Source organism: Notolepis coatsorum, assembly GCF_963971535.1.
Source record: "Notolepis coatsorum genome assembly, chromosome: 7".
NCBI lineage: Eukaryota > Metazoa > Chordata > Actinopteri > Aulopiformes > Paralepididae > Notolepis > Notolepis coatsorum.
The window spans coordinates 30,675,240-30,747,328 of record NC_140171.1 but is presented as its reverse complement, the minus strand read 5'-3'; the positions used below and the strand labels follow the sequence as shown (position 1 = coordinate 30,747,328).

The following is a 72,089-nucleotide window of genomic DNA, read 5'->3' as shown; positions in this document are numbered from 1 at the left end:
TGCTAGGTCTCTTTTGCTAGGTATTTTGTGAACAAAAATAGAAAGAATACATTTGAATGAATCAAACAATTCCAACAAAAAAGAGAAAAGAAGAGTCAGATATTGTAGAGCTGAGAACAGAAGAGTTGAGAACAGAAGAGTTGAGAACAGAAGAGCTGAGAACAGAAGAGTTGAGAACAGAATAGCTGAGAGAAGAGTTGAGAACAGAAGTGTTGAGAGAAGAGTTGAGAACAGAGGAGCTGAGAACAGAAGAGCTGAGAACAGAAAAGCTGAGAACAGAAGTGTTGAGAACAGAAGAGTTGAGAACAGAAGAGCTGAGAACAGAAGAGCTGAGAACAGAAGAGTTGAGAACAGAAGAGCTAAGAACAGAAGAGTTGAGAACAGAAGAGTTGAGAGAAGAGTTGAGAACAGAAGAGTTGAGAACAGAAGAGTTGAGAACAGAAGAGTTGAGAACAGAAGAGCTGAGAACAGAAGAGTTGAGAGAAGAGTTGAGAAACAGAAGAGCTGAGAACAGAAGAGTTGAGAACAGAAGAGTTGAGAACAGAAGAGTTGAGAACAGAAGAGCTGAGAACAGAAGAGTTGAGAGAAGAGTTGAGAACAGAAGAGTTGAGAAGAGTTGAGAACAGAAGAGTTGAGAACAGAAGAGTTGAGAGAAGAGTTGAGAACAGAAGAGTTGAGAAGAGTTGAGAACAGAAGAGTTGAGAACAGAAGAGTTGAGAGAAGAGTTGAGAAACAGAAGAGCTGAGAGAAGGGTTGAGAACAGAGGAGCTGAGAACAGAAGAGTTGAGAACAGAAGAGTTGAGAACAGAAGAGTTGAGAACAGAAGAGTTGAGAACAGAAGAGCTGAGAACAGAAGAGTTGAGAACAGAAGAGTTGAGAACAGAAGAGCTGAGAACAGAAGAGTTGAGAACAGAAGGGTTGAGAACAGAAGAGCTGAGAGAAGAGTTGAGAACAGAAGTGTTGAGAGAAGAGTTGAGAACAGAGGAGCTGAGAACAGAAGAGCTGAGAACAGAAAAGCTGAGAACAGAAGTGTTGAGAACAGAAGAGTTGAGAACAGAAGAGCTGAGAACAGAAGAGCTGAGAACAGAAGAGTTGAGAACAGAAGAGTTGAGAACAGAAGAGTTGAGAACAGAAGAGTTGAGAGAAGAGTTGAGAACAGAAGAGTTGAGAACAGAAGAGTTGAGAACAGAAGAGCTGAGAACAGAAGAGTTGAGAACAGAAGAGTTGAGAACAGAAGAGTTGAGAGAAGAGTTGAGAACAGAAGAGTTGAGAACAGAAGAGTTGAGAGAAGAGTTGAGAACAGAAGAGTTGAGAACAGAAGAGTTGAGAACAGAAGAGTTGAGAACAGAAGAGTTGAGAGAAGAGTTGAGAACAGAAGAGTTGAGAACAGAAGAGTTGAGAACAGAAGAGTTGAGAACAGAAGAGTTGAGAGAAGAGTTGAGAACAGAAGAGTTGAGAAGAGTTGAGAACAGAAGAGTTGAGAACAGAAGAGCTGAGAGAAGAGTTGAGAACAGAAGAGTTGAGAAGAGTTGAGAACAGAAGAGTTGAGAACAGAAGAGTTGAGAGAAGAGTTGAGAACAGAGGAGCTGAGAACAGAAGAGTTGAGAACAGAAGGGTTGAGAACAGAAGAGTTGAGAACAGAAGAGTTGAGAACAGAAGAGCTGAGAACAGAAGAGTTGAGAACAGAAGAGTTGAGAACAGAAGAGTTGAGAACAGAAGAGTTGAGAACAGAAGAGTTGAGAACAGAAGGGTTGAGAACAGAAGAGCTGAGAACAGAAGAGTTGAGAGAAGAGTTGAGAAACAGAAGAGCTGAGAACAGAAGAGTTGAGAACAGAAGAGTTGAGAACAGAAGAGCTGAGAACAGAAGAGAGACAACATCAAGATAAAGAAACAGAAACAAACATGCTGGAGCAGAGGAAGGGGAAGACAACATCAAGATAAAGAGAATCAAATCAAATGTATTTGTAAGGCCCGACAACACACGTTAATGTCCCCGGACACGTCTTCTTTAAACAAGTCAAGAAGAAACATCACAATAAATCAAGAACAAAACTAAAACACCATAAAAATGCACCACAGGCAATGTGGTGGAGAGAAACCTTAGAAGGGCCGTTCAAGGGGGGGGATCTCCCTTCAGATGTGAGAGAAAGAAACAGAGACAAACATGCTGAGGAGAGGAAGGAGGAGACAACATCAAGATAAAGAGAAAGTAACGTACAGTAATCCTGGTCTATGGGCTCCTCCTTCATCTCAACGCACGTATCCATGGGTGGATCTAGTGTGTCCTGAGCCTCTTCTTTTTTAATGACCAGCTCGAGGTTTCCGGGTTGATCTGAATAGAATAGAAAATAAATAGAATAGAAACACTTTATTTATCCAGAGGGAAATTCGGCACTACAGATCGCTCACAGTAAACAGTAAACATTTAGGTAGTGAAAAACCAAAAGTCAACGAATAAGAATAGAAAACAATAGAAAATATGGTCCGGGGTATACATAGCGATATGTATATATATACATTCTAAAATATACAGAAATATACAGTCAAGTCATAAGTGTCTAATTGTAAAATGGCGATTTAAAAAGTAAAAATCCAGGAAGATGATGCCAGATTGTACCGTCACTGTGCTCAGTGATGCAGTGAGGCACAGTGATGCGTCATAAAGTCTGATGGCTGTCGGAATGAAGGACTTCCTGTGCCGTTCAGTGTTGCATCTTGGGAGTCTTAGTCTAACACTGAACGTGCTCCTTCTATCTGGGACACAGGGAAACGCAACGTACAGGATGTCTACAGGTATCAGCAAGATCTTTTATTGCCACAGTTTAATTAGAATTAAGGCCAATTTTGCAATAGAAATAAGCACCAAATGTTCAAAAGAACAGATGTGGTCAAGTTATATACACTAACTGTTAATTAGAATAAAAATAACAATACAGTGGGATGAGATATATATAGCAGGGCATTTTGTGTGTGTAATAATAATAATAATAATAATAATAATAATAACTTCATTTTATATAGCGCCTTTCAAGGGACCCAAGGTCGCTTTACATAGGGGGGGGGGGGAAACAAAGTAACAGACAGTGGACAGACATAACATATACATTTAAAGTGAGAGATTAGGGGTTAAAGGCCAAGTTGAAGAGGTGGGTTTTGAGCATTGGGGCGGTGCAGAGTTCTGCGGGGTGGGAGTTCCAGAGAGTGGGAGCTGCCACACTGAAGGCTCTGTCCCCGAAGGTCCGCAGTCTGGTTCGGGGGATGGAGAGCTGACCAGTGTCCGTGGATCGTAGGGACCGTGACTGAGTGTAGGGGTGGAGGAGGTCAGTGAGGTACTGAGGTGCCAGAGCGTGAAGGGATTTGTAGGTGAGCAGGAAGGTTTTGTACAGATCCAGCCAGAATTAGTCATGGAACAGCTGTTTGCCGGCCGTTTTGATGCCGTTTTGCGTGGTTAATGTTAACAATGACCAGCGGGGGCGCTCTCATACAGCTGGTGACAACGTGCTGGACGAGCTCCGCCCTCGGCAAACTGAGAGAGAGGCAGAGAGAGAGAGTGGACTAGGAAGTAAATATTGCGTCTCGTCTGTCGGCAGTGGATTTAGCTCTCAATCGGTAAGCTCTTAATTTATATACATTACTATTGAAATGCATTTTTACTTAACTTTACAGCATTATTCAAACGTGATAGGAAGTTATGAGTCATCAGCCGTTTATATGCAGTCCGTTTTGCCTACAGATTATACATGGCAAATGCCGCAAATGGTGTAGCCAGCCAGCTCACATACAGTAGACTAACGTTACGTAACTTTCTCAGATAGCAATCTAACATTACGTTAGTGGAAATCAAACAACTCTAACCCAATACTAATAAGTTGTTTCACATTCTTGTTGGGTGTTACACTATGAATGACACTCCGATCAGCGTATGTGGCTACTGAGGCTAACGCGGTTATTGGTAATCAATAGGGATGTCCCGAGAGAGAATGAGAGCGAATGGACTAAATGCACTGTGTTCTGACCACATGTTTTGGCTAAAATATATAGTATTGTATTGTATGTATAGTATTGTATCATGCCTCGTTTTATAAAATGTCCTTTGGGCGCAAGCGTGTTTTTTTTCTTTTTTTTTAAGTCGCCGTTTTTATTATGAAATTCGTGGCTCTGTGCCTCACTTGTGTTCAACTTGACCGACCACTGCCCGTGTCTGAGACCATACCATTTGCATCGATTCCCTGGCCGTGCAGACGAGCAAGATATTCGCCATTCTTCGATATTCGATATTCGATATTCTTCTTCTTCTTCTTCTTCTTCTTCTTCTTCTTCTCGGAATGTTTTGAGGATTTGCTGCCAGTCGCTGGTCAAATTGTGTATTACACCTCTGACGATTCTCCAGCATTCTGATCGGTACATAAGTGTCCATCCATGTTCAGTAAATGCTGGTATTAGGCTCCAGCCAACAATTTATAGGCTGGTTTAGCTCCCTCCAGTTGAAGATAATCTAGTCTTTTAGTATATGCAGCACCCCAATGTCCAGAGCCGGCTAGATTAGATTAGATCAAATGTATTGTCATCATACAGCACAAGTACAGTACAACAAAAAGAACTTGGCATACAGTATGTAAAGTATTATTATGTACAGTGACAAGTGTACAAGTATAAATAAATACACAATGGAAGTAAGCTATACTGGCCAGTGGTACGTATAACTAATATGAGGTGTGTGATATACATACAGTATAGATAATGCTATATTAGCCTCCCGCAACCCTAATCATCAACAAATTCATTTTTATAATCCACTTTTTCTCCCCATTTTCCTGGTGGGGCTGGGGGGAGGAATGTCTGTCTAATGTATTTTGTGTTTGTGGTGTGTTTTTGCTTTTATTTGATATATTTGTATTTTGTATTTATTAGTTAAGTTTAGATCTGTATTTATGTCTTATTGTTTTGTCATTATTATTATTGTTGTTACTGTTGATGTTGATATTGTGTTGTTGAAAAATTGTAAATAATACCGTTGCTACCTCAGGTAACATTACATAAGTTACATACATTACTGTTGCTACCTCAGCTAACGTTAAATATGTTACATACATTAGTACTGATTACCGTTGCTACCTCAGGTAACATTACATAAGTTACATACATTACTGTTGCTACCTCAGCTAACGTTAAATATGTTACATACATTAGTACTGATTACCGTTGCTACCTCAGGTAACATTACATAAGTTACATACATTACTGTTGCTACCTCAGCTAACGTTAAATATGTTACATACATTAGTACTGATTACCGTTGCTACTTCAGGTAACATTACATAAGTTACATACATTACTGTTGCAGGATTCCGGTTTGGCGAGGAGCAGGTGAGCAGCTGCAGAACAGAGCTCCCGGTCCAAAATTCAAGAAAGGTAATAAAAAGTTATAAAACACGATAAAAAGTAACAAAAAGATAAAAGAACAATGACAAGACCCAGTGCACAAAACTCGAGGAGAAGTGAATGGAGAAGTGAGAAGAATGACCCCCGACAAAGAAAATACAACGAAGGGAAAGGTACAGTACAACACGAGGGGATGACGCAACAGGTAAAACAAGCTAACATAACGTTAGACAACAGCGAGGCCTGGCTGGATGACGAAGCTACAAGCTAACATGGAAGCTAACACGATGAATATGCAAGCTAGCATTCGGATCGGGCTAGAAGCAATACAGAACGCTAACGATGATAACATGCAAACCAACACGCAGACTTGTCCCAAAAGAAGGACAAAGAGACGCTGGATATACGCCCGGACCGGCCGGGACTCGGGCACCGAGGTCAGCCGGACCATCCGAGATGTAAGCACGGAGATCTTAATTCAAGCATTGAGGCCACACACACCAACCGGGATCCGAGCGGCGAGATCAACCAGACCAGCCAGGATTCAAATACCGAGATCTCACACACCAAACAGGACTCGAGCACTGAGGTCACACACACACCAACCAAGATTCAATACCACATATGCATATTATTTGATAATGAATAGATGTTATGACTCGAGACACACTACAAATACCACACAAACCACTGAGAATACATACAAGGTAAACACATTATTTGGGAAGAATTGGGTCTTGATTTGGGACATATAATATAAATATCACGTACTAACTAGACTAAACTGAAGACACTAACACACATGACGCACAACTAAGACAGTGGGGAACAAGATGAAACACATTCGGAGACCTGACCGGGAGCTCTGGAACTGTACTATCATATGAAAGATAAAAATTCAAATAAACTGTTGGACAATAATAAAGGCATTGGAGAATCCCCATTGGGGATATCTCCGTCGTTATAGGAGGGGCCCTCTCCAGGAGAGCCTTACCCCTCCAACCCGCCAACGGGGGTAAAAAACCTGAGAAGTGCCAATTGTCTTTAGTCTTTTTTTTCTGAGTTATGTTAGAATAGCAGTTGCTTTAGATGTGCACATGGACATTTGTGAAGGAGGGGGTCGGGGGCCATTGAGGCGTGGTGCTCTGGCCTACTGCGGGCCTGGGCTTGGGGTTCTCGTGGGCCGGGGGCCTGGCGGTCGGGGCGGGGGCGGGTGGGGGCTCTGGGTGCTCGGCTCCGCGGCTCCGTGCACGGTGGACCTGGGATATGGGGGTGTTCTGTTTCTCTGGGAGGATGGCGGGAGGGAGGGGTTTCTCTTAAGCTGGTCAGAGCGGCTGAGCTTTGCCCAGTGGGGTCTTGTGTGTCATGGGGTCGGTGTGGGTGGGGTTCTTGGTGACATGGGAGGCAGCGGGCTTGGCTCGGTGGGGGGGAGTGCTCTCTCCTTTCCTCTATTGGGCCTGGCCCAATTTAATTCAAGGGACCCGTGTTGCTGGGTGCTCAGCTCCATGCGTAGCGGACCTGGGATATGGGGGAGTCCTACGGGCTTAGCTCAGTGGGGGGGACTGTCGGGGGAGGGGGGCCATCGTTTCGGCGGTTTGGCCCGGGAGAGTGGGGTCTTGTATGTTATGGGGTCGATGTGCGTGGGGTGGGGTTCTTGGTGACATGGGGGGTAGCGGGCTTGGCTCGTGGGGGGGGGGGGGGGGGGGGGGGAGTCCCTCCTTCCCCTCTACTGAGCCTAGCCCAATTTAATTCAAGGGCCCTGTGTCGCTGGGTGCTTGGCCCCGAGTATAGCGGACCTGGGATATGGGGGAGCCCTATTTCTTGGGGTGGATGGCGGGAGGGGGGGGTCCCTCTTAAGGGGGTCTTGGCTGAAATTCATAGGAATTCAAGGGTCCCATGTCAATGTATTGTTATGTGTTTGATGTCATTTTAAGTATTGTCTAAGTGTTGTATGTCTATAAATGTAAATAAAATTTTAAGTAAAAAAAAAAAAAAGCCACACAAATCAAGCCCACTCAGATTCTATTCACACGCCAAAGAGCACAATCTATGACACAAACACAAGTATTCCCCTTTCCTCACACTTACATCGCAACACTCGAGGAGAGAGGGGTGTATTTGAGTTTGACTCTGGGTATTACTATTATTATTTGTATTTGTATTTGTATTATTATTATTATTATTATTATTATTATTATTATTATTATTATTATTATTATTATTATTATTATTATTATTATTATTATTATTATTATTATTATTATTATTATTATTATTATTATTATTATTATTATTATTATTATTATTATTATTATTATTATTATTATTATTATTATTATTATTATTATTATTATTATTATTATGTTACAGGTACCAGGATATGGCACCTGATAGCAGAGATATGTTTAACCTATGAAACAGGTTGTAGTTAGTCATTGGACAAAGGAAGGCGCAGACATGGTGTTACTGGTTCTGAGTCCTCTCTGTTGTTTATTACAACAGCATTTGTTTATTCATGAGAATCTTCAATCAATAATCATCATAACATTATACCATAATTTAGTTCAATTATTTACATTACTTTTAATACATTCAATTATAGTTCCATTCTTGTCATCAATTCAAAAGCATATTCATCATTGCAACACACATTCTACCCTTTTAGGATACCCTGGTTCACTTCAATAGCATTTTCCTTTCAAATGTAGTTATCCAGCATTATATACTGTACATTGTAATTAATTATGTCTTTATACATATTGGCCGTCTTAAGTATAAGCACGTGAAAAGGAGGCATTCTCCTGTTAACCTCTGTCTAGGCATATTGGAAGAGAACATCGTATGTCTTCTTTTAACAACACTGTCATTCTAATTGTCTGTCAAACAATTCCTTACATCATCATTCATTTATCATCAGTCATATCCACTATTCTCTAGTGTACAGGAATACCTCAACACCTCGGTGTCACTCATATTTGTGTTCCAGCTCAAGTTCGGTTGAACCTCAAATGTGCATCGAAAGTGCATTTATATATATATGTATCTGGCCGATCTCAGCCTTACCAGGAATTTGCTAAACCGTGACCATGGTGTAACCCAAGGGAATAGATTTATATTTACATTTAACGGAGAGCGGGATAGAGATAGATAGAGAGAGAGAGAGAGAGAGAGAGAGAGAGAGAGAGAGAGAGAGAGAGAGAGAGAGAGAGAGAGAGAGAGAGAGAGAGAGAGAGAGCATGTGGGACAGCTCCGGTGTTTAGCTAATGTCTAGCTAGTGTGAGCTAAAGTAATTTCCCTCTAACAGTCTTTAACACTTGTACACAATATATACATTTACTAAACAGCAATTCAACCTAAACAGTATGTATTTCAAAACATAAACCTTTATAATCCCCTTGGAGATACTTAACTCCGACACGTTAATGATTAAATGGGCAATTGTATTTCAACACTCTATTTTACTGTACCACGAGACACGGCGCCATCAATAGACGGTCAACTTCTAAATCACGTTACTTGTCGTCTTAAACTTCTTAAACTTGACTCAAACATCACCTCATTGGGCCCTCGACATTGCCTGTATCCTTGTTAACCTTTATGTGTGTTTTGTAATGTATTACCCACCTATGAAACAGGTTGTAGTTAGTCATTGGACAAAGGAAGGCGCAGACATGGTGTTACTGGTTCTGAGTCCTCTCGGTTGTGAGGCTAAGCTCGCCTCATGTGCCCGTAGACAGCAAAGTACGGTTCCCTAGAAGGCGAAGCCACTGAACACAAGTCCTATACTGCCACCTATTGACCAAATTATGTTAATGTCTCCCATTAAATATGACATGACTGTTCTACCTCATTTCTGATGGAGGTAATCCTGTACCAGTATGTTCACACAGTTTTGACACATAATCTAAAGATATTAACGTGATACCACTTCTAGTGGGCATCACACACTCCCTGACCTTAAAAAAATGGCTCCTGACATTTCCGAAAATCACCAAACACAACCATTCAATTTCACCCTCAGGCTTGAACCCCTAACAAACTCCCAATGTGGGTGGACCGTGGGTGTCGGTTGGACGGTAAGCATACTGGGCATGTTGTGGAAGGCTGTAAAAAATTGGATGCAACCATGGCATTACGAAGGGTATCAATGGATGTGGTAGTGGACTGTGGTGCGGTGCGGGCACTATCTGTGGCCATTGTACTGTGTATCCTACTGCTGAATTCACGGTCACCTTGTTCTGCACTGACGGTTCACCTAGCATATCATATGTCCTTTCAACAGGTATCCTTAGCCAGCATCCTCTGTTACTGTCATCATCCGAATCACTGTCAGTGCTGTCCCTTGTCTCTACTTGTCTTTGTGTGTCTGACATTCTTCCTTGTCCTGGTCTGTCATTCGTTTTCTTCACATGGACAGTTTTGGCTGGCGGTGGAGCCATTTCCACGGGTAAATCATTTACCAGCAATAAGAGATTGCGGTGTAATGTTCTGGTCTTCTTCTGGTCTCCGTGTTCAGGGCAGACAATGTATACTGGACTCTCACCGAGCTCGCTTTTGACCACGTAGATCGCCTTCTCCCAGTACGACCTCAACTTGCCTGGTCCTCCACACTGACTGACGTTTCTTACCAGAACTCTGTCTCCTGACTGCAGTACTACTCCTTTTGTTTTCTTGTCATAAGCCACTTTTCCCCTTGCACTGGATTTTTTGCTATGCTCACAAGCAATCCGGTAGGCTTCAGACATCTTCTCAGCCCATTGCTCCGCGTATCCTCTGGGTGAGTACGGTTCCTCTTTCTTCGTTAACCCAAACAACAGGTCAACGGGGATGTGTGGATGACGACCGTAGAGGAGGAAAAAGGGTGAGTAACCAGTCGATTCATGTTTGGTACAGTTGTACGCGTGTAACACATGCGGGAGGTGATCCTTCCACCGCAATTTCTCATTTTCAGTCAATGTCCTCAACATCTGTAGTATGGTCCGATTGAGCCGCTCCGCTGGGTTGCTCTGTGGATGGTAGGGTGATGTTCTAGAGTGGCCGACCCCAGACAGCCGTTGCAGTGCTTGGAACAGTTTATTCTCAAATTCTCAACCCTGGTCATGATGTAGTTTCGAGGGATAACCGAATTTGGGTATAAAGTCATTAAAGATATGCTCTGCAGCTGTTTTCCCACTCTTGTTCTTGGTGGGGTACGCCTGGGCGAACCTAGTGAAATGGTCGATCACCACTAGGATGTATTCATACCCTCCACGACTGGTTTCCAGATGTAGATAGTCGATACACACAAGTTCTAATGGGAAGTTGGAGGTAATGCTGGCCATGGGAGCTCGGACATGTGTGACCGGCTTCTTAGACTTGATACAAGGACATCTTCGGGTCACATATTCTTCAATCTCTCTGGACATAAAAGGCCAGTAGAATCTTTCTCTTGCGAGGTGGATCACTCTTTCCGTTCTAACATGACCCATCTCATTATGTAGATGTTTCAGGGCAAGTGATTGTTTGTAGGTGTGGGTGAGACTGCTGGTTTGAGTCTGGGGGCGCGATGTTAAGCGCCGCAACCCATGCCACGTCTATCCTTTCAGCTGCTTGGCTTCCTTCCCACGTCGCTCGCACTGCTTCATTGGAGAGCTCTTCTGTGCAGGTTCTTTCATATCTCTCCATATCCAGGGGAAGGCGGGAAAGAGTGTGTGCATTTATGTTGGACTTTCCGGGTCTGTATTTGACGTCAAACCGGAAGTCTGCAAGTTCCCCAACCCACCGATGACCGACTGCATTGAGCTTGGCAGTACTCATTACATAGGTCAACGGGTTGTTGTTGGTGTAGATAGTGAAGTGTGGGGCATAATACAGGTAGTCGCGGAATTTTACACAGACAGCCCATTTCAATGCAAGGACCTCCAGTTTTCCACTGTGCATATGGTAATTACGTTCGGCTGGTGACAATGTTCTTGACCCGTACCCGATGACTCTCAGTTTTCCATCTTGATGTTGATACAGAACAGCTCCCAGGCCTTGGTCGGAGGCATCAGTGTGCAGCCTCAAGGGTAGGTTGAAATCGGGATATGCCAAGACAGGGGGGTTTGTGAGAAGGTCAATCAGTTGTTCAAGTGCTCTCTGCTGTTCCATGGTCCACTCTATGGGCTCTCTGGAGGGCAACTGGGGGCGTCTGATGTTCTTACTCCGCGCTGGGGCTGGGGTCTTTCCTGGCTTGATTTGGAGTAGCTCGTAGATGGGTCTGGCAATCCGGGAAAAATCTTGAATGTATGAACGGAAATATCCCAGGAATCCTGTTATTTTCCTCACTTCGCCGACAGTTCTGGGCGTCTTACTTGACAGGGCTTTCACGGCTTCAATGTCTTGTGGGTCTATCTTGACCCCTTCTGCTGACACAAGGCGACCCACGTATCTGACTTCTTGCTTGAAGAGGTCACACTTCTCAGGTCTCAATTTCACTCTGTGACGTTGAAGGGCTTGGAGAACCTTGCGGAGGGTCTCTACATGTTCTTCAAATGTCTTTGCGTAACGGAGTACGTCGTCAAGATACGGGATACAGCATTCGTCCCTGAGGGGACCTAGCATCTCCTCCATGCTCCGTTGGAACGTTGCAGGGGCATTTGAGAGTCCAAATGGGATGCGAACCCACTCGTAGAGACCCCACTGAGTGATGAAGGCGGTGAAGGGTCGTGAACCCTCAGCGACGAAGCCCTGGTGGTAAGCTTTCCCTTGGTCCAGGATACTAAACCAGGTATAGCCTCCAAGAGTGTCAGTCAGGTCTTGTATTCTAGGTAATGGGTGACGATCGGGCACAGTCTTTTTGTTTAGGAGGCGGTAGTCGATGCATAGCTGTAGGCTGCCGTCCTTCTTTCTGACGCAAACTACTGGGGCAGAATATGGAGACTTGGACTTGACTATCCAACCTTTCATTAACAGTTCCTGTATGTACTCTTTTACTTCTTTAAACAGTGGCTTTGGTACTGATGAGTATGTCTTCTGGACCGGGACAGTATCATGGAGAGCGATTGTCATCTGCAGGCTCGGGATGCACCCAATGTCGCTACTGTCTTGTGCAAAGGATCCAGCCTCTTCACAAAGCATCCTGTGGACTATTGTCTGTTGTTCGTCATCGAGGTGACTGAGATCGACGGGGGGTTGGAACGGGATGGAGCTGGGAACAGCTGACGTTGTAGCAGCACGGTTGGGAGGCACTGTGGGCTGGGAGATTTCAGGTGAGTAAGTTGGGATGGGGGTTTGCCATGGGGACGGCCCAGTGACGACGGGGGTGGTGACGGCGCTGCTGACGGTCGCTAGCGGTCGGGGGTTCTCCGGGGAGTCTGTTGTGATGACTTTCCCAACACAATGGATGCTGCCCAGAGCTGTCTTCCTGGGGAGAGTGATGGTATGCTTTGTGTTGTTTCCCACGGGCACGGTGACATACGGCTTCCTGGGGTTTTGCGCCTGCAGCAGGCCTTCTCCAACACGCAGTTCGCGTCTTCCTTAATGCCAAGCAAGCAGTGCAAAAATTTACCGTAGTGGCGTGCAGTAATGCGCCTGCCATTTTCCGCCGCCCAGCGCTCATGTGCGTGCACCGCCGGCGGTGGCGTGCTCGCTCGGCTCAGGTGCGTGCGTGCGCCGGCGTGCTCGCGAGGAGGTGCCCGCGCATGCGCATGAGATCCCACCTTGGTTCGTCGACGCATGCGCATGAGATCCCACCTTGGTTCGTCGACGTATTGGTTCAATTTGTGGTTATTATTATTATTAACACGCTTTGGCTTTGCACGCCAGCCAATTTGAATTTGGTTAATCACCATACACGTGATGGACGCAGCAGGCGATCACTCATATTGTTATTCCGCTGCGCCGAGGTACAATGATTGATTGATTGATTGATTGATTGAGCAACATGAGCTAACTGGCTGAGCTAACGCGGAGCTAACACGCAGCTAACATGAGCTAACTGATGCATTTTATTACCTGCTGTGCTGTAATCAAGCCAAAGCAGAGGTACATCATTTTAGTACATAGTTATAACAGCTAAGGGGTGTTGTTAATGCATTTTATTACATGCTGTGCTGTAGGTTACATGATTTAATGTACAGTTTCTACGCCAAATGTATATACACTCCTTTTCTGGACACTTTTGTATCACAAACAGTACTGTATTTGCAAATCTGATATGTCATAAATGTATAGATGTAGCAGTACTGTCTATCTGTATGTCATGTATGTCATATATGTTATGATGAATTGAAAATGGGGGACCCTGGTGTAAACAAGACGAAAGTCTTTCTCTGGTCTGCATCCCCTTAACAATTGTATGTATTGAGATGTACTGTACTGTACCCATTCTGCAATCTGTTAATAAACTTTTCAATCAATCAATCAATTGATTGATTGATTGATTGATTCAGCCAAGCCAAAGCAGAGGTACATCATTTTAGTACATAGTTATAACAGCTAAGGGGTGTTGTTAATGCATTTTATTACATGCTGTGCTGTAGGTTACATGATTGATTGATTGATTGATTGATTAGTACAGGTCAATACTACAATTGTTAATACCTAAATAGCTAGCCTGCTGTTTTTGCATTCATTTGGACTTTAGACGCAGTGGTGGGGTTTGTGAGAGAGCATGGGACAACAATATAGATGACTACCCACATTTAAAGGTAATCGCTGTTGTTGATTATGATCATTCCTAATCTTTATGTGGGGGTCTTAAATTACCAGTAGGCTAATTGCATGTCTCCTGTAGGGTTGGCTGCCTGAAAAGTTTGCACTTCACGTGTGTGAGTATGAGGAAGAGGTGGCCCCAGGAGGCGTCCCAAGAGACCACACTGGTTTCACGTCTACAGTACGCGCGGATGTTCGCACTGTGGAACAGGCCAAGGAGTGGGTGGAGTTGGTGAAGGAGTCATCTGAGGTAACATGGAGAGTGGAGGCTACCAAACCAGCGCTGGGGCGCTCTGTCCTATTCAAGGTAAGAATTGTGTTACGTCATTTGTTAGACTACCATTTGTGCCTTTCACCCATACGCATACTGCTAGTGCTAACCCATACTGCATTCAATCAAAATGTTACACAGACGCAGTACAGGTGCCAGCATAAGGTGCATAAGGTGCATAAGGCGAAACAGAAATAAAAAAAAAACACCGGCTGCCAAGCTACCATGGTTGTTATACTAAAAGTTAGAGGAATGACCCGGTGAGTTTGCACTATACAATACTTATAATTCAATTGTTTTTATGGACATAACAGTTGGCCTAGTTTTTATTGTTGATTTTGATTTATTTTACAGGAGCACAGACCCACACATCCCTAATTTTCCAATGCACATTCGCATTGTGAATAGGCACAATCATAACCTCCATGTCTCAGCGGCCCTGCGCTATCGCGATGTTGGGCAAAAGGCCAAAGACACACTGACCGCGTTATTTGCGATTGGCCACAAGCCTCCTTCTGCTTTGTCTGTGCTAAAGCACGACCTCAAAATACAACACGGAGACGCCTACTTTTGTGCTGCAGCCAACAGAGCGATCTGCCCAGACCTGTCCTATGTGCAAAGGTAGACGTTCGTTCAGTTATAAACTACAGTATAAACTATACATTTTATGCAGTTACAATTACACCAACTAAAATTAGTGTTCTTTGCCAGATTATTCGCAGCGGAGTACAGGGTCCAATTTGGCGCCCGGAGTGGCCCGAGTATGGTGGAAGCCCTCGGTCAGCAGGTGGACGCCTACAACGCCATGTGCCAGGACGCGTGTGCTGTCATGGGAACCTCTTCTCGGGGAGCCCCATTAATTGCGCTGTGCTCTCCTCTCATGAAGAAAGTGCACCACCAGGTATTCTGGCTATCTTTTTCATGGTGTTCCATTTAAGTAACTAAGTAACACACTAACTAACACTAACTATGCCTGCCTGCCTGCCTCTGTGTCTGTCTGTCCGTCTGTGTTTGTCGGTCTGTCAGCTGAAGCACAGTGGCGAACTCTGCTTCATTGATTCCTCCGGCAACATGGATAGGGAAAATATCAGAGTTTTTTTGTTGCTGACGCACAGCCCTGCCGGAGGTCTACCATTGGGGATCTTCTTCTGCCAGTCTGAGGACGAGGAGACGATTTTTGAAGGGCTACAGCTGCTGATGACTCTGATTGGAGAGAGGGCCTTTGCTGGCAGGGGAGCATCAGGCCCACGGATCTTCATCACCGATGACTGCGCGGCAGAGAGGGGAGCCTTAGGGAGGGCATTCCCACAAGCCACTCTTCTCCTGTGCTCTTTCCATCTGCTACAAGCAGTATGGAGATGGTTGTGGAGCAAGGCGAGTCTGGTGGCGTGCAGAGACAGGCCAACTCTGTTCACTGTGGTTAAACAGATGCTCTACTCCGAGGAGACAGCAGAGGTGGACAGGCTGTACTTGGCGGCGAGAGAGCACCCTGTTGCAGTCAGGTTAGTGCTTAGACAAGTGTGCTTATGTTTAGCTGTACACAGACATTCCCACAATCACACAGCACAGCAGTCTTGCAAATTCGGTACAAGAAAGTCAGGAGGCTTGTGTTTGCATACTTCATATATGTGTCTACCTCTCCTTGCTGTCATTACATCATGTATGTGCATCTTCTGTGTTTGTTTCCTTATTTGATCAATTGCAGGTATGAAAAGTACCTGCGGTACATTGAGCGCCTCTACAGTCGCAGAGAGTGCTGGGCACTCAGCTACCGGGCCGCGCGCGGTCTCCTCACCCGGGGAAATAACACTAACAATTATTCGGAAGCAGCGATGCGGGTCCTCAAAGACGGGATCCTCCAGAGGACGAAAGCCTTCAACCCATGCCAACTCTTGGACATCCTGACCTCGAGGCTGGATGTCTACTATGAGGCCCGCATTGTGGATGTTGCCCTCGAACGCTGGATGGCGTACCAGAAGAGGAGATTCCTTCCCCAGGATAGCGACATCATTCCATCTCAGATCCAGCAGGTACTATATCAAATCGGTCACTCGGTCAAATGTCACTCGGTCATCATCGCAAAAGAATTGACCTTCACTGACGTTTAAAACACCTCGCAGAGGCGGCTCGGTATTTTAAACTCTGTGTCGGTCAATTATTTTGCGACAATGACCTCGTAGCTATGCATTATCCCTTACTTGTATGACTTATGATTTGTATAGCTTGGGGACAACAGGTACGAGGTGCAGGGCTCGGTGACGGAGCCATACATCGTGGACATGGAGGCGGAGCTGTGCTCATGCCCGGCAGGACAAACTGGGGCCCTCTGTAAACATCTGGCAGCAGTGGCCAAGTTTTACAGTGTGGATATGTCCAGCACTTTCCTCCCCACAACTCCGGAGATGAAAGCAACACTGCTCAAATTAACATCAGGAGGTAAAGCTAATACCTTTCTTTTCACAATAATAAACCATAATAGACCTTTCCTACACTGAACGCAAGTCCCGCCCCCCATTGTTACTGTTGCTTTTGTTGTGGTGGGAGTGATTACAATGCTTAGATATCGGAATCCAGCTTTGGACCATTTGAACTTGACCTCATCCTCTAGTTGTGATGGCCACACTGTCATGTCTTCTTCTTATATTCTGTATAATACTATAGGAGGAACCGTCTCCTTGGACTTCCTTCAACCCCTGAGACTTGCTCAGCCAGCATGCCAGTCATTCCAGGGTAAGTAATACCACCCTTACACACACACACACACACACACACACACACACACACACACACCTACACACACACACACACACACACACACACACACACACACACACACACACACACACACACACACACACACACACACACACACACACACACACACACACACACACACACACACCATAAGATGTGACATACTGTAGTTGTTGATTATGCTGTGTCTTTGTGTCAACAGAAGCCATCGCCATCCCTGGGCCAAGCAGTACGCCGATGGACCAGCTGCAAGACACCAGCGGTCAGTTATGAACTTGTCTTTTTTTGTCTGTCACTTTCCCTCACTCACTCACACACACACACACACACACACACCTTTCCCACACTTTGGACCATTTGAACTTGACCTCATCCTCTAGTTGTGATGGCCACACTGTCATGTCTTCTTCTTATATTCTGTATAATACTATAGGAGGAACCGTCTCCTTGGACTTCCTTCAACCCCTGAGACTTGCTCAGCCAGCATGCCAGTCATTCCAGGGTAAGTAATACCACCCTTGCACACACACACACACACACCATAAGATGTGACATACTGTAGTTGTTGATTATGCGGTGTCTTTGTGTCAACAGAAGCCATCCCTGGGCCAAGCAGTACGCCGATGGACCAGCTGCAAGACACCAGCGGTCAGTTATGAACTTGTCTTTTTTTGTCTGTCACTTTCTCTCACTCACTCACTCACACACACACACACCTTTCCTACACTTTGGACCATTTGAACTCTCATCCTCTAGTTGTGATGGCCACACTGTCATGTCTTCTTCTTATATTCTGTATAATACTATAGGAACCGTCTCCTTGGACTTCCTTCAACCCCTGAGACTTGCTCAGCCAGCATGCCAGTCATTCCAGGGTAAGTAATACCACCCTTACACACACACACACACACACCATAAGATGTGACATACTGTAGTTGTTGATTATGCGGTGTCTTTGTGTCAACAGAAGCCATCCCTGGGCCAAGCAGTATGCCGATGGACCAGCTGCAAGACACCAGCGGTCAGTTATGAACTTGTCTTTTTTTGTCTGTCACTTTCTCTCACTCACACACACACACACACACACACCATAAGATGTGACATACTGTAGTTGTTGATTATGCGGTGTCTTTGTGTCAACAGAAGCCATCCCTGGGCCAAGCAGTATGCCGATGGACCAGCTGCAAGACACCAGCGGTCAGTTATGAACTTGTCTTTTTTTGTCTGTCACTTTCTCTCACTCACACACACACACACACACACACCATAAGATGTGACATACTGTAGTTGTTGATTATGCGGTGTCTTTGTGTCAACAGAAGCCATCCCTGGGCCAAGCAGTATGCCGATGGACCAGCTGCAAGACACCAGCGGTCAGTTATGAACTTGTCTTTTTTTGTCTGTCACTTTCTCTCACTCACACACACACACACACACACACCATAAGATGTGACATACTGTAGTTGTTGATTATGCGGTGTCTTTGTGTCAACAGAAGCCATCCCTGGGCCAAGCAGTAGCAGTACGCCGATGGAACAGGATTTGGTCAAGGAGATGATGTCAGTTATGTGGCAACACAGTCGCGACCCCCTCTTCACTGCTGGACTCGCGGCCATGTCAAAACAGTTTTTTCTGCTGACGAGAAACCCTTCCGCATTGTCGTCAGCCTACCACACATTCGGCAAGTCCAGGAGCCTGTCGACGAGGGCTGGCGCATTACGCCGAGCTGCAATGCGGCAAGGCCCGATCATTGGCTGCCAGCCAACTGCAGTGGCACGCAGGAAGTTGCCAGCCGGCTCAAGGAGGCGAGTTCAAGCTGGGCGACCTGCAAAGCGACACAACCTGAGCGCGTCGGTGGCTTTGAACATTAGTGGGGCAAAAAAACATTGAAGCTCATAGTCTCCCAGTCCCTCCACTCTGCAGTAAACAGACATCACTGATATAGTGTCTGGTCAGTAACATGGGTCTAGAACCCACCTCACCCCTGCCCACTTTGACAACCTAAATCAATAGGAGGACCAGGAATGGAACTGGGAACCTCTTCCGATTACCAGACGACTGCTCTACGTCCTGAGCCACTGTCGCGCCTCAAAAGAGAGTGACTTGATCGTGGCAATAGTATGTGGCGTCATCAGAAGCAGGTACCCCTCCCCCACCGGCACTTACATTGGGTTCAATGAGGCAGAGGCCATGTTTGGAATGACCTGATAGAACTCTTTATACACCTGTCCCACGAGTGACTGTAACTGTACCCGTTCCATTCTTTGTAATAATAGCAGGACATCTTCAATTTCAAATATTTGAATACAATTACTGTAAAAGCAACTCCCCCTCCCCCCACTGACTTACATTAGGTTCAAGGAGACAAACCCTTTACATTTAGTAATTTAGCTAACGCTTTTATACAAAGCGACTTGCAAGTTCTGCAAGACTGTGTTACAGTCTTGAGGGCATAGTAGTAAAAACATAATTATTAGCATAGTGCAAGGACGATTAGTAGTAGCAAAGTGTATGATAGTAGAAGACAGTACAAAGGTTATTTTATTTTTATTTATTTTGTTTCCAGAAGACATCCTCAGACATCTTATTTATTTATAACACTGTATACTGTATCTTCCTATGCCATGTTTTATTTTTTACAACTATATGTAACAGGGTGTAATATCCCTTTCATTATAATTACACAACATTCTGTGATTTGACTCTGCCTCCTTCAGTATTCTCCCCCTTTTCTCCCCTTTGATCTGATTCCCGTGGAAAGGTGTGTACATTTATTTCCCTCTTTTTGGTGATTTTGATTTTTTTTATTTGATTTGAAGTCTTTATTTCGAACATGCAATGAATACAACAAACAATAACAAAAAAAGAAAAAAACAACTCAATCTGCATGTTCGAAAAGGAGTAGGAAGAAGTATTCACTTATTTAATCCTACTCCTTTTCCACTACTCAAATGAGTGTACTATTTTTGATCAGTATAGTCACAGAGCGTTGCGTCAGCGAGGCACACAGGATCCTGAAAGACCCCAGCCACCCGAACCACAAACTGTTTGACCTCATATGCCGTCTGGCAGATGGTACCGCGGTCTCGGGTCCACATCCAAAAGAACGCTGAACAGCTACTTCCACCGGGCAAACAGACTACTGACGAATAGACTCTGAATTATCACATGAGCATACACACAAAAGCACCTTAGAGACTTACACACCACACAAGCACACTTATTAGACACAAACACTGCTGCTATTTACACTATAGATTTAACTTTTTTATTTTGTATTTATCCACAGTTTTTTTTACCTTGTATTGTAAAGTTTGTATAGATCGTTGTATATTGTTGTCTACAAATCTACGGTTGAGGAGCTGGGAAAAACAAGCATCCCACTTTCTGAGGAATAAATATGTTTCCTTTTCATGTATGTCTTTTATTTAATTGATGTTGTGATAAAGTTTGTATGTACGTTGTGTAATATGGTGTTCGGTCCACTTTGAAATCCTGCAGTACACAACAACTATGTCAGGCTAGTCCATGAGCTGTCAACATTGTGGAACATATGTACTGGGGCTAAAAGTAGCATGCAGTTGCCCTTTTGTTCCGAGTCCCTCTGAAGATGTGTGTAGTTCTAGTTCAGCCATCACGTTGAAGCACATTCATTCATTATGTAGTTTTAGTTGTTTGCGATTGTTATTACAGGAGATAAGAATTGAACACAATACATACAGTATAAACATATTTTTCTACATTTCTATAAGCACTACAGTACACACAATGACTGTTTCTCTATTCCTTTTTTTTATACACATCATAGTAGCACTAATGCCCAGTGATGAACACCATAAACAATCAAGAACATACATTCTTTCCACAATAAATTATAAACCATGCTAACGGGTCCAACTTTGGCACGGTTCATTTTCTTTTGGTATTTGTCTATGTTGTCTATGCAAGGTTTATACTTTACAGTACAGGTAGTACTGTACACAGTGGTTATTAGATGTTTCATGGTTTTCAACATTTCTCAACCTCCATAATGCCACTGAGCTCTGCACAGAATATTTTACCAGCTAGTAAACAATAACAACATTTGCCAGCTGGGTACAGACCCTCACGGAGTCATATCTGAAGTTATCGAGAACACACAAATATATTATTTATTAAATCTAGAATAATTAAACTTGAAGACATGGTTAAGTTTCAAACAATGTTAATTATGTTTAGGGCAAGAAATAATACACTGCCAGAAAAACGACAAAATCTTTTTCATTTAGAAAGTGAGTTTAGTAGGAGAAAATACAATTTTAAACATCAGTTTGCACGTACCACACTTAAACAGATGTGTCCTTCAGTTATTGGTGTAAAGTTATGGAATTCTCTCCATAGCGAGCTTAAGGGATGTAACAGTGTTAAATCAAAATATTAACCATTAAATAAAGGTTGTAATTCCTTCATAGTTAAAGACTGTAGAGGTTGAGTACTTCATTATCTAAACATGGTAAGTTAGTTAGAGTGTTGTGTTCAGTCAGACAGTAGACAAGTAGAGGTTGAGTACTTTATTATCTAAACATGGTTTGATTGATTGATTGAAAAGTTTATTAACAGATTGCAGAATGGGTACAGTACAGTACAGCTCAATACATACAATTGTTAAGGGGATGCAGACCAGAGAAAGACTTTCGTCTTGTTTACATCAGGGTCCCCCATTTTCAATTCATATAGACATTTATGACATACATGACATACAGATAGACAGTACTGCTACGCCTATACATTTGCAAATACAGTACTGTTTGTGATACAAGTGTCCAGAAAAAGGAGTGTATATACATTTGGCGTAGAAACTGTACATTGGTGAGTTAGAGTGTTGCGTTCATTCATAGTTAAAGACAGCCGAGGTTGAGTAGTTTCTTCTGATATTCCATAGTAAAGTACACGTTAACGTTACAATGTGTTGTGTTCACAACACTGTTTAGTTAAAGACAGCCGAGGTTGAGTAGTTTCTTCTGATATTCCATAGTAAAGTACACGTTAACGTTACAATGTGTTGTGTTCACAACAGCGTTTAGTCCGACGACGCGTCGCGATAATATACTATATTCGCGAAGTACACGTTAGCGTTACAATCGTCGCGATAATATACTATATTCCATAGTAAATTACACGTTAACGTGTTGCGTTGTGTTCACTCATAGTTAAAGACAGTTGTGTTCACTCATAGTTAAAGACAGCCGAGGTTTCAAGTGATGCAATGTACGCGGAAATGCCATATCATTTGTCTAAGCGGGGCCTGAAAAGAAAGGCGCTTTACCGCACTGGCCTGCGGTGACGAATGCGGAAGCATTTTTGCACTGCTTGCTTGGCATAAAGCTACACGCATCCAGTTCTGCCAGCGATCTGTCATCTGGTTCGAACAGGAAGGTGGGGTCAGACAGTTCCACGTGGGGTGGGATTTGGCACCTGACCCAGGCCACTTGACCTGCGGGGATGGCAGTGGCTTGTTTACCTGTTCGTAGGCGACCAACTTGCACAGGGGGTCTGTCAGTCTGGATATAATTCACCAGGAGTTCTGCCTTCTCGGCTGGTATCACCATGGCGTTACAGAGCAGGCTGGTGAGAGTTGGGATCAGTCTTCCAGGTTGTTCCTGTATCATCACTTCCAGCACATTAAAACCCAGTAGGGGTCTCTCAAGAACAAGGCTGCTTACAAGGAAAGGCACAGTGATTGACAGGTTAGGATCTTCATTCCCCTTTAAGTTCACTGTAAGGGCCACCCAGCCATCAAATCGGAGGACCTCGCCGTTTACTGCATAGACTTTCAACTCCTCTTCTTCTTCGATGATTTCGCTAAGGGGTCTGACTGGCATGTCAGGTAAGTATCTATTCTTCCAAGCACGGTCAATCATGCTTACTTGGGCCCCTGTATCAAGCAGGGCTTGGACTGCTAAACCGTTTAGGTTACAATGGGTGAGAGCTCTTCTCCCTACGAGCTTGGCAAGGCATTCACTCTTGGTGTTCGGTAAATCAGGGGGGTCTGTGTGTTTCTGTATCTGGTTTACCATCTTGGTTCCTGTTCTAGGTGCAGTCTTCTCCTCTCTTACTCTTTCCTTCTCAGGCTCACCAGTACGACGGTTGTCAGTTTGGGACAGTAAAGGGGAACCGGTCAATGTTTGTCCACCTGCAGGGACCGGTCCCAGTTTCCCTGACGTGGTGGTCTCTTTTGGCAGCCTAACGCTCTATGGCCTTCGTCACCACAATGGAAATAGTGGGGGCAGTTAGGTAAATTCTGTTCTACACATCTGCTATAGCCATATGGCCTGTCCCTCTGCCTATTTATCCTCCCTGTTCTGACCTGGGGCTGCTGTTGCAGGAGCTCAACTAGATTGGTAAGTTTCTCTACTTTCTCTGCTAACTGTTGGATCGGGTCTACTTTAAGTTTCTTTCCTGTATTTTCTTCCCTAATGGGGGGGGGGACACTGCTCCCTTCACCTCAGCACCTGCGCTATGTACATGGGGGGGGTCTATTGCGGTTGGTAGGCCCTAACCGTCGCTGTCTTTCACTCTCATCGCTCATTACCTTTTTCATCTGTCTGAGAATGGCCTCATCAGGTACTCTGTTTTCAAGTAAGGGTTTGAGTTCCCTACGAATGTCATCATGTTTGTGTCCTAAACCTTGGTACACAGTGTGGAGAAAGACATCCTGAACGGTGCGTTCGTTGTACTTAACGTCAGTATCAGCATATTTTGATGCTAGTAAAATCTTCTGCTTGAGTCCTATGACTCTATATAAAAACTGTTGCAGTGTTTCGCTATCCTTTTGCTTCGTACACATAAGTTCTTGAAACAACTCTGTGTTACTTTGTTCACCGAGGTGAGAATGGAGAAAACCCTTCAGCTCATCGCTAGTTAAATCATCTTTTACCATTAACATATCCTTAAAGCTGCCAGCTTTGATCACTCTCAAGACTGCTCTAACAACCTCTGCCTCGCTGAATTGTTCCTTCAGACCTTCGTCGATCTGTTTGCAGACACTGTTGTAACTAATGCCTGATCCCTGGTCTCCTATCTGACCTCCCTGGAGCTTAAACTCCCTGCGGTGAAGGTACGACAGTTCTCTTAAAGAGACTAGTTTATCTGGTGACACACCAGGGGGTTCCTGTTTACTTTTGGTGTCTGGTACACTCTCATTCAATGGCACAGCCTGAGCTATGGGTGGTGGCACACTTGGCAGGCACTGTAAAACCTGGTTGCTTAATTTTGAAGTGGGCACACTCTCAATTGTTTCACTTACATCATAAAAGACGCTAATTGGGTCGACTGGTACTGCATCACTTTGACTGGTGGACTGTAGGCCCTCGGTTATATCCTCTTCTGGACCCACCACCTTATTCTGCATAAGCCCATCAGTCACATCTTTTATCTGCAATAAATAAGACAACCCTGTATCCTCTAACTCCAGTAAAACCTTACTGTACAGGTAGTCGTTGAGAAAGTTGAAGCACCCCTCCACGTCATCTACGGTAAGGTGGGTTCGGTCAGACGCCTCCAGTCCTGTTACTAGCTCCAATGCCTCGGCGATGTGAAACAGTTCATCCGCAGGTAGAGTGAGCAGGCTCTTCTTGATGTCCCACACCAAGCTTTTCCTCTCACTGTCTCCCATGGCTGCTTCCAGATTCCTCGCACTTGGTTCTCAGTTCAGGATCACTGTAGCGACTTTCCGTGGTGGGTGGTTCTTCTATACACGACTCCGGTCTTCCTTCTCGTCAGGTGGAGTAGTGGACACAGCTCTCGTTGTCGTCTGGCACCAGATGAGGCACTTCACTGCTGTCGATACCGCGTAGATCAGTCCCTCATTCGGCGGACCTTTACACCGGGCGTTGCTTCCTGGTTCATCGGGTCGCGGTTGGTCCAAGTGTCAAGATCTCTGGATCAGCTCCCATCCAGCAGGTGGCGCTGATCCCGGAAGAGCCCCCAATAAACTGTTACAGGTACCAGGATATGGCACCTGATAGCAGAGATATGTTTAACCTATGAAACAGGTTGTAGTTAGTCATTGGACAAAGGAAGGCGCAGACATGGTGTTACTGGTTCTGAGTCCTCTCGGTTGTTTATTACAACAGCATTTGTTTATTCATGAGAATCTTCAATCAATCATCATCATAACATTATACCATCATTTAGTTCAATTATTTACATTACTTTTAATACATTCAATTATAGTTCCATTCTTGTCATCAATTCAAAAGCATATTCATCATTGCAACACACATTCTACCCTTTTAGGATACCCTGGTTCACTTCAATAGCATTTTCCTTTCAAATGTAGTTATCCAGCATTCTATACTGTACATTTTAATTAATTATGTCTTTATACATATTGGCCGTCTTAAGTATAAGCACATGAAAAGGAAGCATTCTGCTGTTAACCTCTGTCTAGGCCAGTGTTTCTCAAAGTGTGGGGCGCGCCCCCCAGGGGGGGGGCGCAGAGGCATGACAGGGGGGGCCTTGAGATAAAAAAAATAATAATAAATTATCAGTAAAGTTCTATCTGTTGCCATATTTGGATAAGTTTGACCATTTCTCAATCTGAAAATCATTATTTAATCAAACACAGAAAAGGATCACAAGTTACTCTGGATAAAAAAATAATTTACAGACAACATTGAGACAAAGCTTCCTGACACATCTCCATCCAAACTCTTGGAAGAACTCATTGAAATCTCATCTGATACCACCTGGAGAGCTAGTTTCAGAGTGTGGTGCTGAGTACCAAGTATCTCATGATGCAGCAGTTTAGGTGTTGATACCATTCAGCACCACATATCTGTGTGAAGCTGGCTTTTCATCGATGACAGCTCTGAAAACAAAATATCGGGCCAAGTTGAGCCTTGAGGATGACATGCGTGTTGCCTTGTCAAAGACTGACAGCAATAAAGACTGTTTGCTTATTTCCTATGTTTGCTTTGTAAATTCCCAGTCACTGAGTGAAGATCTGCTGTTTTGCAAATATGTCAAAAACAGAGCGACAGCTGATGAGCTTTTCAAAATTATTGACAGTTACCTGACAGAACATGGACTGAAATGGGAGAACTGTGTGGGCTTTTGCTCTGACGGTGCGCAGGCCATGGCAGGGAAAAGGAGGGGGCTACAGGCGCTCATCAAGGGGGTCTCGCCAAACGCGCAATGGACGCACTGTAAAAATATTTTGGTCCGCCAAAGGGGGGCCTGACAGAAAAAGTTTGAGAAGCACTGGTCTAGGCATATTGGAAGAGAACATCGTATGTCTTCTTTTAACAACACTGTCATTCTAATTGTCTGTCAAACAATTCCTTACATCATCATTCGTTTATCATCAGTCATATCCACTATTCTCTAGTGTACAGGAATACCTCAACACCTCGGTGTCACTCATATTTGTGTTCCAGCTCAAGTTCGGTTGAACCTCAAATGTGCATCGAAAGTGCATTTATACATTAGGGTCCATTTTGTCTGTGTGCGACTCGTTATCGAACCCCATGTCACTTTATGATCCTCTCATTCCACTCCCTCCAGCCCCTCCCTCAACAAGCTGTCATCTGAAGTGGTAACATATGGGAAAGATAAGAACCATTGGAGAGAAGGAAACAAACAAAAAAGAAATACGCTATACGTCACATTATGACACCGTTATCGTTGATTGTGTGGGCCCTGAAGGCACTGTGCAATTGTCTTACACGTGTACCTGGGTTTACTTTATGGCTGCAGCGTCATGCATTTATTTAAAAAAAAAATAAAAAAGCTACAGAACAGAAAGACAAAAAAAGAAATAAAATTTTTAAAAGAAATAGTAAAGTCTGTGTTTTATGATTTGTTTTTATTTCTTCTATGAATCCGAGGCAGGAACTATTCTTCAGTATATAATGAAATGGGTGATTTACTTTTTTTGTGTGCACAAAATGTGAATACAGTAGGCCTACTTATATGTGGAACAAGATAATGTTTAGTGTTGTTGAATACAAAAGCTATGGATGCTCAAATAAAAAAAAAAAAAAGAGAAAAGGCCAATTCCAATTGACATAGTAAGGTCACTATGCTTTATTGAGGAAAAATACAGTATTTGGGTAGGCCAAAAGAGGATTGACCTGACTCAAACCTGGCCCTCTTTTGATCCTCAGCAACGGTTGTGATTGGAGGATCAAGAAAAGTGGGCAGGCTTGAGATAGGTCAATTGTTAGGCCAGGAGACTAAACCACTGACCCCTCTAAGGAATGCCTGTGTAAATTCAGTTTATTTTATTCTTTTGTTTTAAAATGTTTCGGTTTATAACGGGGTGAACAACAGGTGTTTCTCTGTAAACCGTATTACAATAAAACAAAGTTTGTTTAAAAGTAAGGTGTTCCGAGTTTTGTTTCATGGGGAGGATATGTGAATTGACTTCAGCAGCACAGGTCAAAATGAAGAAATCCGACATTATGTTTAAGCATTTTCCTCTGAGAAGGATGCTACTGTACATATTTCAAAGGAATTGGAAGGAATACATTTTTGTAGTTATTCCACATCTGATTAGATTGTTAATACTGGCACTCAGCAAAGATGAGTCAAAAGCATTGTAAAAGATTAACAGATTACGTGCTCAGGAATGTAATATTATTCAGAAAACTGTATGCATTATCAGTGTATGATCACTTATATTCTAAAGGGGATGATGGCTTTTATTGGCATCATTCATTGTAAACCGTATTAACCCTTTCACTACCACACTACAGGTTTACCCTTTCACTACCACACTAGACGGTTAACCGACATGACATGTGGTCATGCGGCCAAACATTTTGTTTAGGCCTTTGGCCTAGTTTGTTTTGTTATGTTGTTTTGTAATACAGACACCTTTGTTTAAAGCATAACATGTTATGTAGAATTAAAGTACATACATTTGTTTATAAATACCGTTTGTCTGTGCTCCCACTTGGCTCCTTGTAAGATCTCTGGCTGCCCAACCAGAACTGGGAGAGGCCAGGGCCTTTTCTGGAGGGGAGATTTGGAAGGAACCAAGTGTGGTAGACTAGAGTACAGGGGGGGGGGGGTTCATAATGAGAAGGGAATAGGCTTATGATAGATCATGATGGAGTGATGTATCCATGTTGTCCAGAGTTATTGGATGTGTAAATTGATGTCTGTATTGATTAATTGATTGTTTTGTTTTTGGTTTGTCCCTGTAGGAGGAGCTTCCAGCATAAAGCCAGGGATGGAGGCTCCTCTCGGGGAGAAGTAGAGACAGGCTTGGAAGCGAGACATAGCTGTGCTAGAACTAGTTCCCTTAGCCAAGGGCCTAGTTGTTTATATTTGTTAATAGAGAGTTTAATCATTTTGTATTCTTTTTGTATTTATGTTAAAGGGGAACTATTTTACAATTTTCTTTCACTATTTGGGCAATTTTACACAATTCCTTAGTGATGGTGAGATGAAGCTTCATGAAGCATTGAGGCTTTCCATCCAATAGTGTCACACATGTGTTGAAGCTTCATGGTGGTTTATTTGCTCGACTGTGCCATCAAGTGGACAATAAATCTAGAACATGCATGTGATGATGATGCCAATAAACAAATAATATTGTGTCTGTTTTTCAGAATGATGACAGAAGAGAAAGTGCTTGTGTTACTACAACATTCTATTCTTTAATATAGTGTGTTTTTCTGACAATGATAGCAGGGACAGAGCAGAAAGTGCTTGCTTCATACATTTTTATTCAGAAAAAGCAACTCAATCGACATGCCGTTCTGCATTTGGATCATACAGATTTGGCCAGATTAGGCACAGCAAGTTTATATGTAACAGAGCTGATATCGTCACCTTATTGCGTTGTGTTTAACTTCGATGGCCCGAGGGAGTTGCGAACTCTGGTCTGCCACGACACGGGCGACAGGCGACAGCACAGACCGCTATACGAAGCAGTGATTCACACTTAGTATCGTGTCTGTGTGTCTTTTTAAAGGACGACTCCACTTTTTTTGGAAATTAGCTTATTTAACATCTTCCCTGGAGTTAGACAAGAAGATGCATACCTTTTTTGTCTCTGTGCGTGCATTTTAGCTTTGGGAATAGACGCTCCGTTAGCATAGCTTAGCTTCATCACTGGAAGTGGGGGAGGACAGTAGCCTTACAGTGCCTTACAGTGTATTGCAAGGTCTGACATTGACCAAACTTGATATGCATGACCTTGGTGGGCTCTAGGTCAACTCCTGAAAAGGGGGTCAATGTCAGACTTTGCAATCAAAGTTAGGGGGCTAATAACCCTTGCCATAATTTCAGTGCGCCCCCTAACTTTTGATTGCAAGGTCTGACATTGACCCCCTTTTCAGGAGTTGACCTAGAGCCCACCAAGGTCATGCATATCAAGTTTGGTCAATGTCAGACCTTGCAATACACTGTAAGGCACTGTAAGGCTACTGTCCTCCCCCACTTCCAGTGATGAAGCTAAGCTATGCTAACGGAGCGTCTATTCCCAAAGCTAAAATGCACGCACAGAGACAAAAAAGGTATGCATCTTCTTGTCTAACTCCAGGGAAGATGTTAAATAAGCTAATTTCCAAAAAAAGTGGAGTCGTCCTTTAAGTGGAGTGAGTTTAACTTGCAGTACCGCTACTCACCAGGCACTTCACAATGTTTGAAGTCCATCGTGACTGTGACTGTAACTCGCGGTACCATCTGTTACATATACGTTAGGATACACATTTATTTGTCTTTCCCAGTACTCAAGGGGATTCTCCAATGCAATGATGAATAATGAATTCCTATGTCGACACAATGTGAAGGGATAGGAAATGTCCATTGTTTCGTTGCCTCTTATACTTAAAATTGCGCACCAATCCCGAAGTGCACAATTTCCTGAATCAGTGACGCGGTACGGCCCGAGCGAGGCTTCGGACATCATCAGTACGTCTGATACACGCCTCGATACATGCTCCACATGAAAAATCCTGGATTACTCGACACATGCGTCAATGCCTCGCTTCAAACGACACATCACTACAATTCCTGTGAGTTTATGGAACACATCTGTACGTATTTTTTTCAAAAAAAATCATTGTTTTGTATTTTTAATCAAGTACTCAAACAGCATTTTCTACCTCAAAATTTTAAGCCGTTTTGAGGCTGGGCTCCGCCCATACTCGGAATGCGATTTGAGAGAGAGCGAGAGAGAGACATTGACGCGCAGGGGCCAAGCGGTCTCTCTTAACACTTTGAGTGCCAACGATGAGATTTCGCGTTAGTTCATGCCAACCGTTCAGTGCCAACGACGAGATTTTTTATTTTTTATTTTTTTTATTATATTATCTCCGGATGGTACTGCACCCCTTTGGATTGGATTGAATGAAACGCATGGAGAAAAAGGTCCTGCTTCCACATTTTACTTGTCAAACATGTAACCGGAGACGATCGAAGTCATCGCCCACCACCAGAACAGCGGAAAATGTGTGTTTCCAGTACCCAGCGTTGGATCAATAAACGCGATCAATATATGGAATGGCGATCAGGAATTGGAAGAATCTTTTTGGAAAACATCTGATCTGAGGTAAGGAATCTATTTTACCAGTCTTGGGATAATCAGAGCTATTTTCACCTATATATCAGCGTGTGCCATATGTGTGTGTCTGTGTGTGTGTGCGATCAGGAAATAAGAGAATCGATTTTTCAGCCCGCTTCTATAGCGTGCATAAGTACACATATACTATCGATAATCTAGCGTTTATTTGAAAACTATTCATATATAGGCCGAAAAATTACAACGTGTTTTGTGTATTCCAGTGTATTCCAGTAAAGGGGGCGGAATTTGTTCGGAGGAACGAGAAACTGCCACTGTGATGTGCACACAAATGACTAAATGTTGTGGAGGTTGAACTAACAGTTATGAGAATTTTAATTGTGATCAGAGAAATGCACCAAAGCAATTGCGAAAAACTGTAATGGAGCACCGATTTTTCCTAGCTGTGACAGGATGTGCTGCCCTAGTTTTAAGTACAGTTTTTCTCAATTGCTTTGGTGCATTTCTCTGATCAGAATTAAAGTTCTCATAACTGTTAGTTCAACCTCCACAACATTTTGTAATTTGTGCACATCATAGTAGCAGTTTCTCATTCCTCCGAACAAATTGCAAGTGCTTTTGGACATGCATCAATTGCTTTCATACAATTCTCTGCTGTTTTATAACATTATCATTTGCTTAGGTCATGTCAGTCAAAATGAACTATACTTATGACTGCTGAATAGTCATTCCCTATAAAACTAATAGTCCTCATTTCATTGCTTGAGTCATTACATACAAATATGTTGAACTAGTTGTCAAAATCTGTCAAGCTAATTTTATACATTTCTTTATAATTTTTCCCCTGAATGGAGCTGGATGCCAGGGAATCGCTGCACACATTCAAATATGTTGATGAGGCGGGTTTCAATCTGGCAAAAGGTAGAAGGTGTGGAAGGAATCGCATTGGACAGAGAGCAACCACTGATGTCCCAGGCCAACGAGGAGGGAATATTACAATGTGTGCAGCCATCTCAGAAAACGGCGTCCTCACCCATATGCCCGCATTGGTCCATACAACACACAACATCTGCTGACTTTTTTAGACACTCTTTACAGGGACATAGTCCCTGAGAATGAGAGGGGTCTAAATGGCGACCATCTGACCAAGTACGTTGTTGTATGGGATAATGTGCGTTTTCACCACGCAATTCTGGTCACAAAGTGGTTTGCAGCACATGAAAGGATGCTGGTGGAATATCTCCCTCCCTACTCCCCATTCCTGAATCCAATAGCCAGACAGACAGGAACGTCTGGATGTGAATGAATGATTTACAGTACTGTGTATGTTGTATGTTCCAATTCAGTTCCAATATGTACTGCAATATTGTTTACAGTTGTGCACAGCTCTACCCAAAGGCCAAAGGGTGTTTCTTATGTTTGTTGTAAATTAGTTTGTATTTTTCTTTTGCACAATGCTGTGAACAAATTAAAATTACAAAGAGCATATGCAGTAAAAATGTGAAACATACGTGTCTTGTACTCATTTACCTCACTAAATACAGCAATGTGTAACTGTAGATTTCAAATGGCTGTGCAAATAGTGTATAGTGCTGTCTTGAGCATTTTCAGAAAGTGTCACCAAGATCTGACTTTTTTTGCATTGGAAAACACTTACAGAGTGAACTGTCATAACGAAAACATGGCAAAGCCATTTGACTATCTTGTTCATAAACAATGGTGTCAGAACTTTTCATTTTGATGACAGTGACACTTTCATTGACATGAATACTTGCTTTTGAGGAATGAATTATCCATTTTGAGCAAGTGACACGCTTCTGCAGGTTATCACCTAGGTTTTGCAGTTTGTACTAATTGTTTTGAGAAATGCACTAACAGTTATGAGAACTTTAATTCTGATCAGAGAAATGCACCAAAGCAATTGAGAAAAACTGTAAATGTATTTAGATAGTAGGCCTAGCCCATTCTTTGAGACCATTTGACCTACCTGACATATTATCGTCATGACGGACAGGAAGAGGGAAAGACACATGCATGATTTACGTTATGGCACCATGATCACTTATTACTGTATAGGATAGATAGAAGGTGGATGGGTGGATGGATGGATGGATGGATGGATGGATGGATGGATGGATAGATAGATAGATAGATAGATAGATAGATAGATAGATAGATAGATAGATAGATAGATAGATAGATAGATAGATAGATAGATAGATAGATAGATAGATAGATAGATAGATAGATAGATAGATAGATAGATAGATAGATAGATAGATAGATAGATAGATAGATAGATAGATAGATAGATAGATAGATAGATAGATAGATAGATAGATAGATAGATAGATAGATAGATAGATAGATAGATAGATAGATAGATAGATAGATAGATAGATAGATAGATAGATAGATAGATAGATAGATAGATAGATAGATAGATAGATAGATAGATAGATAGATAGATAGATAGATAGATAGATAGATAGATAGATAGATAGATAGATAGATAGATAGATAGATAGATAGATAGATAGATAGATAGATAGATAGATAGATAGATAGATAGATAGATAGATAGATAGATAGATAGATAGATAGATAGATAGATAGATAGATAGATAGATAGATAGATAGATAGATAGATAGATAGATAGATAGATAGATAGATATAGATAGATAGACAGACAGACAGACAGACAGACAGACAGACAGACAGACAGGTAGATACACGAGATAGAGACAGACAGACAGACAGGTAGGTTGATATAGATAGATATATATGTATATAGACATAAACAGAGAGCACATTGAAACTTGAATTGTTCCATTTTATTTCAATTGTACAATGTTGAAACTACAACTATGCACATTCAAGGCTATTAAAGAATAGAAAACTGATAGAAAAACAAGTAAATCAAGACTCAATATGAAGCGTTTTCTTCTACCTACTAACGTGTAACAGAAGAATTCTAAGGCACCTTGTTCGATGAATAACAATAATAGTAATAAAACAAAAGATTCAATAATAATACACTTTTGATTCATGGATACACTGACACATTGAGGTAGGCCTAAACCACGCAACCTTTACCTAGCATCAACAGATCTACAAAGGTCTTGCAAATACTGTAATAAACCTGCCAAACGGTTGCCATAAATGATCCGATAACCTCTGAAATTCCATTTGTTATGATTGAATTATAATTTATAAAAAGGAATAAAAGAGACAATTGCAACAACTTGAGCTCATAAATAAATTATCATGGTGAAGCACAGAGACAATGCATAATGATCCTTCTTCTCGAGTTAGTCGCACATTTGCACTAAAATCAAACCTTCGTAAACATCTTAATAATATCCTTCATGTAAAGTCACTGAACATGGACTACAATAAATCCTCTCTTCCAGTAGACCGTGAATACTGCACGAATGCCAATCCTTTTATGATGCTCAAGCAACATTTGGGGGAGCGTGCCTCGGCATGGGAGCATGTGGCGAGCGGCGTCACTCCTCCCGTATGCTTTGTACCATGGAGTACTTCTTGCAGGGGTTCTTCAGGCAGGCCGGGGGCCAGGTGATGGGCCAGCTGTAGGAGCAAGGCACCGATGTCTGAACGTTCCTCTCCAGGAAGGTGAACACGGGGTTCCACCAGGTGTTGGTGAGGTAGTTGTTGGGCGAGCATCTCAGCGTCTGTCGGGGAGAAGAGGGACAGTCAGACCGGATGCCCAAACATGGCAGCCCATACAGATTTATTTTATTCTATTTATTTATTGCAAGATAATTTTTTTTTTTAAAGGAACTAAGCAACAAATGAAGCAGATTGTGCAGGTGAGAGTAAAAACCCCTAGAGGCTTATAAAGGTATCTCACCTAATAAACAATACAAACAATAATAAAACAAACAAACAACAACAAAATAACGCATACAATACGCACCAGTAAATAAAACAAGGACATAATAGATAAAAATACAAATATTTAGAAAGAAAAAACATGATTTACTTGTTCTGTTGACTTGTTGCTTGTTATATGACTGCAGAATTAAGAACCATAATATGTTAGTTAGTTGAGGTTTTCAGCTGAACAATATTTTCAAACCTATATGATCTGAGGATGAAGTGTTACGTACTTTGTGTTTGTGATGTATCACGTTCACACTCCAAGTGACTTGGATTGACTTTACAAATAGAACGTTGTTACCGGTATTACCTATTATCTCCTTGTTTGTTTCATTATTGTTTGTATTGTTTATTAGGTGAGTAACCTTTATAAACCTCTAGGAGTTTTTTAATTTCACCTGTACATTTAGTTTCATTTGTTGCTTTTGTTATGGCTGGGCCAGCATTGTGCGCTTCCCAACGGGGGCGCTTTTTGTGCTTTTGGGGTCGCTTACAAACCGTAACAGTTTTGATGTTTTTCTTTTGTTTCATTGTGCAAATAATAAAAAATAAAAAATAAACCTAAATAAATAAATTCAGCGGGCGGCTAAGTGGCGCAGTGGGCAAGGCGCTCGCCACTAACGCAGGAGATGCTGGGTTCGAGCCCAGCTCTCGGCGGTGCTACCAGCTTGGCTGGTCGTTCATACTAACACAATTGGCAGTGTTAGGGGTGGGGATTGGACGTTGTTGTGAAGGGCCAGATTAAACTGAATATATATATGTATCGTTTGATATACTTTGTATATTATTTATATATATACACGGAATATCCCTTTACCTGCGTTCAGACCAGAGTAATATTCGCTCTCCTATTGGACAGCGCCCCCAGGCGCCAGCGCGCAAGCCCCCAACGGCAAGTTCAAAGACAACTGCAGGCATGTCAGAACATGCCCAGAGTCAGCGTAGTAATACGAGACAAGGACTGAGGTTGGGACTAGATATTCACTTAAGTATATATATTGGCGCAGGTGTAAACAGCAGTACCCTTACCCACCTTTACCTAGCATCAACAGATCTACAAAGGTCTTGCAACCATAAATGATCCGATAACCTCTGAAATTCCATTTGTTATGATTGAATTATAATTTATAAAAAGGAATAAAAGAGACAATTGCAACAACTTGAGCTCATAAATAAATTATCATGGTGAAGCACAGAGACAATGCATAATGATCCTTCTTCTCGAGTTAGTCGCACATTTGCAATAAAATCAAACCTTCGTAAACATCTTAATAATATCCTTCATGTAAAGTCACTGAACATGGACTACAATAAATCCTCTCTTCCAGTAGACCGTGAATACTGCACGAATGCCAATCCTTTTATGATGCTCAAGCAACATTTGGGGGAGCGTGCCTCGGCATGGGAGCATGTGGCGAGCGGCGTCACTCCTCCCGTATGCTTTGTACCATGGAGTACTTCTTGCAGGGGTTCTTCAGGCAGGCCGGGGGCCAGGTGATGGGCCAGCTGTAGGAGCAAGGCACCGATGTCTGAACGTTCCTCTCCAGGAAGGTGAACACTGGGTTCCACCAGGTGTTGGTGAGGTAGTTGTTGGGCGAGCATCTCAGCGTCTGTCGGGGAGAAGAGGGACAGTCAGACCGGATGCCCAAACATGGCAGCCCATACAGATTTATTTTATTCTATTTATTTATTGCAAGATAATTTTTTTTTTTAAAGGAACTAAGCAACAAATGAAGCAGATTGTGCAGGTGAGAGTAAAAACCCCTAGAGGCTTATAAAGGTATCTCACCTAATAAACAATACAAACAATAATAAAACAAACAAACAACAACAAAATAACGCATACAATACGCACCAGTAAATAAAACAAGGACATAATAGATAAAAATACAAATATTTAGAAAGAAAAAACATGATTTACTTGTTCTGTTGACTTGTTGCTTGTTATATGACTGCAGAATTAAGAACCATAATATGTTAGTTAGTTGAGGTTTTCAGCTGAACAATATTTTCAAACCTATATGATCTGAGGATGAAGTGTTACGTACTTTGTGTTTGTGATGTATCACGTTCACACTCCAAGTGACTTGGATTGACTTTACAAATAGAACGTTGTTACCGGTATTACCTATTATCTCCTTGTTTGTTTCATTATTGTTTGTATTGTTTATTAGGTGAGTAACCTTTATAAACCTCTAGGAGTTTTTTAATCTCACCTGTACATTTAGTTTCATTTGTTGCTTTTGTTATGGCTGGGCCAGCATTGTGCGCTTCCCAATGGGGGCGCTTTTTGTGCTTTTGGGGTCGCTTACAAACCGTAACAGTTTTGATGTTTTTCTTTTGTTTCATTGTGCAAATAATCAAAAATAAAAAATAAACCTAAATAAATAAATTCAGCGGGCGGCTAAGTGGCGCAGTGGGCAAGGCGCTCGCCACTAACGCAGGACATGCTGGGTTCGAGCCCAGCTCTCGGCGGTGCTACCAGCTTGGCTGGTCGTTCATACTAACACAATTGGCAGTGTTAGGGGTGGGAAAGCTGGTGGGTGGGGATTGGACGTTGTTGTGAAGGGCCAGATTAAACTGAATATATATATGTATCGTTTGATATACTTTGTATATTATTTATATATATACACGGAATATCCCTTTACCTGCGTTCAGACCAGAGTAATATTCGCTCTCCTATTGGACAGCGCCCCCAGGCGCCAGCGCGCAAGCCCCCAACGGCAAGTTCAAAGACAACTGCAGGCATGTCAGAACATGCCCAGAGTCAGCGTAGTAATACGAGACAAGGACTGAGGTTGGGACTAGATATTCACTTAAGTATATATATTGGCGCAGGTGTAAACAGCAGTACCCTTACCCACCTTCACCACGAGTCAACGTGCAGTGAAGTGAGCAACCTTGCATCTAAATAGAGCATTGAGAACCGCGTGCGAATAGAATGTTAAAGTGTCAGAGTTTAATGAAGTAACGTTGAGTTCGACTTAATCTAATGTGAAGTAAATAGTCGATCATTTATTGTATATCGTGCGGCCACAGTTCTTCCGTGTGTAGCATTACCCATCGGTTCGTCGTGTCTTTAGCTAGTGCACTTAACCAGGCTGTGTGGCCTAAATACGTCGCCCACACCCGAGGAGTCCTAGGCGGAGAACCGTTGGACATGTACACAGGAGAATCGGCGCCGGCGATTGCAGAACCATTCCTGGTTGGATTATATTGATTTGGGACGTGACTACCGGAGAAGAGCATCGTTGATTTCCACTATCGTTTGGGATTCAACCTCGTGAGGATTACAACTCGGGCCTGCCTCGTGGACGGGGCTGGCTAGCTGTCATCAATGCTGTCGAGCATCTTGGATTACAATTATTGCTTTTGCTGCTGATCAAGGGAGTTTACAAGCACCGACTCCTGTACCTGGAGTCTCTTTATTCCTCATTGAATCAGACGGAGTACCCGAACATTCCTCTACCCTCCAGGCCTTACACCCCGGAGGGAACCCATTGTCTCCAGTCGGTACCAGTGTTGCCCTATATAATTGCTACTATACAACAGGTGGCGTCAGCTTAGACCCATCGTAGGATTCCTGCTATTCTTAGTGACTTATGCTCTTGACTGACTTTACGTATATTCTTCGCCATACAAGCGCGACCCTAATTCTCATTCTGTAACCTAACGTTGCCTAATAATAATAAATTACCCTCCAATAGTATTTCTGTGTCAATGCCGTGTTCTTGTGGGTGTTCACCATCTATATTTGATGTACTGTCTGGCCAGTAATTAAAGTACATAACTAGCAGTGGTTTAATCTATCACAATCTTTAATACAGTCAGGGTTTTGTAACCCCTCAGTTACAGACGTTGTGGACAGCGACTCCTACAGGTCGGTTGGTGTGCCTGTACAGCAGAATCAGGAAGTAACGGGGGCAGCATGAGCCTCCCACGCGTTACTCCTCGCCACTGAGAGATCGTGCTGTACAGGTGAAAAGATGCGACAGCTGCCTCCTCGGGGACACGTGATGCAAGGCTTGGTCCTCACTGCAGCCGACCAGTGGGAGGCATAGTCTAGCAACGTTCGAGACAGGGGAGGGGAGAATTGAAGGGAGAATTGGCGAGGCGAAATTGGGATGGGAGATACATTTAAAAATAAGGAGAAAAAGTGGATAAAAAAAAAAAAAAATTCAGCCTCTTCAGAGTAGGACTGATGAGTGTTGATTTCAATGCTATTTGACAGCCTTGCTGAAAATAGGAGCAGAGGTAGTCAAAAGCCTGTCAAAACACAGATGTTTCACAGCAAATTAGTATTGTTCACAACCAAATAAATAAATTACGTTAGTTGTTTGGTTGGTTGGTTGGTTGGTTGGTTTGTTAATTGATTGGGAGGGAGACAATATCTAAACCCTGAAGATTGCATGGCTGTTCCGAAATCTGACTACTACAGTAATATGACAAGAAGATCTACGATAGTGTGTAATATCACATTCCCATCAGAAGAATCAATTGAGATATATGGCAACCGCGGCTCTCAGGGATCAAGTCTCTGATGTGTCTCATAACCCCCTATATTCATCTGTGCCATATTAAATTTTTTATGAATATCCATCTTCACCTCACCGCTAAGTGATGGATATGCTGTACCGCCTGAATAGCACATATGAGGTGTCGTTCCTAATTTATGCAAATGACATGTCGTCAGCTTGTGACTGCAACTTGTTCCTGTTTGCGGACGACTCAGCCCTGCTGGTCTCTGACAAGAACAAGTTACAGGTTGAAAAAACCCTCAGCTCGGAACTAGGCAAAATCTGCATATGGCTCGCCGACAACAAACTATCATTACACATGGGCAAAACAGAGTCCATTCTCTTCGGTTCAAATAACAAACTCAGCAAAACAGACGGCTTCTCAGTTACAGTGGGTGACAATATTGTCACAAGGAAAGATGAAATTACCTACCTGGGTTCCATCCTAGAGGCTAATCTTTCCTGTGACAAAATGGCATCCAATGTAATAAAAAAAGTCAATCAACGAACTCGATTCTTGTACCGGATCTCCTCCCTGGTAAACAAGAATACCCTGAAGACTCTGGCACGAGCACTCATTCAAGGGTACTACGACTATGCTTGCACCTCATGGTACCAAAGCACCTCAAAGGCACTAAAAACCAAATTACAAACATCTCAAAACAAACTAGTCAGACTACTGCTTGACCTGACTCCTAGAACCCACCTCACCCCTGCACACTTTGCCAACCTAGGATGGCTTAGAGTAGACAACAGAGTACAGCAACTTGCAATGGGCCTGGTCTACAAGATACACTACACGACCAAGGTACCCATGTACATGTCAAAATACTTCCCAAAGGTCAGTGAATACCACGATCACAACACCAGAGGGAGCTCCACAAATCATGTAAAACCCAGATTCGGCTCAAACAAGGGACTAAACACGTTTTGCAATTATGCCACAACAATGTGGAACGCCCTACCCAAAGCTGTAAAGGAAAGTAAATCACTACCCACCTTCAAAAACACTCTCAAAGAACACCTACGGGAGACTGCAATTCAAAACTGGCCCCTACAAATGTCCTAACCCAGTTGTACAATAAAGACCAAGCATGGCTTTGTCAGTATTCCAATGTACAGCCCCACCCAACCCCACCCCACCTACCCAACCTCCTCCAATGTACAGTTTCCATGTCAAATGTATGTCAGTATTCCAATGTACAGTGTGTCCCCCCCCCTACCCAACCCCCCCCCCCCCCCACCTCCAATGTACAGCCCCACCCCACCTACCCAACCTCCCCCAATGCACAGATTCTATGTCAAATGTATATACTCTTCTTCTGGATTTTTTTAGTATCACAAACAGTACTGTATTTGAAAATCTGGTATGTCATAAATGTATAGATGTAGCAGTACTGTCTATCTGTATGTCATATGTGTCATATGATGAATTGAAAATGGGGGACCCTGATGGAAACAAGACGAAAGTCTTTCTCAGGTCTGCATCCTCTTAACAATTGTATGTATTGAGCTGTACTGTACTGTACCCATTCTGCAATCTGTTAATAAACTTTTCAATCAATTCAATCAATCAATCAATCCTTTATTTGTCCAGCAGAGGGCGCAGACAAACTACCTGAAAATCCATACTGGCCACTCTGAGGCACACGTGTAGAACTATTATGTCATAATAACAATGATTTTCAAAAGTGCAAGTACTAACACCTGGATATTTATGTACTTACAGGGAAGCTACACAGTCAAACCATTTATTTTAAAATGTAAAATGTTGTCAGCTCTCATATTGACTTTTTCCAGGTTCACTTAAAGTAAATCCCCTGGGTAAAATCCAGCCAGCCATCACTCCCTAAGACTGGGGAGAGCTTTAGAGTGCTCTGACGCTTGTAAACACTGTGGTAGGAGCTAGGTTCGTATCCCGCTCTGCTCACAATTCAACTACGGTCTCTTTCACACATACACACACACACACACACACACACGCACACACACACACACACACACACACACACACACACACACACACACACACACACACACACACACACACACACACACACACACACACACACACACACACACACACACACACACACACACACACACACACACACACACACACACACACACACACACACACACACACACATAGACACACACATAGACACACACATACAAACTCTCACTATCTTGTGTATACACACACATTTGCGCAAGCACACACAGACACACACACACACACACACACACACACACAAGGGCGTAGGTTTGGTTTCAACATGGGGGGTCACTAAGCGGGGGGTTTGGTGGTCATCCCTCTAGAGTATCAAACACTTAATTTCCTGCATTCTGGTGTACTTTTATGAGAGGCATGTCTGCAAGGTTGAGATGGTATGATCCTGTAGGGGTGTCTGAGATTGCAGCAGATGACCAGACCGGACCAGGACATATTAGGTGAAACTAACCTCTCTTGCATTGCCTGTTCTGTGTTTGTCAAGTAGGTCATTTGTTATTAGTTATAGCATAACGTCACAACCACAGAGACACACACACACACACACACACACACACACACACACACACACACACACACACACACACACACACACACACACACACACACACACACACACACACACACACACACACACACACACACACACACACACACACACACACACACACACACACACACACACACAAACACACACAGATACACACAAAGAAAGGTCTGGAGCTCGGGTTTAGGGTCGTGACCTGTAAGTTGGCCATGGTGTGGTACCACCAGAAGAGGCGTGAGGTGATAAAATAGGCCACCACCACGTCCACGCTGTAGTGCTCATGTGCCACCAGGATGCACAGCACGCCCACGGCAGCCAGCAGCCAGCACATCAAGTGATACCACCAGAAGGACCGGGGCGAGTCTGGAGAGAGAGGGCAGAGGAAGACAAACAGCCCATCATCAAGTGATACCACCAGAAGGACCTGGGCGAGTCTGGAGAGAGAGGGCAGAGGAAGACAAACAGCCCATCATCAAGTGATACCACCAGAAGGACCTGGGCGAGTCTGGAGAGAGAGGGCAGAGGAAAACAAACAGCCCATCATCAAGTGATACCACCAGAAGGACCTGGGCGAGTCTGGAGAGAGAAGGCAGAGGAAGACAAACAGCCCATCATCAAGTGATACCACCAGAAGGACCTGGGCGAGTCTGGAGAGAGAGGGCAGAGGAAGACAAACAGCACATCAAGTGATACCACCAGAAGGACCTGGGCGAGTCTGGAGAGAGAGAGGGCAGAGGAAGACAAACAGCACATCAAGTGATACCACCAGAAGGACCTGGGCGAGTCTGGAGAGAGAGAGGGCAGAGGAAGACAAACAGCACATCAAGTGATACCACCAGAAGGACCTGGGCGAGTCTGGAGAGAGAGGGCAGAGGAAGACAAACAGCCCATCATCAAGTGATACCACCAGAAGGACCGGGGCGCGTGTAGCCTTTTTACAACGCATCCGCGTTTTCGGCGCTCTGATTGGCCAGGTCATGTGACATGTGCGCCCAATAGCGTGTTTGCCCATTTCCGGTCGAACAGCCTGCAAACTACCTGCCGTTCTATCGCCATGCTCTAAGACAAACTCTAACCTTAACCAACTTCGAAGAGTGCCTAAGCTTAACCAGTGTAGAAACTTGCCGTCCTACGATTGCCGCTCATGTCACATGACCTGGCCAATCAGAGCGCAAAACGGGAACCCGGAAACGCGGATGCGTTGTAAAAAGGCTTCAAGCGATCGGGGCGAGTCTGGAGAGAGAGGGCAGAGGAAGACAGACATCAGTAAGGAAGATGGAGTGATGCTTGGAAGGAGGAGAGTGTCAGGGGGGGGGGGGGGGTGAGCAGGGTTGCACTACATCCATTAGAAGCGTAGATTTGTTCTCCCTGAGGTGAAATCAAAAGGAAATGTCCTATCTTGCTTTTTGCAACAGCGTCGTATTGAATTGAATAGCGGTGGAGGCAGCTGAGAATATTAGTGCCTTCAAATGCTTCTCGGAAATTACGTGTTTACAATTTACGACGAGCACGTGAATGCAGAGGTGTGATGTTTAGGGGCCATTTTGTCAACACACACACGCACACAAATGCTACAAGTCTATTATAGTTGGCTGAAACACTATTTCATAATTTTTTAATTTTAATTTTTGTATCCACTTTTCCTCCCATTTTTCTATATTTTCCTCCCATCCCAATTTCGTATCATCCAATTCAACCCTCCCCTGTCACGGACGCTGTTTCTTGCCTCCCACAAGCCGGCTGCAATGTGGACTAAGTCATACATAGCACAAGTCCCCTCCGGTACTTGAGGTAACAGCAGTCGCATCTTTTCACCTGCGCAGCTCGATCTCTCAGTGGCGAGGAGTAACGCGTGGGAGGCTCACGCTGCCCCCGACACTTCCTGATTCTACTGCGCAGGCGCACCAACCGACCTGTAGGAGTCGCTGTCCACAACGCCCGATCCCCACCCATCAGTTTCCCACCCCCTAATACGGCCAATGTGTATTAGTACGGACGACCAGCTAAACTGAAAGCAAATGTGGAGCGCTGGGCTCGAACTGACGAGCCCAGCGTCTCCAGCATTTCGTGGCGAGTGCCTTGCCCACTACGCCACGTAGCCGCCTTCATAAAACATTTGTAAGGGCATCTCTACAGCGGAACTCTCTGCTAAGACCAATGATGCCTCCCACAAGTCTCTAGGGCAAGTGGTTAATGAGTTATGAAAGGGGGCCAAAGTATAGGGGGCGGAGCTAACCTACACCAATAAAAAACAACTCTCTACTGACTTTAAATGCCGCGTTCACGTTACATGGGAAGAACCGGAAGAACCAGCTTCCGACTGGGAAAAACCATTCACGTCAGCCTCCTAGTGGTAATTCCCACTAGGACATATGGGATTTTTTTTTGACCCCGATATCTCCCACTTCGCGTCACGAATTGCGGAAGTATGGATGTGGGCGTTTCATCGAGTCAACGCGTGAAGGCTTCCTAGTTGTAGCAACGAGATGTCCTCTGGTTCTTCCGCTTCTTCCCACGTAACGTGAACGCGGCATAATGACTCCTTCCACAAGTCTCTAAGACAAATGGTTCATGAGTTATGACAGGGTGTGGTTAAATGATATGGGGTGGGGCTAACCTACATCTACTGAGTCCAATGACTGCCACAAGTCTATAGGACAAGCAGTTAACTAGAAAACTAGAAATCACAGAAAAATGTCCAACAAATATGAAATATGAATTCCTTTCAACGTTTTTTCTTGCAAGTGAAAAGACAAACGGGTAAACGTTTTGATGTAAAAATAAATAAATAAAATAAATCCTAGTTTGTGTAAAAATTGCAGGAGCAGTGGTGCATTTGTTGGAAATTAATCATACATTTTTATCATATTGTATATTGTATGGTAACTCAGTTACTTCTATTCTGCATCGAACATTGTACATATGTCTATACTAAACACTGTGAAACACTGTGACCTCTATTTTTACTTCTATTTTACATGCTATACTATTTTATTTCATACTTATCTTGTCTAGCACAGTCTCTGGAGCGTAAGAGTAAGAAGCATTTTGTATAAAAGTATTCTGTACTTCTGTATGACAACTATTAAAGAAACTTGAACTTGAACTTGATAAACCTAGATTGTTATCTTCATAACAATAAGGCCATAAAAAGATTGTTCTGTGTGCAGAAAGTGACTGCATGCTTTCACACTTCAATGATGGGTTCTCCCCCACCTACGGCTCCACCTTTAACCATGACAATAGGTTGAATGAATGAATGAAAACTTTATTTAACAGATTGCAGAATGGGTAAACCCTTTCACTGCGACAATACAGACGGTTAACCCTTTCACTGCCATACGACAAAGGGTTAACCGTCTGTGTGGTAGTGTGGTAGTGAAAGGTTAACCTTCTGTAGTGTGGTAGTGAAAGGGTTAACTCACCAAGTATCCAAATCCCCCCCCCCCCCAGTAAGTAAATAAAGAAAAAGAAGATGGCAGTTGTGAATGAATGAATGAATGAATGAATGAATGAATGAATGAATGAATGAATGAATGAATGAATGAAAACTTTATTTAACAGATTGCAGAATGGGTACAATACAGTACGGCTCAATACACACAATTGTTAAGGGGATGCAGACCAGAGAAAGACGTTTGTCTTGTTTACATCAGGGTCCCCCATTTTCAATTAATATTGACATTTATGACATACTCAACATACATGACATTTATGGCATAGGGACATACAGGTATTTAGTACTGTTACATTTGTGACATATACGATATTCAAATATACAGTACTGTTACCTATAGATCCTGACAGCGTATTGATTGATTGATTGATTGAAAAGTTTATTAACAGATTGCAGAATGGGTACAGTACAGTACAGCTCAATACATACAATTGTTAAGAGGATGCAGACCTGAGAAAGACTTTCGTCTTGTTTCCATCAGGGTCCCCCATTTTCAATTCATCATATGACACACATGACATACAGATAGACAGTACTGCTACATCTATACATTTATGACATACCAGATTTTCAAATACAGTACTGTTTGTGATACTAAAAAAATCCAGAAGAAGAGTATATACATTTGACATAGAAACTGTGCATTGGGGGAGGTTGGGTAGGTGGGGTGGGGCTGTACATTGGAGGTGGGGGGGGGGGGGGGGGGGGGGGGGGCACTGTACATTGGAATACTGACATACATTTGACATGGAAACTGTACATTGGAGGAGGTTGGGTAGGTGGGGTGGGGTTGGGTGGGGCTGTACATTGGAATAGCCATGCTTGGTCTTTATTGTACAACTGGGTTAGGACATTTGTAGGGGCCAGTTTTGAATTGCAGTCTCCCGTAGGTGTTCTTTGAGAGTGTTTTTGAAGGTGGGTAGTGATTTACATTCCTTTACAGCTTTGGGTAGGGCGTTCCACATTGTTGTGGCATAATTGCGAAACGTGTTTAGTCCCTTGTTTGAGCCAAATCTGGGTTTTACATGATTTGTGGAGCTCCCTCTGGTGTTGTGATCGTGGTATTCACTGACCTTTGGGAAGTATTTTGACATGTACATGGGTACCTTGGTCGTGTAGTGTATGATGGGGAGGGGACTGTACATTAGGAGGGGGTGGGTGGGTGGGAGAGAAATATACATACGGTGGGGAGGAGACTGTACATTCAGTTCAGTTCAAGGGTACAGGGAACTGACACACACGCACAGAGAGAAGACACCCACACATGAGACATGATAGCCATGAACACACACCCACAAATACTTAGGTAAGAGACCTAGACATATCACACTTACACATATCTAAGTAGACTTGGGACCCAGACATAGGGAAAATACTCCCATGCATATTCCAAAAGGTCATTAGGTGAAAGATTGGCGAGCATCATCAGAAATCAGCATGTACATGGGAACATTCTTTTTCCTGTGACCTTTCAGGTAGGCATACATTGAGGGATGGCTCATTCAGTTCGATACAAAATCTTTAATTGAAAATTGTATACAAAAATATCAGTTTTCATCAGTGATCAGCCTAAATTGACCACAAATCTTCTCAAAAAGTTAGAAAATAAACTGCCACACTCCAGGTTTTGAACATTCTAATTCTACTAGTCATGTCTAAAAGGGAAAATTGCTCAAATGATTCCCACACCGTGCACTGAAACCTTCAGTAAAGTAATAGCACAGCACTCCCCATGACGCCACTGGATGTGAGGGGTCACCTGTGGCCGTGGTGCGGACAGGGTCTGCGGGGGCAGCGGTGGCCTAAAGGTTAGAGAAGTTGGCTTGTGAACAGGAAGGTCGCCAGTTCGATCCTCTGGAATGGCAGAAAAAACCTGGGTGGGGAAATGAATGAATCATTCTCTCCCGTAACCTCAATACCAACTGCTGAGGTGCCCTTGAGCAAGGCCCTTAACCCCCAAACTGCTCCAGTGGAACAGTGTCAGACTGTCGGCGGCAGCTCCCAGGTGTGACTGTATGTAACCGTGTGAATATAAAGCAGGGCGTTGCTGAAACGCCCCCGGGGCCACTTCAAAGAGATGGAAATCTCGGGTTAAATAAAGGATAAAAAAGATTTACACCGGGAGAAAAATAAACTCTGGCAGGAGTAAAATCTGACTGGTCGCTTGGTTGCAGCTAACTAATAACAAGTTATTTTACCGCTTTTTTAAAAACAATATATTTATAGAGATTTTAATAATAAAAAGAAAAAACACTGTCAGATTTTAAATAGTATCACCGGCCCCGGCCATCTTTTATATAAACTACCACACTACCACACCCTTTCACTGCAACAATACAGACGGTGAAAGGGTTAACTCACCAAGTATCCAACCCCCCCCCCCCCAGTAAGAAAATAAAGAAAAAGAAGATGGAAGTTGTGAATGAATGAATGAATGAATGAATGAATGAATGAATGAATGAATGAATGAATGAATGAATGAATGAATGAATGAATGAAAACTTTATTTAACAGATTGCAGAATGGGTACAATACAGTACGGCTCAATACAATTGTTAAGGGGATGCAGACCAGAGAAAGACGTTTGTCTTGTTTACATCAGGGTCCCCCATTTTCAATTCACAAATAGTTTTCCCTCATCCCCCCAAACCCCCACCCCTGAGTCCGTATTGTTGTTATTTCCAACCAAAAACACTTTAATTGAAATTGAACAATATACAAATTTAATAATATAATACAATAATACAAAAAGTCGTGTTTACAACTTTTGAACTTCCCAGGAGGACTGGACAGCGACGTACATTTAGATAACAGCCAAGCAGTTTTAAGATGAATGGTTGTCACCGTTTAAGGTGTAATGATCTGTCGCAAGGAACCGCACTCTGAAGTCCCCTGGCAACCCGTGACGAGAACATAAACATTCCCAGATAATAAATTAATCAGATATAACTGGATGATGCTAGCCACCTGGGGTGAGGAGGACTGAGTCATACAGTACAGTGGAGGGGGGGGGGGGGGGGGGGGGGCACGGTTTCAGGCCACACTAAAAATGTCCTCCAATTGATTTCTCTCCAGGACTTATTTTAGGCGCGGCATCCAGAATAACTAATCCTCAGCATTTTCACCGACTGCAGTATGTGAGAGCAGAGCCCAGGCTGTTGGCTTTATCACCTACACCCTGCATTAAAATGTGTAGTTGAATTGTTGTTATTCTAATTCTTTATTGCCCATATTTATTGTAATGTATATTATAACTGATAGAATTATATTGTTTATACTGTTTATTTACATTTATATTATAATTGTATTGCCTATATTTATGTCTTTCTACTATTACAATCAAATCAATATCTAAAACACAAATAAACTAACCTTTGTACTGTCTTTTACTATCATGCACTTTTCACCAAATAATCTTCCTTGCCTATATTAGTACCTACCTAGTACCTACTATACCAGTGGTTCCCAAAGTCGGGGTCGCGACCCAAAGGTGGGCCGCGAGCAGCCACGGGTGGGCCGCGAGATGATTTAAAAAAAATAAAAAAAAATATATTTTTTTTATTTTTTATTTTTTTTATTTTTTATTTTTTTATTTAAATTTTTTTTGTCAGGCCACTGAACTTAGAAGCAGGCCAGGACAGTGTTTCTAGTTGTATTCTAAAATTCTATTCTATTGTATTCTAAAATGTGACTATATGGTTTTATATTAACTTAATAAATAAACAAAAACGAAAAATCTACTTATTTCAACGAACATTTCAAACTAAATAACAGATTATGCACATAAAACGCTGAAAACAACCGAAGCAGCAATAGTATTTTAATGAGGCTATTATTATTATCATTATTATTTTGCAACAAGTTAGCCCTCTCATAAATAGCACATATAAATGAATAACTAACTTGAACTAACTTAATAGGATTGAAGTGATATTTGGCTTAAAAAATCGGTCGCCTGGCAAAAAAAAAAAAAAAAAAAGCCGGACGATGTGCATTGGGCCGCGGCTCTCTGACGCCTTATTTTCTGGGCCCCGGCCTGAAAAGTTTGGGAACCCCTGTACTATACTACTACTCAACACCATAGCACCCACGTTTCAACACTGTTTGATGAACATTGTTACTCAGCTGCCAGAGTTGTACCCTTCCAGCTGACTGTATTACCCTGCCCATACCTGTACCTCCCCTCCCCCCTCCCGCTATGAAACCCTGAATTTCCCCAAGGGGATCAATAAAGGAATATCTTATATTATTCGCTAGTACTTATATTATTATATTTTTCTCAGTCTCTCTCAAATGGAGGTAAGAAGTGCAATCTAACATTATGACTGTTTGCCATAAGTTTATTAGTCAAATCAAATCAAATTGTAAAATCCAATTTGTTTAACCCTTTCACTGCCACACTACCAAAGGGTTAACCCTTTCACTGCGACAATACAGAAGGTTAACCTTTTCACTGCCACACACGACAAAGGGTTAAATTGTTGAACATAAAAGAAAATAAACTTGAAATCAGTAAGGCTGACTTATAGTCGAAACCATCAGCTATAGTTGAATACCTCTCATTTCGAATCGCCAAGATGTTTGAATATCCGTGCCCATCCCTGTTACTCACACTCCTTGATGAACAGGTATGTCAGCGTGAGCATGACGGTGTGTCCACTGTACAGGTAGTCGCCGCACATGAGATGAGAGGCTGTGATGGATAGACCTCCGCCGAAGATCAGCTGGAGAACACGATGGATCTTAGCCTGGGAGTCTCCATGTAGCTGAAAGATAGGAGGACCAGTGGAGAGAAGATATTTACATTTAGTCATTTAGCCAACGCGTTTATCCAAAGCAACTTACAAATTGTGAACAACAAGTCAGCAGAAAGGGTCTCTGGCAAGTGGCAACTAACTAAGGGTCAGTGGCATTGTTTGTCAAATAGTGTCGAGCTGTCGAGTGCTTAGTATTATATTATAGACATATATTAGCATGATAGTAGTATAATAGTAAGGTACAAAATAGTAGAAAAACAGTAAGAAGGTTAGTTTACATTTACATAGATAGACAGAGATGTTGAGAGAGCAGCGGAGTCAAATGGGGAAAAAACACACAAAAAAGCATTCATTATGAGTGTCATGTCTGTGAGCTGCCACTAGAGGCATAGTGGCTAAACGTGAGTGACTGAATGTACTGTATGAATGTGTGGGTGACAGGGTGAGTTAGTGACGTTAACAGTCCATGAGGTGCTTCACATCTAAAATTACCCTATTATGAAAAAAAAAAAAAAAAATACTGTAGTCAATGGCGAGAGACCATTTGTTTTTAAATCCAGTTTGAGTTGTGCCATGAATTACACATATGACGTTTGTCAGTTTAAAGGATAATGTTGTAAGCAGTGGCGGCTGGTCAATAGACACAGCAGACGGAGTCACGGGGAGTGTCATTTAGCAAAATGGAGAGAAGAACATTGAGCAAGAGAAGCTCAGAGTCAAAGAGTTTGGACCTGATCCGAGTCAAAGAGCTTGAGGCTGATCAGAGTCAAAGAGCTTGAGGCTGATCAGAGTCAAAGAGCTTGAGGCTGATCAGAGTCAAAGAGCTTGAGGCTGATCAGAGTCAAAGAGCTTGAAGGCTGATCAGAGTCAAAGAGCTTGAGGCTGATCAGAGTCAAAGAGCTTGAGGCTGATCAGAGTCAAAGAGCTTGAGGCTGATCAGCCGGACATGGTAATTCAACAGCAGTCAGAAGACAGAGGAAGACAAGACACTCAAACAGGTTCCACTGATTCAAAGCATGTTTTAGAAAAAGCAAAAAAGCATGAAAAAACTAGGATCCACATAGAAAATACAATGGAACTATCCACGTTTGGGAACGTAAAACAGTGCTGCTCAGCTTGATGAAAGCTAGAGCAGTGGTTCCCAAAGTCGGGGTCACGGGAGGGCCGCGAGCTGATTTCCAAAAAATAAAAAATAAAAGAATTTTTTTTTCATGCCACTGAACTTAGAAGCAGGCCAGGACAGTGTTTCTAGTTGTATTCTAAAATTATATTCTATTGTATTCTAAAATGTGACTATATGGTTTTATATTAACTTAATAAATAAACAAAAACGAAAAATCTACTTATTTCAACGAACATTTCAAACTAAATAACAGATTATGCACATAAAACGCTGAAAACAACCGAAGCAACAATAGTATTTTAATGAGGCTATTATTATTATCATTATTATTTTGCAACAAGTTAGCCCTCTCATAAATAGCACATATAAATGAATAACTAACTTGAACTAACTTAATAGGATTGAAGTGATATTTGGCTAAAAAAATCGGTCGCCTGGCAAAAAAAAAGAAAAAAAAAAGCCTGACGATGTGCATTGGGCCGCGGCTCTCTGACGCCTTATTTTCTGGGTCCCGGCCGCGTGAATATTTTAGGCAACCAACTTGTGTTTAGCGTTTCTCTGATTGGCCACTACTTCAGTGGCCAATCAGTGTTATAGCTTGCGCAAGCTATAACACTGAAGAAGGAATACATAATTCCGAAACATGTTTGTTTCAGGTCTGGCTTCACTGCTTCTTTTATCTAAGACAAACTCTAACCTTAACCAGCTCCTTAACAGCGCCTAAACTTAACCCTTCTAACCTTAACCAACTCCGAAAAATGCCTAACCTTAACCTTAACCTTAACCAACTCCGAAACAATGCCTAACCTTAACCTTAACCATAACCAACTCCGAAAGAATATTGCCATTCTCTAAGACAAACTCTAACCTTAACCAGCTCCTTAACAGTGCCTAAACTTAACCCTTCTAACCTTAACCAACTCCGAAACAATGCCTAACCTTAACCTTAACCAACTCCGAAACAATGCTTAAAGTTAACATGCCTAAACGTAACCGGCGAAAGAATGCACATAAAAAAAAAAAAAAAAATTGAAGGGAATCGAACTTGTCACCAACGGACCACAGGATCCACAGCAAGGCGGCGCTACCAGTTGAGCTAGTTGTCAATGTTAAAAGAGGGGGGATTACTGCTACATAATGCTGCCGCGACAGAGCTCCGCTCTGCTCTGCTGCTGCCGCGTCGCCGCGGGGGCGTGGCTAGACGCAAGTTGGGCGTGGCTAGACACAAGTTGGTTGCCTTTAATATTTAGGCGTCCCGGCCGCGTGAATATTAAAGGCAACCAACTTGTGTTCAGCTTTTCTCTGATTGGCCGCGCCCCCCCGCCCCCACGCGCAGGCAAGCGTAGCCGTCCCACGTCCCAAATGAAATCCAAAGAGCAAGTGCGGCAGCGCGGCAGCGCGGGCAACCAACTTGTGTAGTGTTGGGCTGCTGTTCCAACGCACTTGTGTTGGGCTGCGGTAGCAGTGGAGCGCTGCTGACTGATTATTATGTTTCGCGTTTTTAACAACCAAAGTTAGATTCACTCGTCACTGTACATGTATAAACAAAGCCCATACAGTTATGAAATAATAAACACTGACTATCTGACTCTTACTAATAAACACTGTGTTAGGACTATAAACACTGTTAGGACTATCTGACTCTTAATAATAAACACTGTTACAGACTAGTGTTAGGACTATCTCGATTCACGCGTCACTACTGTAACTAGAAACTCTGGGTGTCACTGTACATCAGTAACGTTATTTCGCGTTTTTAACGTCAGCGGGGCGATGCGGTGGTTAGTCCCCGGCTTCCGTGCACCGCCGCCGGCTCTACTCGGTCCAGCTCCAGCAGCAGCGACCGTGCTCCGTTGTAGAACGAAGCCCTTCAATGACAGAGCTCTCATATTTTGCGAATGCATAAACTATATCTTAAATTGTGGCTATGTGTCTAATATGGCTGTCGCTTATCAATGACTTCGCGACAGCCATATTAGACACATAGCCATAATTTAAGATATAGTTTATGCATTCGCAAATATGAGAGCTCTCTCATTGAAGTGGGTGGTGGCAGTGTAACAGCGTTCACCCTGATGTAAAGTAGCGATTTTTATTGTTTTGTCATGACAACCCAATTACATAATCCAACATATGTGTAAAGAAACAACATATTCCAGTTAACGGTATATTTTTTAATGATTCATTACGGTATAAATTAGGTTAACTGGAGCTGTGGAGGCTGCTTGTTGAAGAGCCAGCGGGGCGACGCGGTTGTTTTTTCCCCGGCTTGCGTGCGCCGCCCGCGGCTTGACTCGGTTCAGCGTTCACCCTGATGTAAAGTAGCGATTTTTATTGTTTTGTCATGAAAACCCAATTACATAATCCAACATATGTGTAAAGAAACAACATATTCCAGTTAACGGTATATTTTTTTATGATTCATTACGGTATAAATTAGGTTAACTGGAGCTGTGGAGGCTGCTTGTTGAAGAGCCAGCGGGGCGACGCGGTTGTTTTTCCCCGGCTTCCGTGTGCCGCCCGCGGCTTGACTCGGTTCAGCTCCAGCAGCAGCAGCGGCCGTTCCTCCGTTGTAGGAAGCCCTTCAATGACAAGCGCTCTCATATTTAGCGAATGCATAAACTATATCTTAAATTATGGCTATGTGTCTAATATGGCTGTCGCTTATCAATGACTTCGCGACAGCCATATTAGACACATCGCCATAATTTAAGATATAGTTTATGCATTCGCAAATATGAGAGCTCTGTCATTGAAGTGGGTGGTGGCAGCTTACTAACAGTAGCGATTTTTATTGTTTTGTCATGACCAAACATAATCCCAACATAGATAGGAGGTGTACTGTATGTCAAATGTCGGTCATGTGGTGGAAGTGTTTAGTACAGTCACACAACAGAACACCGCTGTAGAGTACAGTCACACAACAGAACACCGCTGGTTCGACTAGCGCTTTTGCCGCGTCTCTCTTTGCGCGAGGGCGTGTGCTAGTGGATTGATTGATTGGCCGTGTGGCCAATCAGAGAAACGCTGAACGAAAAGCTGAACACAAGTTGGTTGCCTTTAATATTCACGCGTCCCGGCCTGAAAAGTTTGGGAACCCCTGAGCTAGAGGATAGGAATCTGTAAGCATAATGAGGAGGTTGACAAAAACAGTTCTGTCTAAAATAGACTGTGTCAAGTTCTGTGGTGCATTTGAGCCACATCTACAGTGGCCTGCATGGCCGTAATGAAAACTCCTGTTGGTTTTTAGAGGATTTGTGGATTCTTTTTAGAACCACTAGATGCACAACAACTGCTACTGTGTTTAAGGGAACCTCTGAGGCAGTACAGAATGAACTCCTTGACTGCATGCTCTCAGTTTTGAGAGAGTGCACCAATCAAGAAATCAGGAGTGCAGACTTTGTCTCCATCCAGGCTGATGAAACAACGGACATTTCCACTCAGCTGGTGCTTGTGATCCACTACATCAACAAGGCCCAGGATGTGCAAGAGGCCTGACTTTAACCATAGAGTGGTTGAGAAAGGAGAGAGGGCAAAATGTATGTACAAAAAGTAAAGCAGAGGTGTAATCATACAGAATGACAGTTACTGATTTGGCCTCTAAAGAGGCATTTGATCTCAGGCAGAATCACAGGACATTGTAAATGTTTGACAAGGCTTTGACTTGAAGAATTATTTAGTTTGCAGGTTTAATTAGTTAATGATAGTAGATTGCACCTATTACTGTGAATTTGTGAAGTTTTATGAAACCTTAATGAATGACTAGCTTGTTTGGTGTGGTCTGCTGTTCTCAGAAAGGAATGCTTGTTTCTTTTTCCTTTTTTCTTTAGTAAGCTATGTTTAATTATATGCTACCACTGCTGGTTATGCCGGGTCTTTAAAGAGCTGAAACCTGAAAACACGCTAGTACTGTTTTACTCACTGTCTACATAAACATTTAGATATTGGATACTGCTGCTATTGAACCTGGACTGCTACATACTGTACCCAATGTGCAATACTGTTGTGTACACTTTTACACACAAATCCTCGTATAAACCTTTTATTTTATTCCTCATCCCACTCAGCCCTCTTTCGAATTTGGTTAAGGTTAGAGTTTGGAATCAGGGCTGGTGGTCTATCGCCCTGCTCTAAAGACAAACTCTAACCTTAACCAACTTCGAAAGAGGGCCTAAACTTAACCAGTTGGAAACCAGGCGGACAGTAATAAAATGTGCTGTTTCCGACTGGTTAAGTTTAGTCAAGTCAAGTCAAGTCAAGAGTTTTAATTGTCACGGCATACAGGTATACAATGAAATGCGGCTGGTCTTGCCCGCGACGATGTGCAATACAGTGGTACAACATATAATAGAATCCAATAAAAATACAGTGGTACAACATATAATAGAATCCAATAAAAACAACAGTGCAATAAACAGGTAACATGGTGTGCCATCTCGGTATCTGTACATAGTATTTACAGAGCATATAGGACATGCTAGGTAGCTTTAGTAGTGCAATACACTGTTCCTGTTGTTTTACTAATTTAAAGTGGCCTTTCCTCTGGCCATAAGTGTGCGTGTGTGCGGCATGAGTGTTAAAGTGGCTGCTAGTGTGTGAGCGTGCTCAGCGTGCGTGTCTTGTGTGTGCTTGTGTGTGCTTGTGTGTGGATAGTTCAGTTTCTGTGTCTCTCAATGTTCATTGTTCAAGGCTCTGATGGCCTGGGGGAAGAAGCTTAGCCTAAGCCTCTCCGTCCTAGTAGCTGGGGTTCACAGGCGTCTGCCTGACCTCAGCAGCTGGAACAGGCTGTTATTGGGGTGGTGGGGGTCTTTCATTATCCTGCAGGCTCTGGATTTGCACCTCTTGTTGTATAGAGCCTGCAGGGGAGGTAGCGCAATACCCGTGGTACGCTCGGCTGAGCGCACCACTCTCTGTAGGGCCTTCTTGTCCTGTGCCGTGCTGTTCCCATACCAGGCAGTGATGTTTCCGGTCAAGATGCTCTCTACAGCTCCTGAGTAGAAGGACTGTAGTATCTTCCCCGATACTCTGAACTTCCTTAACTGTCTCAGGTGGTAGAGGCGCTGCTTCGCTTTCTTTACTACTGTGTCTATGTGTGTTGACCATGTCAGATCCTCTGAGATGTGGACCCCCAGGTTTAGGCCCTCTTTCGAAGTTGGTTATGGTTAGAGTTTGGAATCAGGGCTGGTGGTCTATCGCCCTGCTCTAAAGACAAACTCTAACCTTAACCAACTTCGAAAGAGTGCCTAAACTTAACCAGTTGGAAACAAGGCGTACAGTAATACAATTTGCAATCAATCAATCAATCAATTCAATAGTCCAAGCTCACTTAAAACAGCGCACCTCCCAGCTGCTTCTATAGAAAGTAGCCAAGTAGGTAAAAAATAATTATTTGCAATTAATCAATCAATTCACGCGATTTTCATTTTGTTCCACAATGACTCATGACCCATCAATTACATCATCCAACATTGTTTAAGCAACTAAGACATTCGCCGTGACAGAATCGTTTTTCATTTAGTCTTTATGACCCTATCACCATTATCCTTTCGTAATGTTTCTTGTCCGGCTTGTCCGCCATCTTGCTTTAATTCCTAAAACCACGAACGCGCATTGATAGTGATGCGGTTGTGGGCGGGTCCTGGGACCAAGAGCGTTGGGTTATGAAAAATACCCACGTGTAAGTTGACTGTTTCAGCCAATCAGAATCGAGAAATTTGCATGCCGTTGTATAAAAGCAAATTAGCTAATGTTAGCTAAAATTATCAATAGATTTTGATCCTATAACTTATCGTTAGCTAGCTGAAAATTACATTTTTAAATTGACAAACATCATAATGTGTAATTCATGGCACAATTAAAACGGGATCAAAAAATAATTGGTCCCCATTGACTACCGTTCATATTTATTCCAAAATAGGGTCCTATGTGGGTCCAGCGGAAGGGGGGGGAGCTCGCCTCTCTATAGACTTCTCACGTGTGTTGTAATTCTTCTGCCTAAACAAGGGAGGGCGGCTCCTTTATGGGAAAATGGATGGGTTACTAAACTAGCTTCGTCTCTGGTTCACACAGGCTCTTTACCTTGAACAAGGTCTTCTAATATTGATTTATCTTTCTGCTAAGGTAGGGGATTTTAAATTTCGAAGGAGAAATAAAAGAAAAAAGGCAAAATTGCTAATCAAAACTAGCTTAGAATTTACCAGCTCCAATGCATTCTCGTAGTGCGGAGCGTAACAAAATGATCTGTTCATTTAGTGTTAGCAATGTGGCTCTAAATTCGGCTAGTTAGCAAAACATATTATCTTCCTGTAAAACGTCACTTTACCTCTCGCAACAAAATGCAGTTAAAGGACAAAATTACTGGTAAATGAGAAAGAATGTACATTTTCACCATAGTCCAAAAAAAAGGAAACCAGAGCTTTTGCATTTCTTTGTAAAAATTACGACAACACAGGTCTAATGAGTTGTGCCACAGAATACCTTGAATATAGCAAGAGAGTTGGGGAGGATATCAATTAGGGGCATCATAGTTGAATGGACTAAATCGGCACAATAGGACCAATTTGTTGCTTTTACTTAGCCCACTGAAGATGTTCCACTCATCAGAAGTACAGACGGTTTCACATGTATTCCGTTTCTAGGGCAACAGCTTGGACCCAAAGAAATGAAACCTGTCGGTTATTGCATCGGCAAACACCCCGACGTGAAATAAACGTGGGTCCTTAGAATGGTATTGCTGTCACTTTGAAACCATCTCTTTGAAACAAGAGAGTTCAATTTCATGGCCATTCTCCAACAAAACCAGCATTCAGTGCCCCAGTCTCTCTGCTTCCTCTCAGCCTTCTGCACAGCACCACGCAGGAAACAACTGCTAGGGGGAACATATTTGTGATCAAACTCATGATGCACCTTAATATTGTTGGTGTCCTCAGGCAGTAGAAATAAAATAAAAAAATAAAAATGTATTTCTGTTCCTGTGTTTTTTCTCTCGAGCGCGGCTGTGCAATATGAGTTCGAGAGGATGGCGTGACAACAGGAGCACATGGAAGAGTGATCACAGCTGATGCCTGCTCTGAGGCTGGCGTGGAACTCACCTTAGGGGCACAAGTTATGTGCATGCCAGGTACAGGCAGGGTAGTGATGTACATGGTGACGCAGCGGTACAGGTACAGAGTGCCGATCAGGAAGAAAAACCGCCGGCTTGCTATCGACCTGCAAACCAGAGAACCAATGATGGACCGAGTGCATGAAGATGACGGCCTCCTGGTTTTTAGAGGAAGCTCCAAGATGCATTTCTTCCCATTTATTTTTCTACCCTGAATAGAGGCCTTGCACGGAATGTTTGTGTAGTTGTGTTTCTTCCAACATGGCTGCCTGTAACCATCGGTAACCACTTTCAAAGAAAATGTTGCTCATTTCTGTGCAGTGGTAGAGTAGGTAAAACACATTGTGACTTGTTCACAAGATCCAGTGATAAGACACCAAATTGTTATTTTTGTTGATATATTTTTCACATATCAACACATAGGAACCGTTGTTTTGCACATAGCAACCGCTGTCTCTTCCATTGCCATGTACAAAACAGTGGTTGCTAGAAGCATTCCGTGCAAGGCCTCTATTGGAAGTCGCTATCTTTAGATGCTCGGTCGATTGTAGTTTTATTACATAAGAGCATTGACCAGATGGATCACACTGTAACGCAATCAGTTGACTATTTCAATGGGGGAAATACACAGAGAGATTGTTTTATGTAATCCAATGTCTGGCTGATTTTCTTTCAGCTGTTTTTTTTAACCAGAAATATAAACAGTTTGAGCAGATACACTGAAAGCATGTTAATCAAATCAAATAAAAAAAATGTCTTCCCTTTGGCCACGACTGAACAGATCACGCCGAAGTGTCTTACTTGTATCTGAAGAAGAACAGCTGCACTGTCCAGATGACCACCAACACCATCCCATTGATCTCCGTCACTGTAAACGCCCACTTGACCCGGTCAATGTAGTCTAAGAATTTGTCAGGCAGGGGTGGGGTGCTCTCTTTAGACGGGACCCTCTCGTGAACCACCGTGATCACGACCGTGGTCAGGACCAGGTTGAAGGCGGCGTAGAAGAGCGCTATAGCCGTCTTCCACCACTCCATGGGCAGCCGGTTGATCTTGGACTCAGGTACAGAGATTTTGACGTAGTCCCTGTGTCGCCCGATGGCCTTCCGGAAGCCCCGCTTGACGTCGTCCGTGCCAGGGGTGTGGGCGGGGCAGTCTTTACCGCCGTTGGGGAGAGGCCCATCCTCCATGCCCGGGTTCAGGTCGGCAGAGGAAGGGTCCCTCTCGCCCAGGAGCTCTGGAGATGCCATGAGTACTTCTGTCTACCCATGAAGCCTGCTCCTCCGGGCCAAGAGAAACCGCGGCTGCTCCTGATGTCTTTGGCTCGGACTGTCGTGAGAGAAGAGAAGCAGAACTTAGCTTTTGGTACACCAGCAGAAGCTACATTTCAAATACATTGTCAAAACATAATTCATAGCTATAATTTGAGGGACAATGACAGGTTTTTGTATTTAAATCCGTGGAGTGAAACTGTGGAACAGTCTGAATGTGGAGCTAAAGCAATGAACCCAAACATGAACCAGTTTAAAAAGAGGTTTATGGACATGATTTTCACGAGGCACAGGGATGAAGAAGGGCTTTGACAATCACCAGGGCCCTCATTCATCAATGTGTGCGTAGAACATGTTCTATTTCCACACGTAAGCACGGAATGTAGAACTAGTGTACGCACAGGGAAGTCGGGATTCATCACACGTGCGTACGCAGGCTCTATGCTCCTCCGTGTTGATGAATACCACTTTGTTCTACCGTCAATGCTCGTGCATGATTATCCATATATGGTCATGAAAGTGAGGAAACACCCCCCATGGGATGTGAAATAATGGACTGACCCGAGCGGAACTCTGAGAAACTCCACGGAGAAATGTTCACTGCTGTCGCGTATTATGGGATAAATAAAAGGCGGACTTGTAAACGGTGATGTCAGATATCAACGGCTCCCTAAGACCATTGCTGCAATTCTGCCTGGACAGCTCAAAATACTAATAAAGACCGTTCGTTGACCACTGTTTGGCGTTGGTTGTGTGTCATTATAACCGTGCTGTAATATGAATGCCTTTATTAGTTGTGTTCGATTGGCTATATGATTTTTAGAGGCATCTATTTTGTTGTCGGCTAATAAAGACCGCGCTGGAATATGACTGCCTTTTCCCATGTTGTTTGATTAATACCCAGGGATTAAAGTTCTCCTCAATTTGATTCCAAATCGCGATGGATCTCCCGTCAATTTTCTACCTGCTGCATATGATTTCTAGAGGCATACTACAATCTATTTTGATGTCAGTATTGGGTAGCCTATATAAACAATAATAGAGAGCATATACAAGAACAATGAATCTCACTGCATGTATGATGTAGCCTGCCTTTCAATACATGAACTTGAATTCCATCATGTTTGTGTGCGGGACTCACAAGGCTGTTGTCACAATGGGTGGTACCGGTACAGTAATAATTACAGTCCACACAATATCACGATCCATGCCATAGCCTATGTTCTATTAGGACATGATCTGTGACGACAAATGTTCTAGAATGTTTGAAGATATCATACTCTGACAGCATGCCTATGATCAACAAAAACGCGAACTTGAATCCCATCATATACATAGTCTGTCCACTATCTGGTGTCATTGCAATGCGTTTTCTATTCTTTCTTATACAGTAAAAAGGGGGAAGAACACTATATTCATATGACTTGTATTCTGCTTACAGCTTCGAAATTCCACTTGTTTCGTTTAACGTAAAGCCTTTTAAATATAATCAAAACGTTCCCGTGTTTCTGCGGTCTGCGCAAAATAATAACGAGTTGAGCTTTATGATTTATGATGAATTGAAAATGGGGGACCCTGATGTAAACAAGACAAAAGTTGGTCTGCATCCCCAATTAACAATTGTATGTACTGAGCTGTACTGTACTGTACCCATTCTGCAATCTGTTAATAAACTTTTCAATCAATCAATCAATCAAGCTACGCGGAGCGCAGTCAGTCAGTAGCCTACACCCCGTATATTCCGATAACGCTATATAAACCATGCTGCATTCATTCTGAGAGAAAGATCTATTATTCCAAATGCTATTTATAGGGTTTTGACCATAATTACACTACTGTTGCTATTTTACAATGAACTATAATGAACTACGGTTCGTACAGAACATGCCAGTGTTATTATGCACAGAAGCTCATTTCCTTGTTGTAATAATATATTCTACCACTGGGCGCTAGGTACGCCTGGTCTGACCTGTGCGTAGATGTAAGCACGGAGTCAAGTTCAAATAGAAATTGATGAATCCCACTCTTTGCTTAGAAATGATCGTACGCACAGGGTAAGCACAGATCTGTGCGTAGAACACGTTGATGAATGAGGGCCCAGGTGTTTACAAAGATTATTATTTATTTATTTACTTTATTATTGTGGGTAAATATATTTACATTTGTGCAGAATAGTGCATTTATGTGTACATAATATATGTGTATGTATATACCTTGGACTTGGAATGATGTATTCACAATCACTGAGTAGTAGAGAAGGGGCCAAATGAAATACCTTTATATTGCTTCCTACTCCTCTTGAACATGGTTAATATTGTTAATTTGTTTTAACTATTTTGGTTTGTTGTTGCTTACATTTTCACATTTCATTCAATTATATTTAATAGCCTATAGGCCTATGTCCCATATAGTTTTAGGGTTTGGGAGGTAATGTTGGACGTTGTTACTACTGATTACCTTCTTAAAATTGTAATCAGTGAAATAATCCACTGGAATATCCAAACTCAGAAACACCATCTGATTACTATCTTTAGGCGACTATTGGAATACGTTGTCTCCTAAATCTATGGAATGTGCTGTTAAATGAACAATTTACTCAAATGTACATGTTACAATAATAGTTAGGTTTTATAATAATAAACAATAATAATAATCTATCTACCTTTATTCAAGATGAAATTATGTTGACGTCTGTTACCTCACCATCAAATAGCTTTTTTCTCCCATTCAAACATGATCATCCACTATTGTGTTAACTTTTTACAATACAAGTCACGAATCATAGTTGGGTATATATTGTACATATATATTTATAAAAAGAATAACGGATTATAGTTAGCCTTCATGTAATCAGTTACTCCCCAGCCCCCCCGGGGGGGCGTGTTGTCTTCATTCCACCGGACAAGAGGAGAAGTGATCAGTGTCCTTGTTTCTTGCAGGTGTAAGACCTATATAGTCCTAATTCTGTCACTGTTTGATGTCACAAGAAAGGGTGGATCCGAAAGGCGTCTATACCAAAGGTAGCCGCATTTCTGGCAGACGTTTCTGGTCATGTGACATGTGCGCCCAATAGCGTGACGAGCTGTGTCGGCCAATCAGAGAGCGTCTGCCAGAAATGCGGCTACCTTTGGTATAGACGCATCCGAAAGCTGTCTACAACATTTGTAACAGTGATGAAAAAGTCAACAAATAATTAACAAACTGTATTAGACATTTGCTAATGATGAATAGTCTTCACTTTAGATTAGGGCACGCAATAGCATCGGCATTGGCAAATGATTTATAGATTTCTTATGAATGTCTAACAAATAATTTGTTAAACATGAAAAGACAAGTCTGGTAATTGCTTGGTGTGTATTCATAAAAGTCCACAAATGATTTATAGATATTTTAAGAATGTTTTACAAATAATTTGTTGAACATGAACAAATAAATGGAGGTATAGTGGTTTTTTCATATCCATTTTTCCAGCATCTATATGTGTTACTACTAGGGATGTACCGATATCCGATATACCGATATTGTACAACTCTTAATTTCCGATACCGATATCAACCGATACCGATATATGCAGGGTTTCCCCCCCCAAAAAACACAACATTATGCATACTTTTCACAATAAATAAAATAAAAATGTGTTCTTACTTACTTGCCTGGGTAAATAAAGGTTAAATAAATTTAAAAATAAGTTAAAAAAAATATAATTTTTTGAAAACCGATACCGATCATTTCCGATATTACATTTGAATGCCAATATTGGCAGATAATATCGGTAGGCTGATAATATCGGACATCCCTAGTTACTACACATTAAATAACATTATGTAATGATGAACAAATCAAGTACTGTGAAAAGTGATATATAAATAAACTTTACTTACTTACTTACTTACAAACAATGTTGATAATGAGTTATAAATAATGTATAACTAATTTGTAAATGTTATACAAATATAGTTATCATGGCCATAGCCAGTTATGAGGTCACCGAGGTCTGGACCTCGGTAACTATAAAAAGAAAAGAAAAGCGGTTAGGTGGCGTAGCGGAGATTGCGTTCGTCACCAACCCCGGAGCTGTGAGCTGTGAGCTGTGTTCGAATCCAGCTCACAGCTCCGGGGTTGTCACCAGCTTGGCTGGCCATTCACACTAATACAATTGGCTGTATTAGAGGGTGGGAGAAGCTGGCGGGGTGGGTCCGGGTCGTTGTAAACAGCGACTCCTACAGTTCGGTCGGGGCGCCTGCTAAGCGCGGATAGGACCTGAGCAGGGGCGGAGCTAGGGGGTGGCTACCTGGGCTCAAGCCCCGGATGTATTCTGAAAAGCCCCGAATCTATTTAAAAAAAAAAAAATTAAAAATTAATTTTTTTTTTTTTTTTTTTTTTTTTTATTCATCATTGTTACATGAAAATATGTTTGCACCAGATTTAGCAGAAGCTAATTTCCATCTGTGGTCTATCCAGCTGCTAACTGTATTTGAGTGAGTTAAGTCTTGATGTTATGGTAGACTCAGACCTAAGCTTTAAATCACAATCAACAAGTTGACAAAAACTTAATTCTTCCACCTTAGAAACATAGCTAAAGTACGGCCATTTATAAATCAAAAGGACGCTGAAAACCAGATCCATGCCTTTATCTCAAGCCAACTCGACTACTGTAATGCACTCCTTACCGGCCTCCCGATTAAATACGATGATAACTATTTTATTGCAATGCACTATTGCATTATTTTATTCTATTTTACTAACTATTTTATTGCACTGCACTATTTTACTTTGTATCAGTGAATCATAGACGCCTGGCCATAAGAGCATTCGGAGCATCTCTGCTCTCCCACTATTGAACTTGGGGGAGAAAAGGTATAATCTTGCTCCACCACTTTTTGATTATATGAAAAATATGATATATCCCCCCCCCAATATATAAATCTAACCATAACTACGTTATGGTTAACTGAGTTTTATAGTGAAAAGAGCAGCTTTATTGGTCAAGATTGAAGGCTCTATATTGCAGGAAATTGCACGTACAGGTTCATTAAATTCAAAAAAAATCTGTCGTGGAGGGGGTCGTGCCTGAGCCCATCCAAACCACCCCTTGCCTGCCCAAAAAAAATAAAAAAAATTAAAAAAAAATAAAAAAAAGGGGGGCCCATCTGGGCTAAGCCCCGGATCTCCTACAATCCTAAATCCGCCCCTGGACCTGAGTGGGATAGTGTGATCCTTCCACACGCTACGCCCTCTCAGGGAGGATCCGCGCTGCCAGGTGAAAAGAAGCGGTTGATTGGCTGGACGTGTGTCGGAGGAAGCACGTGATAGCCTCCACTCTCCCAGATGATCTGACTGTGGGGGGTAAGTGCGCAGCGACCAGGAAGGGGATTGGGAATTGGCATATGACTAACATTGGGATGGGAGAAAAATCTGAGGAAAATGGAGGGGGAAAAAGATCAAAAAAAGAAAAAAGAAAAGGAAAAACATTTTTAATTTATTTTTTTTATTTTTAAGTTTGGTCAACGACCGGCCCACTACTAGGCTGGGACAGCGGCCCATTGGTACTGACTGGCACTGGGCTGGCCCAATCACATCTCTTACTAAGCACCCCCCCGCCAGTCGTGCAGGTACATGACTGAGAGGGGGGCTGGTACATGACTGAGATGAGGCTGTGGTACATGACTGAGATGGGGCTGTGGTACATGACTGAGAGGGGGCTGTGGTACATGACTGAGAGGGGGCTGTGGTACATGACTGAGAAGGGGCTGGTACATGACTGAGAGGGGGCTGGTATACAGGACTGAGAGGGGGCTGGTATACATGACTGAGAGGAGGCTGGTACATGACTGAGAGGGGGCTGGCTGGTACATGACTGAGAGGGGGCTGGTACATGACTGAGAGGGGGCTGGTACATGACTGAGAGGGGGGCTGGTATACATGACTGAGAGGGGGGCTGGTACATGACTGAGATGGGGCTGTGGTACATGACTGATGGGGCTGTGGTACATGACTGAGATGGGGCTGTGGTACATGACTGAGAGGGGGCTGTGGTACATGACTGAGAGGGGGCTGGTACATGACTGAGAGGGGGCTGGTATACAGGATTGAGAAGGGGCTGGTATACATGACTGAGAGGAGGCTGGTACATGACTGAGAGGGGGCTGGTACATGACTCAGATGGGACTGTGGTACATGACTGAGAGGGGGCTGTGGTACATGACTGAGAGGGGGCTGGTAGATGACTGAGAGGGGGCTGGTATACATGACTGAGAGGGGGCTGGTACATGACTGAGAGGGGGCTGGCTGGTACATGACTGAGAGGGGGCTGGTACATGACTGAGAGGGGGCTGGTACCATGTATTGTGCATCATTGTAGGTCAAACCATTAAAAAGTTAATTTCCACTGCAGCCATTTTGGATTTTGGTCTCTCACAAATTTCCCCCGCCTTTTTAAAAAATACACCCCGGCTAAATTAGTTTATTAACCCTCCTAGATGACAAATCCATTGAAAAACAAAGTGCCACAGATGACCCAACTACTAGGTCCATATCGTATCATCATAATATTATTTTTTAAATCATTAGGATAAGGGTTCCCTTGATAAATATGCATGAACAGGCTGTATAATATACCACACCTGTAGCTCAACATGCAAAAACTGCTTTTTTGATTTGATTAGATTTATTTGGAAATTAAAAACACATCATAAAAACGAATTATCTTGACTAATTTGTATTCCTGAGGATATCACCTAAAAGCATTCATTAAAACACTTATTTCCAAGGTGGTCCTTGATGGAAGACATAAAAACACAGCACATGAATCTGTACTTTCATAATATGTAAAAAAAATAAAAAAATAAAAAATATTGCCTCAACAAGTCCCTACTATCTACGGCTAGTCACAATAGCCTACTCAACTGCTCATTTTTGCGAAAATGTATGCCTACTTATGTATTAGCCTACAGGGAAAAACACATTCACAACAGGCAGCAACATTTATTTTCAGCCAAGTATGGTAATAAGATAACTATTAGGATATGGTATGGATTACTTACTCTTAATAACTTATTACTATCTGTGGTAGCTCTAGTCTCCACCTACACAAATTGTTTTTGTGCTGTCCATTGATCATGCACCTTCACGTGGTAGGCACATTAACTGTAGGTCAAACTCCCCAAACAAACACACCATTGATTTAATTGCCATATAAATCACATACAAAAATCTAACTATTACTCCTCTCTGAACATGAATATAAAACAAGAAGGTGATCTATTAACTGTGTAAACCTTATGCAATATTCATCGTTGATATTTGAATACTTGAAATCTGTATGAACTGAGTAGTTAGTATCAAATGAAATAAGATGGAACAGCTCCATGCATTAATTGAATAAACAACTATTTGCTCATAACCAGTATGGTATTGTTTAAATTGTACAGCTTTTTGCACATCTTTGTCAGGGAATTCCAACAATTCTGGACCTGAATGTACCAGTTAATTGTAATCATCTCTCTCTCCTTATGTCTAGTCAAGCCAGGTTGTGGAGGAGAGAGACAGGGATGAACAGGCTATAGACTACTTTGCCCATCCTGAGCCTGCTATGATGCAGGTGTTTTTACATCACCACCCAAAACAAGATTCAGCCAAGAGCGAGTGAGTACACTGGTCCACTTGTCCATGGCACTTACTACCCAGCTTTGTAGTGGGTTGGGGGAATAGTATAGTAGGTACGCATATTAAAGTGGACCGCAAGGATGGTGTACTGGTGGGTGGTGTCCGACCGATTATAGTGGGCCGGTCTGGGCCAAAAAAATAAATGACTGAGAGGGGGCTGGCTGGTACATGACTGAGAGGGGGCTGGTACATGACTGAGAGGGGGCTGGTACATGACTGAGAGGGGGGCTGGTATACATGACTGAGAGGGGGGCTGGTACATGACTGAGATGGGGCTGTGGTACATGACTGATGGGGCTGTGGTACATGACTGAGATGGGGCTGTGGTACATGACTGATGGGGCTGTGGTACATGACTGAGATGGGGCTGTGGTACATGACTGAGAGGGGGCTGTGGTACATGACTGAGAGGGGGCTGGTACATGACTGAGAGGGGGCTGGTATACAGGATTGAGAAGGGGCTGGTATACATGACTGAGAGGAGGCTGGTACATGACTGAGAGGGGGCTGGTACATGACTCAGATGGGGCTGTGGTACATGACTGAGAGGGGGCTGTGGTACATGACTGAGAGGGGGCTGGTAGATGACTAAGAGGGGGCTGGTATACATGACTGAGAGGGGGCTGGTACATGACTGAGAGGGGGCTGGCTGGTACATGACTGAGAGGGGCTGGTACATGACTGAGAGGGGGCTGGTACCATGTATCATCATTGTAGGTCAAACCATTAAAAAGTTAATTTCCACTGCAGCCATTTTGGATTTTGGTCTCTCACAAATTTCCCCCGCCTTTTTAAAAAATACACCCCGGCTAAATTAGTTTATTAACCCTCCTAGATGACAAATCCATTGAAAAACAAAGTGCCACAGATGACCCAACTACTAGGTCCATATCGTATCATCATAATATTATTTTTTAAATCATTAGGATAAGGGTTCCCTTGATAAATATGCATGAACAGGCTGTATAATATACCACACCTGTAGCTCAACATGCAAAAACTGCTTTTTTGATTTGATTAGATTTATTTGGAAATTAAAAACACATCATAAAAACGAATTATCTTGACTAATTTGTATTCTTGAGGATATCACCTAAAAGCATTCATTAAAACACTTATTTCCAAGGTGGTCCTTGATGGAAGACATAAAAACACAGCACATGAATCTGTACTTTCATAATATGTAAAAAAAAAAAAAAAAAAAAAAAAAAAAAATTGCCTCAACAAGTCCCTACTATCTACGGCTAGTCACAATAGCCTACTCAACTGCTCATTTTTGCGAAAATGTATGCCTACTTATGTATTAGCCTACAGGGAAAAACACATTCACAACAGGCAGCAACGTTTATTTTCAGCCAAGTATGGTAATCAGATAACTATTAGGATATGGTATGGATTACTTACTCTTAATAACTTATTACTATCTGTGGTAGCTCTAGTCTCCACCTACACAAATTGTTTTTGTGCTGTCCATTGATCATGCACCTTCACGTGGTAGGCACATTAACTGTAGGTCAAACTCCCCAAACAAACACACCATTGATTTAATTGCCATATAAATCACATACAAAAATCTAACTATTACTCCTCTCTGAACATGAATATAAAACAAGAAGGTGATCTATTAACTGTGTAAACCTTATGCAATATTCATCGTTGATATCAAACCATAACAACATACATACATATTATCGGTCTTTGCAAGGTTGGTTGTTAACCCACTGAACTTAACTACAAGCGCATTACGGCCCCAAACGTACCTTGTTGACTGCATGCAATACAAGAGGACATTAGGGACTCTGGTCTCAGTGTTACTCTGCGGATGGTTGGGGAGAAGTGAGCGGTTGACCCTCGTAACTTCGCTCTATTTATACATTGTGTGAGAGAAGGTCTGGAAGGTCCTGCTATGACATCACTGCTATGACATCACAACCTTCCAGAACGTTCTAGCCTGTTCTAACCGGTTCTACTATGACCTCACACTGAAGCTTAACTTGAATTACACTATGACACGCCTGCAGTTACAATAAGGACCATGAAGCTTGCTCTGCATACAATGTAAATTATAACGAATGTCTTCAGTGTTTATGCTTGTATATAAAAAGGTTTTTGGTATCAAACTCTTGACATTTTGTGTTGTTATTTTGTAGCACAAGTTTAATCAAATGTTAGTCAGGTTCTTTATATTCATACAGTATGTCAGTCAAATAGAAAATGAATGGGTGAGACTATAATAAAGCATGAATGAATGAATGAATGAATGAATGAATGAATGAATGAATGAATGAATGAATGAATGAATGAATGAATGAATGAATGAATGAATGAAAACTTTATTTAACAGATTGCACAATGGGTACAATACAGTACGGCTCAATACACACAATTGTTAAGGGGATGCAGACCAGAGAAAGATGTTTGTCTTGTGTAAGATCCTGATCAAACTGGCCAGTATCACGTCTTCGTCTGTTTGGCCCTCCATCCAATTCCTCTGCGTTGTGTACTTTTAATGGTCCTGACGTCTCCGATACTGGTAGATAAGATCCTTATCTCCCCCGTTAGTGCAATCCATAAACCATACTAATTCTCCACCTCCGTAAGAATTCGACACTTCGACACCGTGAAATGTGAAATACCTTATGAGGAGAAGCGTTGTTTTATTGCTATAAACAGAACCTCATAATCAGATGTTATCAGATGTTATCAAATTGTATCGTCCTTGAAGAGTCTATTCTAATGATCTTTCGGTGTGTTCGTCTATCGTCCTTTTGTGATTCAGTCCAATAGTGTTCAGGCCTGTTCGCTAGCCTAACCCTCCTCGCGTTAGCCGGAGCTAAATGATGATGTGGCCTTCTTCCTCCCCCCCCCCCCCCCCCCCCCTCTCAATGAGAGGAGAGAGTGTCCTCTGTGTGATCTCAGTCCTACTCGCTCTTGGTCAGATTCTAGTCTGCTCAACACCCGGAAACACTGTTCGACTTATAGATGTTCGTCGTCGCAACGACGGCCCCGCCTTCTGGTTGTCATGCGACGTGTTGTCATGACAACTGCGTTTAACCTTTACACACACTTCAAAACGTTTCTCTACTGTTGCATTAAAGAGGTCACCCCTCTCCCTCGCTCTGGGCCTACAGTACACTTGCTCTTATCTGTGTTCTTCCAAGGAATGCAAAACAAAACACCCTCGCTGGCAGTGTATTCAATCCACTGGTCACCGTTCTATCACCGTCTTCCATGCACATTTCGATCTACCATTTTAGCTGTGGTCCCCCCAATCTATACATCACATACATTGAAAAAGCACAGTTTTCTCTCATTCCCCCCTTTGATTCTCAATCAACTTTCAGAATCAACAGACTACTTGGTTTTTCAATTAATTATACCCAAAAATGGACTCATAACAATTAGGGCCCCGCCGTCTGCTGTTTTGCCTTATTGTTTTCCATTACCCGCATCACACCCAAACCAGAAAGGATAGACAACAGTCATGGAGGAGAGAGAGAGAGAGAGAGACAGAGAAAAACACAGATTGCAACTTTTCAAACGACACACCTAAACCCTTCGGCCCCCCTATTAGGTACCCCACGTCCAAATCAGAGCGCTCCCTTCCCTCTTACAGTACACCTCCCATCTTGGGCCGGTCCCGTCTTCTAGGGCAAGGGCCCCTTTCAGTGACGGCTCCTTTCCTGAGCTGGTCCCCCCCTCCAGGGCGCGGTCCCCTAGGCAAAAATGTCTCCCCTGGTCTGCTACTGCTCAGTGTCTCTGGCTGTCCCCTCCACATCTGATCCTCCACCGCCGCCGTCTCCTCTCTCTCGTCGTGGACGATCTGTGTACCAGGCTGCCGTGCCTGGCCCCTGCGGCTTCCTCCTCCTCCAGTCTGTCTCCTGGCCATCTCCATCGCTGTCTGTGTCTCCCCCCTTTGAAAGCAGAAACACAACACCGGCAGTCGTCTGTACCTTCGACTTCCCTTGTTTTCTATTAGTCTACCGTGGCTTTGGGCCTGCAGCTCGTTCTCTATATATTTTTTTCCTCTGCAAGCCCCTGCCATGGCCACGCCCTTTCAGACTGTTGGACGGTGTGAGTGTCCTACAGCCCATGGCGCTATTTGTTCTCTATTAGTCCCCCACCTTCTCAACACCCATATCTAATCCTACAGGGCTGTTCCCTGTTTTGTTGTCTTCCGGCGTGACACCAGCAGCTAAACGATACCCACTCGGCGCTCTACGTTTGTCCCACGGGTGACCCCCAGCGCGCGCCAGTTCTTTCTGGTGACGTGTCTCCTCAAGACTCTGCCTATTTATTAGGTGTGAGAAGGCCCCACTGGACTTCCCTCTTTATTCCATAATTAACCCATTCAAATAACTGCACCTCCTCTGTCTGTGCAATTCTTATTTAATCCATTGTATAATTAAACTCTATATCTAATATTATTATTATAATAATAATCCACTCTCTGTGCTCATTAGATTGACTATTGAATCACTCCCCCACTCCGCCACTAGATGGTAGTACAGGCCTATATCTAAATATTCCCCTATGGGTAATGAAAACTCCCCAGCACTACCCCCCCTCCGCCACTAGGTGGCGACCTACTCCTCCTCCATGGTGTTTTAGTTGACGTGTCACTTCCTGGTTCTTTATCTGTTGTTATCTCCTCGTGGTCCCTTTTGCGGCCATCTTTTCTCACTCATAATGGCTACTCTCTCACAAACAAAACGAACGCTGCCCTTCCTTCCAAGGCCTAAAAAACACCGCTGTTTTCCTCTCTTTCCTATCAGGGGACGCTTCTCCCGGACTAAACTCTTGCTTATCGGACATAATACACAGTTTAAGGTAAACACCCGATCGACTTTCCTCCCGCTACGACAAATTCCGGCCGTCTTGAGACCACAGCGACCAGTTTAAGGTGGGCCGTCTCAGGCGACAGTCTTGTCATAACAATCCCGCCATAACAGATTTCAGTCTGGTTCAGCACCCCCCCCCCCCCTTTCTCCTCCTGCATTTACACTCCCAACACCAGAAACCGTGCAGCCTGCCCCGTTTGTTTTTCATTCTATCCTGTTGATAACACCCTCGATTTTCAAAACACCATGGCTCTCTGTTCATATTATTACAGCTGGCTTCTCTGTCGCTACT

General features: G+C 42.9%; 1 protein-coding gene across 1 annotated transcript; it reads right to left on the bottom strand.

The window, feature by feature from the left end:
• Positions 1–33,947: 33,947 nt before the first annotated feature.
• Positions 33,948–59,270, bottom strand: LOC311231603 (phosphatidylcholine:ceramide cholinephosphotransferase 2-like; the record flags this gene model as incomplete). Its single annotated transcript, XM_084318231.1, has 5 exons — positions 33,948–34,292; positions 41,778–41,944; positions 49,651–49,804; positions 58,010–58,127; positions 58,822–59,270. 5 exons carry the CDS (start codon positions 59,268–59,270, stop codon positions 34,107–34,109), a joined length of 1,074 nt encoding a protein of 357 aa, XP_084174357.1. The 3' UTR covers positions 33,948–34,106.
• Positions 59,271–72,089: the final 12,819 nt, after the last annotated feature.